The following is a 70,468-nucleotide window of genomic DNA, read 5'->3' on the forward strand; positions in this document are numbered from 1 at the left end:
AGATAAATCCTACAAGGGTTACGCGGATCTGAGAATGAGATATTCGGGAGTTGGAAACTGATGATATTTTAATGATAATCTCAGAAGAAAGTTGAGTAAAGTAAATCTGTCTCCATTTGACGGATCTGGATCCGTATCTATGCAAGCGTGGGTAATGAAGGCCAATACTTACTTCTAGTTGAATCCTATGCCAGAAGAAGAAGCAATCAAATTTGCGGTGTTGCACTTGGAGGGAGTTGCACATGAATGGTAGCATCATGGCATCATCACACTGGGGCAATATCAAATAAATACTTACGTGAAATTCATTGAGAGATTAATAGATCGATTTGATGGTAAAGATCCGGAACTCAATTTCAAAGATTTGGTACAATTGAAGCAAACTGGATTTGTCGACCAGTACATTGTGGAATTTTAGAAACTCTTTGTTTTGGTCACGGACATTTTTGAAAGAAGATGGATAGTGCTCTTCATGGATGGACTGACAGAACCACTGAAAGGTTGGGTAAAAGGGTTGAATCCTGCCACCGTGTCAGAGGCTATTAAGAAGGCATGGAGCATGGCATCATTATCGACGTCATCTTCTCGAAGTTACTCACACCCCAAACCACCGACGTTTTCGAGGGACAAAGATAATAAACGTCCGCTAGGAAGCCGTCATTGGACAAAGCTACTAGATAGGAACTTCGAAGGAAGAAATTATGTTTCAACTACAAGGAACTTTGAAGGCTGGCCATAGATGCCTCGAAAAAGAAAAAGTACCCTACATTGAGGTTGTGTCTGAATAGCAAGAAACGCTTGCTGAAGACAACCAACTTCACGATGACACCAACATGGTTAGTTTGAACCGTACAGAAAGAATTGTAGCTTTGGTACGGTGCAGAGGAACTATTGCCCTAACCGGTAGCTCGAGATGCACAGTTTTTTGTGTTCGGGGCACCCTTCAAGGACAAAGGGTTACGGTGATGCTAGATAGTGGAGCTACTCTAAATTTCATAAACTCATCTCTAGTGAAGCGAAGAGGTCTACCTACAGAGACACACGCAGGATTTCAGGTCAAGGTTGCCGAAGGGAGTCTTTTGCCCTGCACACACCTTGTTCCTTAGCTAAGTATCACAATGGCGAATCACATGGTGACCGAGGATTTCTTCATAGCAGATCTTGATGACATGGAGGTTATTCTAGGCATACAGTGGATGCAGATACTTGATGAATACACTCAAGAGTTTCAAACGGATGGATTTCACTTTTGTTGTCAACGAAAAAAAGGTCGTTCTTTGCGGAATGGCAAAGGAGGGTCTGAAGGAAGTTTCTGCATATTGGATGTAGACTTTTTTTTGCATGATGACGTTGCTTGGGGCGCATATTGTTTTTTTCGACATAACCTATGAAGGGGCAACAGACACCTCTCTAGGATGACGATCTCCAGAAGATTTTGAGCAACCATGATAAAGTTTTTATAGACATTCCTGCTGGCATACCATCGCATCGAGGGTTTGAACATACAATCGAGTTGGAAGTAGGAGCCAAACTAGTTATAACTACATCGTACTGCCATCCCAAGAAGTTCAAAGATTACATTGAAAAGACGATTCAGGAACTACTAGAGAAAGATGGATCCGTCCCAGTTCTTTCCCTTTCGCGTCATCTGTGGTATTGGTCAAAAAGAAGGATGGGATGATGCGCATGTGTGTGGACTACCATGCGTTGAACAATAAACAATAAAGAATAGATATCCCATTCCAAGGATAGATGAGTTGCTGGATGAATTGCATGGCGCAGTCTATTTTTCGAAAATAGATCTCCATTCCGAATACCATCAGATGCGCATGAGGGAGGAAGAGAGAAAAGACGGCCTTGCGTTGCCACTATGGACATTATGAGTTTTTGGTCTTGCCGTTCGGATTGACAAATGCACCTGCTACATTCCAATCATGCACGAATCACATTTTCAACATACAATTGCATAAGTACTTATTGGTATTTTTTGATGATATTCTTGTTTATAGCAAGACATGGGAGCAGCACCTGAAGCATCTGGATGAAGTCCTAAGGATCATGGAGGAGTAGTCTTTGTTCACCAAGCAATCCAAGTGTGAATTCGGTATGAGAGCAATATTGTACTTGGGGCATGTTGTCAGTAAATATGGAGTTCAAGTTCATTGGAAGAAGATTTAGGCTATCCTTGATTGGCCTCCCCCAAAATCACTCACGGATATGCGAGGATTTTTTGGATTATGCAAATATTACTAAAGGTTCGTTAAAGGATTCTCTCAGGTCAGCGCACCCTTAACGGATCTGACAAGGGATCTTTCTAGTGGAATGAAAAGGCATAACTCACTTTTGATAAGCTGAAAGAGGCAATGAGTACTTGTCTTGTACTTGCATTACCGTATTTCTCCCGACCATTCATTTTGGAGTGCGATACATCTGGAAAAGGCATTGGCGTGGTACTAATGCAAGATAGAGACCCCATAGCTTATGAGAGCAGGAAACTTACACAGACAAAATGCCTATATTCTATTTACGACAAAGAGATGTTGGCCATCACACATGCATTGATCAAGTTCTGACAGTATCTGGTAGGTGCCAAGTTTGTCGTCTGTACGGATCACAACAATTTGAGATATTTTCTGGAATAATGAGACTTGAATGAGAGGCAACAAAAATGGGTAAGCAAGGTTCAGGTTTTTGATTTTGACATTGAATATGTGAAAGGGAGGAACAATGTGGTTGCACATGCCTTGTCCAGGAAACCCGCCATCTGCTCACTAAGCCAGATTTCACCTGATTGGAAAGCAAATCTGTTGGTAGAATACTCTAAAAACACATTTGCATATGAGCGAATGGATGACAATACCTAGGATGGTAAGTAGAGTGGTGGATGACATCATGTACTATAAGAATCGAATATTTTTAGTGCCAAAATCCAAATTGAAGCAGAAAATCTTGAAGGACTTATACGACTCACCCTTGGCAGGACACCCGGGTTTCCTCAAAACTTATAAAAGTCTTCGGGAGAGGTTTTCATGGAAAACACTTAAAGGAGAAGTGTTGCAGTATGTAAGAGAGTGTCTGGTCTGCCAGCAGAACAAATCCGAACATACACTACCTGCCGAGTTACTGCAACCTTTACCAATTGTAGAACATAAGTGGGAAAGTATATCGATGGATTTCATAATAGGCCTTCCCAAGGTGAACGGAAAGGATTGTATTTTCGTGGTGGTTGATAGATTGACAAAGTGTGTACATTTCTTCGCCATCCCCTCAGATCTTCAGGCCGCACAAGTTGTCGATCTGTTTTTTAGAGAAGTCTTTTGTCTGCATGGGTTACCCCGAAACATTGTCAGTGATCGGGATGGGCAATTCGTTAGTATCTTCTGGACATAACTGTTTCAGATGGTAGGAACAAAATTGTCACCAAGTACTAGTCACCACCTGTAGACAGATGGACAAACGAAGATTGTGAACAAGTGGTTCGAAGGTTACCTTTGGAACTACATTTCAAAATAACAACGGGCATGGTTCAAATGGATACATCTAGGGGAATATTGCTACAATACCACGTACCACATGTCCATCGGATTGACACCATTCAAAGCTCTGTATAGGTACGAATCCTTTTCCTTGATTAACACAGTTCTGGGTGATAGCCACGCACCAAGGGCGAAGGACTGGCTTCAAGAGGGATAGGACATACTCAGATGCTTGAAGGAAAACCTACTTTGGGCACAAAATCAACAGAAGATGTACGTCGATAGATACAGAATGGAGAGGAGTTTTGAAGTAGGGGATTTGATCTATCTCCGGCTCCAACCATATCGACAATCCTCATTGAAGGAAAAGGGAAAAGAAAAATTGAAGCCACGATTTTATGGCCCCTATCATGTAGTTCCTTGTGTTGGTGAAGTTGTGTACGAGTTGGAACTTCCGGAGGGAAGCCGTATTCATAATGTCTTCCATGTTTCATGCCTGAAGAAGGCCGTGGGGCAGAACGTCATGGTAGCCATAGACCTTCCACCACTCAATGAAGAAGGAAAGCTCATATTGGAACCAGCTGAGATCATCGAAGTACATGAGAAGATTGTGGAACCGCACGGTGAAGGAATATTTGGTGTGTTGGAAACACTTGCCATTGGATGACGCGATGTGGGAGGGCGAGCACATTCTCCAGCACCCGGGATTGCATTTGCTTAAGGTCAAGCAAAATTTGGGAAGGGAGGACTATAATGTTCCTGTTATAAAATAAATCATTTTTATCAAACTATTGTAACAGGCCAATTGATTTAATGTTTCTTGGACCCATTTTAATTTTGTTTCTGTGGTTTGTGTCGCCGTCGGTTATCTTTGTACACCCTTGGAAAGTTTTCCCCGACGTGTATTTAAGGACAGCTTATAGGTAGTTATTAGGTATGCAATTTGGATTATTTTCTCTGTATTGCAAAATCCTATTGGAGTTCTTCGTTGTTCGCCATTTCTGAAGTGAAATTTCTTCCCTACTTGGCTATTTCAGTTTCGGTGGGATTCGACGCTCACCCTATTCCATCGCTTGTAATATTTCGCTTGGATCTGGCAAATTAGAGCACCATCATATTGCGAGTATTCATTGTGTTGGTTTGATCTACTCTTTTGTCTTGTGTATTACCATTTGTTGTTTATCTGCATTAAAACTTGCTATTTGTTCACACTATCTATTAGTCTGCAAAATCTCTCTGTGCCTCACCTACGAATTTTGACCACCTATCTCTAGTCCTCTCCCACCCTCTAATCCGTCACTCCTACACTGTACAGTCTTCCTAGAATCCTCCGTACAACCCCTCAACCACCCTAGTTCCATCGACATCCGTACGACCTCTCCTGTAACACCGTATAACCAAGCCCTAACACCGTATGACCAGCTTTAAGCATACCATATGGCCACCATCAACACTGTACAACAATATCCCATCCAGCATACGACTCATATTGCCTTGTGTACGGCCATCAACTGCTCTCGCTCAACTGTACGATCGCTTCATATAACATCGTACAACAACAAAGGACACCGTATAGTCTCCAGGTACTCAACCGTACAACCCAACACAGTTTGGATATCATTTTGACCTAGCTGTACATCACCTTGCTTTTCCATCGTGTTACAACGCCTGTCTATTCGAAGTTAAATGTATTTGGGAACATTACAAAGGCGAACAATAATACCATTCTGTATCTCAAAATTTTTTTTAGCATACAAGGCCATCTTAGGTCGCAAACTCCCCGGGGATTACTCCAGGCAATGGTAATGTACTGTCTATATATATCCTGTCTAACATGCTGATTCAACTCCTAATGTGAGGGGAGAAGATGAGTAGGAGCATCCAACAAAAACTGGTAAGGAGGAAGACGATCGATCTCAATCCCGATCGAACTCAACAGAGAGGTGGCCTGGGCTTACCAACAATGAGACTTAGTACAAGTGTTGGATCTGATAATCTGAACAGAAGAATAGTATGCCAAATGAGAGTATCTATGCCGGTTGACACCTGTGTCCATAAAACCACGACGCCAATGAAGAAATCGAATCAAGTTGAAAATGGTTGCGAGTTTGAAAGGATGAGCTCCAAACTTAGCTAAGACAATGCTGGGGGGGTGAGTCTGTGACATTTGATGATACGTTGTAACAACAACGTCTGAACATGCTCAATAGAGGCCCAATTAGAAGCAATAAGAGAAGGTCCCCAAACAACCAAACCATAGAGAACGGTCGGTCGAACGAAGGAGTCCAAAAGGGATAGCTTGGACGAAATATCTTGGAAGTGATGCTTGAAGCATTGCCTTTCCAGCATAGCCAGAGAACCCATGCCCTTACTAAATTTGGACTGAATAGCCAGTCTCAAGCTGAAGTGCGGCTCCGAGGACTTCACGCTGAGATACATGTAGGAGGAAGTAATCTCAACCTTTTGACCTTGAAAGAAGAAATGAAGATGAGAGGTCTTTTAAGATCATAACTTGAGTCAGACAAATTGACAACGAGCTGCTGCTGATCACAAAAAGAAGCCAGACCATCAAGGAGTCTCTATAAACTGTTGAAGAAAGAGGCTAACAGAACCGCTTTATCAGTGAAAAGGAGAATGGAGATCAAAACCTGATGTAAATAGCACCCGTCCCCAGGTTGTGTGGAGTTCACAAGGAAATCCTCAAGCTCATCAATATACAAACCGAACACTATAGGAGAAAGAGGACAACCCTGCTTCAACCCAATTGTGCTCTGAATCGGAATAGAAAAGCCCTCTGGAGTCCTGACCCTAGTGGTCACCTTCTCATAAAGCCTCATAATAGTAGTCTGCAACATATCTGAGATCCCAATCTCACGAAGTCTCTTAAATAAGGCCAACCTAGGAACATAATTGAAAGCCTTATGAAAGTCCACAAAACAACAATAAACCTTCTGAGAGCAGTGCCTAGCCTCCTCAATAATGGCCCGCAGTGTGAAGACGTGATCCATAGTTTGATAGTTTGCCGAAAAACCAGCCCGTCCTTTAGCTCTACAACCTCTTTTGTGAAGCTCACTGGATAGCATGGTGTTCAAAGCAGTGGCATAAAATTTGGCAAAAGTATGCCTGATCATGATAGTCCTGTAGTTACCCAGGTCAGAAACAGGCCCAGACTTATGAATAGGGTAAACCACATGTCTTGACTATGACTCAGGAAAACCAGTACAAACCACTCTATTAAAGAGTGTACGAAGGTAAGATTTGAGAACTGAAGCTCCAAGCTTGAAAAGTTATGCCTAGAAACAATCCTCATCCGCCGCTCTGCTGCATCTCAAAGATCTAATGGCCTCAATAATATTGGAGTAGGTGAACAAACAACAGTAAGGAGGTAGAGTGGAACGAAGAGGTGGCTGCCCAGGAATGTCATAAAGCGTAATGATATGGAAGGTCAGAGAGTGGAAGTTAAGGATGGAGGATGAGGGGGAACATCGAGGGAAAAGGATATGCCAAAAGATCTGGGGATTCTGAATAAGCGTGGAGCAAAGGGTTCTGTATTGAGAAGAGGCAAACGAACATTTCTTGTGGCAAAGAAAGCAGAGGTACGAAAGGCGCAGGTGGGTGAAGGTAGGAGACTGAGTTTCAAAGGTGATGCAAACAGAGTGATGGAAAGCTTTACATTCAGTATCAAACCAGTTATTCATAGGACAAGTATTCCGATGCTTAGCTCTGAGCAAGGGATGGGAACGACGAGGGATAGAAGGAAGAACAAATACCTAGATGACAAAGGGATGTAAATCAAACATATTGGAGGCTGCATACGACTCACTAAAACTAGCAGGTGTCAAAAGACTTCTAAGATGGTAAGTAAAGAGCTCACCATCGCTCTCGGGGTAGTGAAAACGAGTAGGAATACAAATCATATCAGTCGGGAAGCAGAAAGAGTGGAGAGAAGGTGATGGGTGGGGTGAAGCGCAGGTAGCAATGCTAAGAAGAGCATGATCAACAAAGGGAAGATGAGAAATGGTGAAACTATGAACGGAGGAAATGAAGGAAGGAGAGGTAATGACATAGTCTACTACGCTCGCACCCCCACAGTTTGGCCAACTGGTAAAGAGGTCTGATCCAGGAAGGAAGGATAAACTGTTCAGAATCAACAACCGAGAAGACTCATAGAGCTGGAGGAGGTGGCAACCATAACATGAGAGCAGTCCAAGAACATCATCCGAGGTGCATTGAAGTCCCATACTAGTCGGGTCTAACTCAGAAGTGTAGTTCAAATCAGAATCACGATCATGCAAAGGAGTCTGAAGATCCCTGGTCCAAGCATTGAAGTCTCCAAGAGTAATGATATCACCCAAAGCTGCAAACTGTGAAATGCTCTCCTAAAGGTCACAAAAAGGATCTCCATTCTCATGGTGATGAATGGCATAAGGGGAGGAGGTCGGTGGAAGATAACAAACAAGAAAAATGTCTCTTTGTTGGTGCTTCTGCTGACCAATCCAGACGCACATAAATTTGGCAAAGGCATCAGAGTGAACAATTGAAGTGAACCTGAAAATATCATCACGAATCAAGCAAGCCACATGCCTGGACCCATGGACCCCATCAGAAGTACGAACCTCTTGTTTGCAAACTGACAACCACTTGTAACCAAAATATCTTGGAAGAGGGCGCATGGGACTCTCGTGAGTCTCAGTAATGGCCAAAATATCCGTGGACAATACCGCATCATGAAAGAGACTGGGTAATGACCATAAAGAGCCATTACCATTCCAACAGTTGACAAGAAGAGAAGGGGACTTCCTCTTGTCAGACTACTATCAAAACCGTCATGCTGGTTTGGAGGTTGTCCTCACTACCCATCCAGTAGGAGGAGAATCACAAACCACAACTCTAATATTCCTAATGACAACCCATTTTCCAACCCGCCTAGCATCTGCCACAATTCCTCGAGCATGTTTAAGCTCTATAACCTTTGCCTTAGTAGGATCCTCATCAAAATAAATTTTAGGGGGGAGAGAAAACAACTTTCTCTTCGCTCTAAGGGCATGAAGCCTATCTAAAAAAGAGAAGAATTTGATGAAAAGGATATCTGCCGTACCAAACCAACACTTGTCCAAGGTAATATCGAAGATATCGAGGTGGTCTAAGAGAAAAGAATGCCCCACAACAATAGAATCGTGAGTGGGTGATAGACCTCGAACATGCCGGTTCAGCTCACATGCACATTGCACACGCTCATCATCAATCTTACCCTGGGTGATCTTGTCTATACTCAGCCTGGGTGCAGTAATATTCGTGTGAGTGCAAAGCAAAGCCCATGATTTCACTTTTTGTTCAGTTTCCGCAATTAGAGAAGAGTGTATTGTAGCCATTTCGGTTTGTTGTTCCTTGATATTATCTAGCCTGTCTAGTTGTTCAATAACAACCTTGAGATTGGATTTTAGTCCTATTGTTTCGAAAGTGAAGGTGTTCAAAAAATGTTTGATATTCAATGTGTTTGATTCAGTTGACTATTTGAGGTCTAAAAGTTCCGTTGTCAAAGCAACAACTTGTTCTCTCAACATGGTTTTGTCAGTCTCCAACTTAGGCACTCTATCGCATAATCTCTGATATGTTAGAGTTTGAATTTGGGGAGGGCAGTTATCCTCGGTGGTCATTGCAACAACCAGCAAAGAAGAACCCTTAAGCCTTTGGATGTAACAGAGAGATCACCATAAAAACCCGAGCATCAAACAGATAGGTCTCCTTTATCTCTGACCGCAATAGTAAGCACATACAGGTCTTTTAGAGAAGTAAAGTAAAGAAGCCGCAGGCATATATAACCCCGTAAAACTATAGCGTCCAGACCAAGCAGGATCGCACACGGAAAAGAAAAGGAAATACAACGGGATCACACATACACACAAGAAAGACAACAACCACTGCAACCGGACAAAGCCTAGAAAACTGTAACCATAACACAGAGGGCATGTTTAATTGATATTATTACATATTGATATATATATATATTTATATATATGAAGTTCGAATTAAAATAATTCTCATATTAACTAAATAGTCAAACTGATAAATTAAATTAATGAATGGACATGTCCGGGAAATATCCCTTCTTGTCTTTATCATATATAAATATTTGAGATCTATGCACTTGGAAAATACATACAACAACAGTCCCATTACATTTGTATTTGATCTCTCAAACTCAACATGGTATCAGAGCATTAAGTTTAGAAATCTAAATCATGGAACATTGATTTGGTTTGGATAAAAGGAGAAGAATGTGATAGTAAATTCATAGAGGAAGGAGATACATCTATATCAGCCGTAGAAAAAGATACATCTATATTAGTGACAGAAGGAGACTGAGAACAAAATTCCTCTCCTCTATTCAAACATCGATGATTGTAGTAGATTATTAGCAAATGGAAGTTTTTTGAACCGTGACTTGTCCACATCCAGTAAGGATTGAAAATACTAGTCTGAAACTCATGAATCGGCAAAGATTCCTCCACTCTTCAATACCAATAAACATCGAAGAGATTACACTTAACAATTCGATAGAGAGCAAGATAAGACTTGGTAGAAGATGGATGTTGCAGAGATTATTGTAATGTTGTATCTGCAGATGGGTTGATCTCGGGATGGGTTGCTGATCTAAATGTTTTCTCACTAGAGGCTTGATCAATTTCCTACCGTGAGAATATTACTTTGCAGACCTGTACCGGGACACTAGCAATGGCTATGACTACCTAATGGATATGCCGAATTGGTAACCAAGTTTATTCTCTCACATTCGCATCCGACTCATGAAAACTCCATGAAAGGTGCTAATGCATACACGAGAATTGATTGCAAACAATTTCTCTTGTAGAGTAAGTTATAGATGGATGTTTTCAAAGTGTCGGAGGATTCTATTCTATCCCATGTCATTTCTCATGGTAAAGAGATTCGAATGGAACATGGTCATAGCCCGTTTCCCCTAATAGACCCTTCACCTACGTGTGAGATGGACTCCACTAAAGAGCCTCAGCCGTGGTCTTTCAGCACTAAACAAAACATCGTGAGGAATATGATTGGCACGCTGGATTATATTCGCTGTCTTGGTAACTCAAAGACACCACAGGCTTTGTCCCATTTGTTCGAAAGGAACTAGGCTACGGATGGTAGTATAGATGGAGTCACACATTCCCAGACCCGTGCTTTCTCCCATGGCAGAAATATAATCAGCCGCTCCTCTGATAATCAGCCTAGGGTTTTGATCTAGGCATATGAGGGAAAAGTGATGGAAATCAGAGTGACAAGCAGTTCACAGTAGGCAGGTTTTCCTGGAGGTGGTCAACCTCAAATTTCTGGGTTCATATACATCTGTTGAAGGCTATCACTTTGAACAATTCTCACTGAGGCGACTAGTTCCAAATTCAATGCTAGGCAATCAAATAAGTCCACTAGTTGCATGGGATGTTGAGCAAGGAAACAATCCAGCTATAGTAGTTTCTCTCGATGTTGATTGGGAACAAATAGATGAGACAGCTCAACTAGACCTTATTGTCATTCAGAAATAAGTGATACAAATCTGAAATGGTCAGGCTAGGAATGAGCAGTCACCGTCAATTATAAGATGAACTCATCAACGATGACGAGGATAGTCAGAAGGATGTGAAAGAGATATCTTTGATTATCAATAAGTAATTGTGAAAGATAAATATGAAATGACTAAGGTACCTAGGTAACTTGGGCTGGTGGAACACTAGTTGCTAATTGTAGATTACAAGTTGAAAGAAGCAAAACAGAGGTATAAAGATTCAAGTGGATCTATATTTTCTTTGCTTAATGGAATCGATCATAGAATAGGATGAGTCTTAAATGTTCTTAGAATGGCTTATAGAGAATTAGCAAATAATTTTCCTTCCGTTAACAAATGCATAGGGAGAATAGATAATCATTAGAATATAATCTGTTAGTGGATGATAGAGTCGAAGCAACAAATACTCAATGAAGGATGAAAATTGTTCATGCAATATATTTCCTATATGGGCTCACGTTATGAAAAGGAAATATTTGAAACACAAGGGCAAAAGCATATGGAACTCAAATTCAGAGGGAATCTGGCATATTCAAAGAGGTCAAAATGTCGATGAACTCTAGCTTTAGAGGGAGTAGATGCGATCAATCAACTTGTGACAATCTCGATCATAGTGATTGAGAGGGAGTTTCATTGTTGAATTTAAAATTCTTATGACGTAAACTTTATTTTATTCATTATTATACTAATGAAATCATTTAATGCCTTATGGGCCATGTGGTAATCATGAGGAAGTGACAATTTCCATATGATTATCACTTGTATTTGTTGATGTTATTGGAAGATGACAATCTTACAATAACCTAATCTTCTATCATGATAGACATCATGTGATGGCTGCAACAGATCATGATAGATGATTTCTAGCATGGTGGATTTAGTTCCCTAAACAAACCATGACCTTCTAGATTGTGATAGACATCGTGTGATGGTTGAAGCATATCACAATAGATTATGGATGTTCCTATGGTAAGTGCACATTACCTTTGAACATTTTTGAGCTATGGTGGATATCATGAGACTTGATATTCTTGGGTAGACCATATCTTTGATATCATATTGAGGTGATATCTAAAACTGGGTATCGCATGTTAGGTGATTCCTCATATCACGTGTTAGGTGATATGTAAAACTGGGTATCATGTGTTAGTTGATTCCTCATATCACTTTTTAGGTGATATGTAAAACTGGCTATCATGTATTAGGTGATTCCACATATCACTTGTTAGGTGATATGTAAAATTGGGTATCATGTGTTAGGTGATTCCTCATATCACGTGTTAGGTGATATATAAAATTGGGTATCACATGTTAGGTGATTCCTCATAACACGTGATATGTAAAACTAGGTATCACATGTTAGGTGATATGTAAAACGGGGTATCACGTGTTAGGTGATATATAAAACTGTGTATCACATGTTAGGTGATTCGTCATATCACGTGTTAGGTGACATGTAAAACTGCATATCACGTGTTAGATGATTCCAAGATATGTAATATGATTATATCATTTATCTTCCCTAGCTAATAGGGAGTGTTGATGTTTGTAGCATCGATTACATAAATAATATTGACTATATAATTATTATGAGAAATGATTTATTATATATGAATATATATCTATATAATAATTGATATTATTACATATTGATATATATTTATATATATGAAGTTAGAATTAAAATAATTGTCATATTAACTAAATAGTTAAATTAATAAATTATATTAATGAAAGGACATGTCCCATGAAGGGACATGTCCCTTCTTGTCTTTATCATGCATAAATATTTGAGATCTATGCACTTGGAAAACACATACAACAGCAGTGCCATTACATTTGCATTTAATCTCTCAAACTTAACACATCAATCTTGAAAGGTGCAACTCATTTTAAGACACTTAACATACCACAAATCCATGCAATGCATTTTAACTTGAATTTTCTCAATCCCAACCTTGCAGTAAATTCATTTATCTATTTATTTCTTCACTTTAAAGTTAGACATTTGTCTGTGTTTCTTGTCTTGCTTAGTTGCAAATTTTCTGGCATCCATATAACACTATAAAAGAACAAAAGTCTACACCTGGTCACCATGAGTAGAATTAGTTGACAAGAAGTAGACAAAATAGATAGAGCTTAGTCCCTCTAATTATGGTAAGCTTGAAAAAAAATTGGAAGAAGACCAATCAAGAAATTACCACAATAAATAGTAAAATCGAAGAGGAAATGGATGCGAACCAAGTAGTAAATGAGGAAAAATCTGTTGCAGTCTACAACAAAAAACGATCACCTGTCACCCAACCACTAGTGTTAAAAGTATAACAATACAAAACTTAAACACAGATGTATTGGGCCCAATATTGAATTTTTTAATTTTTTTCCAATGTTGACTAGTCCACGTTTTTTCCTCCTATAATCACGTGATTGGCATTATTTTCGACAGATATCGCAGCATGTTTTTGGAAAATTTTGGCCTCGATTTTTTCAGCGTTTATAACGGCATCTGCATTGTCGTGCGAAATATCATAATATTTTCGATTAATCGCAGTTTTTTAAAACTATAGGTGAAACAACTAGGGAGCATTATATCATATAGATGAGAGCACTTTATCCACACTTAATTTAAACATTAGACCTCATTATGAATTTTATTGAAGTTGATAGATGTTACCTTTATCAACACTACAACTGATTGAATTTTGGTAGTTTTAATGATATTTTGATAAACTTTAGGAAAGATGGAATCATGTTAGAAGAAAAATTGACTTTACAAGGATGATATAACTATTTACACATCTCACGGGTCAAACAATATTATTGTGTCTTTGGTACGGATATGTGTGTGATGTTATGTTTCTCTATAACTCTCTTGTGCATTGGGACGATGCATTCTTAAGGGGGGAAGGATGTTACAACCCCTCCATAGCCCTTCATTTGCAATTTCGTATATACCTATAGATAACTTGATAAGTATGTCATTGTAGTTAGAATAAAGTAACTATTGTGCTTAGTACTTGTTAAAGCTTAATAGAGCTAGGTAGTTAGGAGGTGAGGGAATGCGTCGGTTGGTTCTCCCAACCAACCGATGCTTCTATGAGTGCTTGGAATATTGTCAATGTACTTACGATTTGGTATGAATAAATAGACCATTTCCTCACCCATTGGTATTATGGTATTAAGGTGCCTTCTATGTTTTCTTCATGTATATATCAATTACATTACTCTATATCATTTGCATTACTTTGTGAGCTTAAGTTGTATTTTCATTCTACATTTTTTGCGCCGTTGCCTAAGTTCGAACTTGGAGGTTGACAAGATGGAGTAATGAGAAGGCCCTTTCTACCACTTATACAAGTAACAAATAGTGACGGAGAAGAGGAGGAAATAACCAAGGAAGATCATTGACACTCGATTTGGTGACAACCTCGAAAGTTGCGGTCAAACAGTATGTACAAAAGAAAGCTTGTGAGAGAACGGTTCCTGAAGGTACGGTATGCGACGAACTTTTGGTGCCACTAGCAGTGTACAATCTACTGGAACAGATTCCTCGCTTGTTGGCACACAACTGGTTATGTGTGGAGAAAGAAAGACATGAGACAAAAAAAGACACTAAACCAATTCATGCACCTAATTCCAAACATATATGTAAGGCGGGTACCAGGAGAAGAAACTGAGGAAGTTTCCTTGAGGACACTACGTCTCCAGTAGGAGGAGAGATGTCGTAAATTGAAGGGAGGACAAGGGGTTTCCACCAGAATCCAAGAGGGGCTGATTGAGCATACAATCAAAGGTATAGCCAATTTGGTCATCTTGGAGACACCACGAAGGAAGTTAGGGCACCAAAATCCAGAGACACTTGCATGAAGAGACCTCCAGAAGGAGAAAAGTCCCTGAGAAGAGGATACTTCTAGTAATCAAGAATCATAATCAAACTCCTTGTCGAGAGGAAACTTCCAGTTAGGACGAGGTATTCCATCGCGAGGGAGTGTTCCATCGGGAGGGAGAGTTCCCTCGGGAGGAAGTGTTCCGTCGGGAGATTCCATCGGGAGGGAGTGTTCCATTGGGGAAGAGGTATTTCATCGAGAGGAAGTGTTCCATCGGGAGGAAGTGTTCCATTGGGAGGAAGTATTCCGCTAGGAGGGAAAAAGGCCAGCATAATGGCAATAGACAAACAAAAATTGCTGAGGTTCACGGGAGACGACTTGGAGGACCCTATGCACCACTGTAAAACATGCATAACCATATGGAAAACCAATGGAGAAAATGACATAGCTGAGTGGCTAAAAGCTTTCCTTGCCCCACTAAGGGGTATAACCATTGACTGGCATACCGATCTAGAGGCAAGAAAGAAAAACACATGGAATAATATCCGCACAACCTTTGAGGAAGAATTTAGACTCTTGATAGATGATGATGAAATAGTAATGGAGATTTATAACACAAGGCAAGGGAAAAGTGAATTCGTTAAAACCTACAATAGAAGACTAAAAGAGCTGATAGGAAAACTTGACAACAAGCTTGCGGATGGAATAAAGAATAGATGGTTCATTAAAGGATTTACACCATCCCTTAGAAAAAAGATGAAAAGAGTCCCACCATCAACCTTTGGGGATGTGTGTACTAGTGTGATGGACATAGAAAGCGAGAGCAAAACTTCTAGGGCAAGAAGGCATGGAAGTGCGAGTGAAAGTTAAGAAGAAAGCGATGATGAATCCAAAACCATCCAAGCCCTAAGAAAAGTCTTGAGGCAATTAATGAAGTGATAGGGAGTAAGGAAGGAAAAAAAGAGGGGAGGGAGCTCTGGTGCGCTGACTATGAAAAGGAAGGCCATACAAAAGGAGCATGTCCAAAGACAACATTTTGTGAGATTTGTCAGGTACTGGGGCACACAATTAAAGATTTTCCCTACAATTTGAAAACATGGAGTGCTCAAGTATTCTTTACCCAAGGAGAGCAATCTACACCCTCCACCCCTCCAAAGAATACAAATACAAAAGCCTCACTAGGAGGATATAGAAATAACAGAAGACAAACTAATAATAATAGCAACAACAACAATAACAACACACCACGACAAGAGACCTTTGATCCAATGTAGAAGGTGCAATGAATGAGGATATTTTGCATGAGATTGCCAAGATGGAGGACGATAAGATGGAGCAATGTTGTGTAAATGGTATGGGCCGGGAAATTATGAGGATGCGAATTGCCCAAAGCGAATAGACATTGAAGATCGAGAAGGCGAAATTCTTGCGGTCACAAGGATGCAAGCTAAAAAATTAGCCTATCCAAATGCTACTACGGAGATGGAAAGATTTCAGGAAGCAAAGAAGGACATTCAAGTACCAAGGGACAGGAAGGGAAGAGAAGGCTAGAAAAACCTACTTTGGGTAGGGGTGTACTAAATATTGTGAGGCAAGTACTAGAAACCACTATTCCTATGAAAATCACTGATTTATTGGAAACGTTACCCCAATTGCAGGTAACATTAACACAGGGGGCAAGCCTAAGAGGGACAACTTCTAAGAAAGAGAAGGAGAAGCATGGACAAAAAGAATATCCTATTCACTATAGGAACGGGGAGAACATCAGCCGTAGTAGAAATGGAGATATTAGGGTGCATGCTTTCAAATACTATTGTTGATGGAGGTTCCAGCATAAATGTTTTATCCGAAGAAATGTGGAAGGAAATAGGAAAACCCACTCTCTGGCCACCAACATTTCAATTATTGAGCCGACCTACATGGAATAAAGGGTATAGGAACCTTGATAGGACAAAAAGTCATAGTCGACATTCTACAGTTTTTTCTAGATTTTGTGGTCGTTACCTTAGAGAAGAAAGGGTATGATGCTTTATTAGGAAGAGTATGGTTAGTTACAAAAAAAGCCATGTAATGTATTGACTAACGAGTTACAGGAACCTAGGAATAATCATACGGAACGAACCCAAATGCACAGGATAGGAAAATGTACGGACTGAAATTGAATAGGAGAACAAAGCTATATGGTGGTTAAGACTGGTGTACAGAGAGGAGTAAGGGATGTCAGCACAGGAGACCCATATGGTGAGAATAACTGAGCCGTATAGAAAGATGATTGGATGGTGTACGGTGAGCAGAGGTAGTACGGAGGAGATTTGACAGTCCGTATGGTGGAAGGAAGCTGGGTTGCTGTATGGATATTTGAGGTCTGTACGGTGAGGCAGATAATCGTACGGGAAAGTTCGTACCTGAGATGTGTAGTAGGTATCCGTACAGAAAGCTAAGTAGAAGCCGTATGGTGGTTGGAAGAAGGCTGTACAGTGTCTTGATAGGCTGTACGGTGATGAGAAGAAGGCTGTATGTAGAGGGAAAACAACAGAAACAGAAACACAGACTTGCATATACAAAACACAGAGAATTTGTAGATGGAAATTCGCACAAATAGAGAGATTTGAATGCAAATAGAGGATAATGTTCCGATATGCCAGATCCGATCAAAATAACACATACACCAACAGAATAGGGTGAGGGTTGAGTCCCACAGAAACCGCACTAGCCAAATAGGGAAGGTCTTTCACTTCTGAAATAGCAAACAATGCCGAAGTCCAACGAGAATCCGCAGTACACAGAGATATAATCCAAAAGCATGCCTCTAGACTACCTACAAGCCGTGCTTAAATACCCATTGGGAAAATCTTTCCAAGGGTGTACAAAGATAGCCGATGGCGACACAAACTACAAAAACAAAAATAAAAATGGGTCCGAGATAAAATAAATCAATCGGCCCATTACAAAGATTAAATTATTATTGTTTTATAATGGGAACATTACAAGCCACCCATAACTGGAAAAGGAACACTCTATCTATTGAGTCTGAAGGAAGAAAGTACATCATAGATCTCAAGAATTGGTCAGTAAATTAGGGCCTAGCATCAAACTCTGAAGGGGAAGACTACGAAGGGATGGAACCAGACGAGGAAGGAGTGCTCAGACTAGGGGAATGCTTAGATGATGACACAAGTTCCCTGAATAGATTATTCCACTAGCAGATGGGAGACCATGAAGTTTTCCATGCAGAATGTAATATGTTGCAAATACAAGATTTCGAGTCAGAAGAATGATACTCGAAGGGGTACACAGAGTATAAGGAAGGTGGGGCAACTCTCAGCAAGACACCTGCACACATTTTTGAAGAATAGGTGGAATAGAAGGAGGCCAAACTCCAGACTTTAAACCTGGGAGAAGTGGATAAACCCAAAGAGATTTTGATAGGGAGAGGAGTTGTACAAGAGGGAGCAATATTCATACAAGGGAGAGGAGCTGTAGAAGGAAGAAAAGGAGTTGTACAAGGAGCAAGAGCCATACGGGGGAAGAAGCCGTACAAGAGGGAGCAATAGTTGTATGAGGGAGAGGAGCCATACAAGGGAGAAAAGGAGCCGTACGAGGAGTAATAAATGTACAAGGAGCAAGAGCTATACGGGGGAGAGAACTAGCCATACGGTTGGCACATGAGGTGGAAGGAGCGGCTATACAAGAACAATGGAAGGAAGGATGGTGTATGTAGGTAGCCGTACAAGGGGCAACAAAGTTTGAGACTTCCGTACAAAAGGAAGACATCAGGAAAACATTCTGTACGGTCATACAAAGGAGGACACTAGGCAAGCAGTTGGTACGGAACCCACACTATATAATAGGTTTGTACGAGGAAGCCGTACTCGTACTTATCATCTCTAGAGCAAGTTCGTATGAAGGAAGGTATGGTGGTTGTTACTCTTTGGTTGCACGAACATATACTACGGCCCTACAAAATCGGGAAGAGGTTTGTACGGAAGGGTGTAGAAAGGCGCGTCATATGAATGGTTGGCACACTTGGCACATACAAACAACTAGGGAAATTTGGGAAGTGAGGCATCACCACGCAATGGTGAAATTAAGTATAGGAAACTTGAGCAAAGGGAACATTACTGATTCCAAAAGGAAGAAGCCTGCGACACTGAAAGCGAAGGAGGAGGTAAGGAAGATGACGAAGGGCAAGGTTAAAATGGCACAAAAGATTACTACTGAGAATATCATTTTCGAAAGTATGATGGGAAGTGAATGCAGGACTTGGTGGGAGGAAGCGGAAGAGGATCATCTTTTGAAAAAGGCGATGTGTACAATGGAGTTAGATAAAATAATTTTCATGCTAATCTTTCAACACCTGCCGCCTCTCATGGAGACCCCTGTAGCTATGAAAGTTGCCTTTCGGAGGACTTTCTTGGAACTCAAATAGGGAAAAAGCTTGGCTAAGGAATGGGAGCTAGAAAGGAAAGCTCTTCAAGATCAATGGAAAGTAGAGAAAGTTGCCATTGAGGAGGGCGGGAGGATAGAGAAAACTGACTTGGAAAGCAAGATAGCCACAACAGAAGCAAAGAAGATGGATGCCCTAAGGGTACTACAAGGTGTTCAGACAAAATAAAAGACAACTGAACGTGACTTGCAATGGCTACGGGGAGCTCTGAGTACAAAGATGTCTTCCCATCCCTCTTCTTAAAATCAAAGTCCTTTTTGTTTTTGTGTTTAGTAGTCATCTTATAGATGTAGTCAGAATAAAGTAACTATTGTGCTTAGTACTTGTTAAGGCTTGATCGGGTTGGGTAGTTAGGAGGTGAGGGAATGCGTCGGTTGGTTCTCCCAACCAACCGAGCCTTCTATAAGTACTTGGAATATTGTCAATGTATTCACGATTTTTGGTATGAATAAATAAACCATTTCCTCACCCATTGTAATTATGGTATTAAGATGCCTTCTATGTTTTCTTCATGTATATATCAATTACGTTACTCTATATCATTTGCATTACTCTATGATCTTGAGTTGTATTTCCATTCTACAGTCATGTTACCTATTTTTATGATCTAATCTTATTGAACTTTTAAATTTTAGAGGTTGTTTATTTAAAAATTTGGTGATTATTTAATATGGTCTCTTCAAGAGGTTGTTTATTTAAATATTTCTTGATTATTCAATTTGTTTTTGAATTCTTAGAGATTGTTTATTTAAATGTTTTGGGACTATTTAATGGGTCTCTTATATGATATTTAAAAAAAATTATTAAGCGGATATTTAAATTAGTTGATTCTTTCTTAGATGTTTTTTTAAATTTAATTATATACCAATTGATTCTTTCCTCCTATAGTAGTAATGGGATTTGAGATTTAAAACACTTTAGAATATCTATAAAAAAAAAAAAAAAAAAGTAAATCATTTCAAATTATTAAATATAAAGTCACAAATTTCGTTCAAATAACTGAGTAATCAAAGGAACTTAAAGGTAATTACTCTATATCATTTGCATTACTCTATGATCTTGAGTTGTATTTCCATTCTACAGTCATGTTACCTATTTTTATGATCTAATCTTATTGAACTTTTAAATTTTAGCGGTTGTTTATTTAAAAATTTGGTGATTATTTAATATGGTCTCTTCAAGAGGTTGTTTATTTAAATATTTCTTGATTATTCAATTTGTTTTTGAATTCTTAGAGATTGTTTATTTAAATGTTTTGGGACTATTTAATGGGTCTCTTATATGATATTTAAAAAAAATTATTAAGCGGATATTTAAATTAGTTGATTCTTTCTTAGATGTTTTTTTAAATTTAATTATATACCAATTGATTCTTTCCTCCTATAGTAGTAATGGGATTTGAGATTTAAAACACTTTAGAATATCTATAAAAAAAAAAAAAAAAAAGTAAATCATTTCAAATTATTAAATATAAAGTCACAAATTTCGTTCAAATAACTGAGTAATCAAAGGAACTTAAAGGTAATTTATAAACATTATATATTTATATATATATATATATATATATATATATATATATGTAGTATAACTAAATAAAATTTTTAACACTAGAGGGGTGACCAAATGATAACATTATTAGTACCAAATAAATATTAAAGCTAAATTTATAAACATTATAAAGAATATATTTCATCAACATAGCCGACTCTATTAGGAATTCACCTAATACAAAATAAAGGAGAGATATTAATATATGAATACATATAGCACACAATAAAGGTGCATTTTTTTGCAAATATAAATTCAAGAAGTGCAGCATACGCATCCAACCTGGGGAAGAGGAAAGCCGTCAAACAGGGAGGTGGCTGCAGGTCAAAGGCACATTGGCATGCACAACCTGATGTTTAAAAATCTGATTTAGCTTCATATATATTTCTAGAAGCCAAAAACAATCTTTCAAAACTGACTGGAGTTTTGTAAGAAAGTTCAGGGAAAGAGCAGATGCATCCATACTTGACTGGTGAGATTGCATCAATGGTGCACGTGCCTAGCAGAGAGCTGATAGTTGACATCTACAGCCAATGAGGGTGGTTCTTAGTTGGTAAGAGTCAGATTTAAGTTTGTCTGCAAACATTCTGGGAAAAAAAAAGCTGCCACTTTCAACACTGAGTGGAGAAAACCTAAATAGAGCTCGAACCCGGGCATCCAGGAGGGAGGGGAAACAGTGTTTTCAGGTGTTTGACAGGTAGAAAATGTGTATTTGTCGGGTTCTAGTCAGCAGAAACCTCCAGGTATGTCTCTCAAAATTTTCTTTCATAAAAATAAAACAAGAAACCCTTGTTCAATTTCCCTTATAGTTTTTCAGAATGACTTTTAATTGTAAAAGGGAAAATGACATGCATTTACAAATAAGGAATTCTGAAAGAAAGCCTTATTACAACACGTACAAATTTTGTGACTAACATATTTTGTTAATTCAGTATTTATGAATTCTAAAAGTTATGTTGCTATCTTATTTCTATTATTTTTGAAATTCTTCTATACTGGTTAGATATCTCTGATGTTCCAATATTAAATATGTATATTTTGAAGTCATAGTGAACGGGGAATCAGTCAATAGTGATGGACATCAATATTGTCTTGTTATTTCAAGATTTCTGCTGTTAAGTTTTTATTTATTTATCCCTGCAGCCCTTATAACAGTGGGATATACAACCAACAATAAGAATAAATCATAGAGCTAGATTTACAGCTGATAAACTTAACTTGCCTTAGTGACATATTTAATAGAAGCCCAAATTGTATATACAAAGGAATTATCAGATAAACTGTAAGTCTACTTGGTCGGTCAAAAACATGGATATCATATGTTTTCAATGCTAGATTTAGTTGCCCAATTATACCCTTTACTACATGCAGTATAGGGCAGGACATTGTTATATGTAAAGAAAACCTATGTTGGCTGAAAGGGTATAAAGTTTACTCCCAGATTATGGGACACCTTGCAGATTTTAGAGGATAATAAATCATTGTATGAAAAACTTGATACTTAGTTATATTTGTTATTGTGTGACAAGGAGTAGTGGAGTATTATTACTTACTAGTATCACTTAATAGGGCCACTCCGCATACTTCGTAGTTGTGCAAACCTTGGGGCCCAGTCCACTATATCTGTAGTTAGTCACACTCCTTTGTATATGTTATAGTGATCATACAAGTATCAGTTTAGTATAGGGAAATTAGAAAGCTGGTTAGTTACTGAATCTATGAATATACTCATGACATTGTTGTGTTAATATGAAACTTGCATAATGTTATGTTGATTGAATTTCGATTACCACAAAATAACAAGTCTTATTTCCAGAATATTGCTTGTAGCTGTTCATGTTAGCAAATAAAATATCCATTTCTGATAAGACAAAACAGTAGACAGAATGGCTAGCTGCAATTTTAAGGCCAACACATAGAGGTCTCAGGTAATAAATTTTGCCGAGTGGAAATAGATTTTGGTTATATGTTGATGCTGGTTATTTCCGTAACTCCAGTAGCTTTGGAAATATTTGAATATTTGTTAGATTACCATTGATTGCAAATCCTGAACACAAGATTAATATTATTCCAGAAATTACAGTCCACTTATCCAACACCAGAGAACAGGTCCACTCTGCATATTTTAAACTTAATGGCAGACACTAGATTTTAAAACCAAAAAAATAGTTAGTTAAGAAAAGCATCCTTATACTGCTATCATTAAATTCTGAACTGTAGGACAGCTAAAAGTATGTGTAATCCAGAAAATAAGGTAGTTATCAACTTGTGGTTATTAAATTAAAATGTGTTTTATTCATCACTTAAGTTGTGCATAGCCTGTCTATAAACCCATTTACATAAAAATGTGCAACTGCCTCTAGAGACCATGATTTTGAGCTAAAAGGCATTTTTGAACACCTAAAACATGTCATTACATGTGTTTTAAAATGTGCAAAGACTCCCCAACAGTGAGACTTGCATATTGAAAGTGTTTTAAAATATACAATGCCTCCTAGAGAGTGTGATTTTGCACTAAAGGCCATTTTATAACATGTTTTTAAAATGTGTAATGCACTCCCTAGAGTGCGATTTGCATGAGAAGATTCCATTATATGTTTTTAAAACATGCAATCTCTACTCAAGAGTGCGATGTGCCTTTAATACATGCATATGCCCTCATAGAACCTGATTTTGAAGATTGAAGGGAAAACTTCATGCTTTTGCTCCTCAAGAACAAGTTTTTGGTTGAAACCTACAAATCCATTCATTCCAAATCAAGGACATCTTCTACCTAGGGTCAATTTTGCATTTGAATGCATTCCCATGCATTTGGCATCCAAATCCATGAAGAAATTGTTGCATTTTATGAAGATTTGAAGCCGCATTTAAACCTAAAAAGGTCCATTTGAGGTAATTTTTGATCACGTTTGGACCCAAGAAGAATTGTTTGGGCCTTTTGAGCCACGTTGTTGCATGTTAAGATCACATTTTTGCCCTCAAATGACAAAAATGACTCATCTCCATCGATTCCAAGAACAAGTTTTATCTTAAAAATGTCCAAGAATACTTTTTGGGGCAAAAACAAATTTTTTTTTGATTCATTTCAAATTCATCATTGCAAGGTTGAAGAAGTCAAAGTTTGTTTTGAGAATCTTTTAAAGTTGGAGCTTATTTCTCCTCCATTTTTAGCTCATTAGTCTTCAAGTAAGTGGACATTTTCTATCGTGTTTGTTAATTTGTGCTTATCTTGCTATTCTAGTGCATGTTTTACCTTGAGGTTGCACACTTGTCTATAGAGATGCCATGAATGGTGTATTTTTCCTTTAAATATGATGAAAATTTTCATTTTCATACTTTTGGATTTTTCCAAAATTCCAAATTCGAATTTGCATTTTAAAGTAGCTTGCCTATTGGCATGTCTGAGTCTATGACCAAAGGTACATGCTTCTTTTCGTTGTTGGTTGCTTTCTTTCATACTTTTCTTCTTTTGGAAGAATTTGCAAGTTCTTTCCCAAGAACTTGAGCACGTTTCACTTCGCTCCATTTTCCACCATCTCATGCAAGTGCCTCATTTCATTCCATATTGACCTTTACATGTCGAGGAACATTGCATCCATTCCTTTCATGTGCTATTATATTTTAAGAGCAATTGCATGAAATTACACTTTCCATGTCTTGACATACTGCATCTCATTCTCCACATGCGATTACATGTAATATCACCCTCCATCTGTATTTACACGTAATTCCATCCTTCATCCCAATTGCATGTCACATTTACGTGTAATTCATTTTTTCGTGCAATGACATCTTGAGAACCCGTTTTTGACAAAAGGTCACTCTTTTAAAGTCAAAAATCATCATTTATACACATTCCCATGTGTCCAGCATTCACTCCTAAAATGTTTACACAAGGACTCATCCTTTATGAAGTACCAATTGGACAAAGAGTTAGCTCATGTGACTGCATCTTAAGTTTCGTCACCTCTTTATAATGTTTCTGACACAGAGATCGGGCATGTTGACATGGTAGATTTCTTACAAAGGGTTGAATCTCCTTCAATACATGAAATGAGGCGCACCAAGAAAAGTAATATTCATTTGGTATCTACTTTTCCTATGGCTGCCTTGGAACCAGAATTTGTTTTGGGTTGTGCACAAAATTTTGGCCCAAAAACCAAGACAATAAAGAATTGAGATGGAAAGGTCATCATTAGCCTTGATATAAAGTTTATTGAACAAATCTTTAGAGTTCCTCAAACTGCTGAGTGTGTGGATTTGTCTAAAGAGGGCGGATTATCAAAAGTATGTAAGTGCATATTGGTTAAAGGTTAGAAGAAGCATTTTTTCAAGATGGCCTAAAACCATTAATCGGTCGAATTGCAACTCAGAATGCAAGGACTTGCAGGATATGCAACCTCAAAGATTCTAGTGACTTTGACCCTTGGATGTATAAATTCATTTTCCAAATCTTTCATAATGAAGAACCTATCTTCTCAGGAGAACTTATTAGCATTGCTGTTTGTGAGAAGTTGCTTAATGTAGTAACCTCAACACCATTCTATATGAATTCCTACCTAGTCTACATAGTTGCATCTATGAGATCTTGCTCAAAACCGGTTACAAGTTGCTATCTGTGACTATGATGAAATCACCTTATCACACAAAAAAATCATTTCAGGAGAGTCCAAGATGCCTTTTTTGGATATTTCCGGTTTTTGTTTGATAAAGAGCTGGTAATCAAGCGAGTGTTGGATGAAGCTTGGAATAGAGTTAATCAGTTTGGTGCTATCTTTCTACAGCTTCCAACTTTCACTTATTTGAGGGTTGGTTATTTCAAAGGAGAACCTTATACTCTGCCAAGATATGCTACAGATAAGATCATATTAATGGAATTGACTTGACAGCATACAGAAGTACAATCTTATCAGGATTCTTAGCATAGTTCAGGTTTTGGTATCACTAGAGCCAAACTCGTGGTAATTGGTCAATATATGACCAATTTAGTTTATAAGAAAAAGAATATGGAGGCAAAGCTTCAACTTACCACATTAAAAAGGTTCAAGGCTAGGTTTGATTTTGGTTATAGAGGGATGCATTCAATGATTAAGAGGGCATTCACTCATGTTCATCTCATGGAGGACGTGTGGATTAACTTGCACACAGAACTAGGTATGAGAATGGATTACTACAGGCTCACTCTACAACAAATCATTGATTTTAACATGCTTGAGAGTCCATCTAATCTTCAAATAGAGGATGATGGTGATATTCTTGATCTAGAATACCATCGTGCTAGATTTGAAGCAATGCCCGTTGCCTATATAGTGGCAATAGAAAGAAGGTATATCCATTTTCAATGGGTTTCAATCTATCCTGGTGAATACCAACAAATGTTTGAAGATCAAAGTTTTTAAGAGAGTGAATCCCACACTTATGTTGGATTGTGGAAGTTTTGGACCACTAGGAGGAAATCTTAGCTGGAAATCTAAAAAATGGATGGTGCATCTTCTTCCGTTGCAGCACAATCTTCAAGTTTAAGTTAAAAGGTAGAAAGGGTTCTAAGTCATCTCAAGAACCCTAACAAGCAACTGTGTAGGCTCAAGAATCTGATGAGGAGGAAGCTGAAGAAGAAGCTGCATCTAAGGAAGATCTGGTGAAGAGGAGGGAGAGGTTATGATCATATCAAGGTCCATCCATTCAGAAAAGACCTTTTCGTGATGTTGTTGACTACGATGTGGATTCATTCTCCACTATTTTCACATCTACCATCCCTGCTTCAGAGGTGAATTCGTATCTCCTCAACAACACCTTTTCTCATAGCTGAACAATGTGAGAACTTGGGGAATATGTTTGAGGATTTTTTGGCATTCACAGAAGGTCAAGGTTCCCAATTTGATACTTCAATAACTAATTTTGAAGCATTAATGACAGAGTCTTCTTGACAAACACCTCTTGGTACATGAATACAAGCTGAACCCTTTATAGTTACTACACAATTACAATCAGGATCAATGTTGATGGTTATTATTGCTCCTGAATTAGCGAATAAGGGTTTTACTTTGCCTTATTGGTTAGGTAAGATTACTAGGAAGAGAAGGAAGGTTATGCTGCCCCCAAAGAATCTTCCTATTAAGAAAACCAAGTCTAAATCTTTGAAAGATAAGATTGTTTCAAGGATAAAACTAAGTTTGTGGAGGTTGTCGAACCATTGGTGGACAAACCATTTGAACAACTTATGATGCAAGCGACTCCCCTTAATACTATAAACTCATAACAGAAACAAAGAAACAACAACAAATGCGAGAACAAAATATGGACTTCTTATTATCACTACAAATGTGGAATTATAGAATTCTTAATTACAATATGCTAACCCAAATGGGTACCTTCTATACAGTAATTTGCAAGACAGTGGTGCGAACTATCACCCAAAGCTGTCCTAGACAATGTTCGGGCCTTACTTAAATAGGCAGTTTTATGCCGCTCGGTAAGGTTCTAGATGCTCAAACTTATACTTAGGGCTGACAGACCCTAACAAAACATAGAGTCGGCCAAATACATCTTTGACAAATTATTTTAGAAATTTTAGTAGCTCAACTTCCGAAGGCCATAACTCACGAACCGTTGCTTCGATTGGCTATTATAACCGCTTTTTGGAAACGCCAGGTCTTGATACAAGCCCCAAATTGTGCTAGCGCCCTTCCGTTGAGTTTTCAAACCTCATCCGGGCACTCTAAGGCCTCCAATGGTAAGCCTGAAGATTTTTCTGCAAATTTTTCCACTGAAAATCCGTAATAACTTCTCCGATACTAATGCTTGAGAAATGAGATTTTTATGGTAGGCTTACAACTTTAAAATGAACCTTCCTGTAGAAAATGAGAACATTCCAAGCTCGGATGACAAACTTACTAAAAATAATAAGTTCCCATAAATAGTAACCACCCTGTCTACTAGTCCTTATTAAAATGGAAAACACTGAAAATAAAATATTTTTGGGTGATGCAAGATTGCCCTTGCATGCAGGATGCTCCTACATCAGACATTCGGGGTAATTTGAGAATTGACCCTGTCATGTCTCAAGTGTTAAGAGGAATACCAAGACGGTTAACCTCCTCCTTTGCTAGCCATGATGAATCCTCAACTGATCTCCCTTTCCATTTGACCAGATATTCCTCATAAGTTCTGTTTTTGGTACTTTTGCCAACACAATTGTCTAGAATCTCCTCAATCTCCTTTGTAGCCGAACTAGCTGTTGGAATGCTCCATTGCGCTTCTGCAACTTCATCTCCATCACCTCCTTCATAATACTCTGTCAAATCTAAAATATTAAATACTGGTGAAATATTCAATTCAGCAGGCAATTCCACTTAATACAGATTTCTTGAATCATGCCTCTTCACTATCTTGCACGATCCAAACTTCATCTTCAACTTATTATATATACCGATTGGAAAACACTCCTTTCTCAAATGAACCATGACTTCATCTCGAATCTGAAATTCCTTTCTACTTTTCACATTTGCCTTAGCCTTATATTGTGTATTCATCTTTATGATATGCTTCCTCACCTCCTTATTGATGCTCTTCAAATGTTTAGCAAAATCTTCTACTTCAGCACTACTTATCTCTCCTTTATCCAACTGCCTTAGTTTAGAAGCATTTTTGGGGCTACTCCGTATACAATCTGGAATGGTGATTTACGAGTACTGCTATTGATAAAATTATTATATGTGAATTCCGTCTGTGGTAAAATCATATCCCATCCTTTTGGTTTATCTCCAACCAAGCATCTCAACAAGTTTTCGAAACTGCGATTCACAGCTTCTGTCTATCCATCAGTCTGTAGATGATGCGATGAACTGAACTTCAAATTTGTCTTCAACTTCTTTGATAATGTACGCTAGAAATGCCTAACAAATTTGGTATCTTGATTTGAAACTATACTCTTTGGCAGACCATGTAATCTCACCACTTCTCTAAAAAAAAACTCTGCTACATGAACAACATCACTAGTCTTCTTGCACTGAATAAAATGTGCCGTCTTTGAAAACCTATCAACCACCACAATAATAGAATCATGCCCATGTTGTGTCCTCAGTAATCCAAGAACAAAATCCATGCTGATATCCTCCCACGGCTTCTCTGGTACAGTAATGGCTGATACAACCCTATATTCTGCTTCACTCCTTTCGCCATTTGACATAGTCTGCAACTTTGTACAAATTTCATCACATCTTGCTGCAACTGTGGCCAGTAATAATTTTCAGCAACCAAAGCTATGGTTTTATCTCTGCCAAAATGTCCAACCAATCCTCCACTATGCTTCTCCTTGATGAGATTCTCTCTCATTGAACTTCTAGGAATGCACAACTAGCTTCGTTTGGACAACATATTATCTTAGATCATGAAATCCAACCACTTTGTCCTGTCAAGTGTAACAGGTTCTGTACAAGCCTTTTGTGCTTCACCAAAATCAGGATCATCAGGATACAATGTACAAAGTTCCTTGAACCCAACCACCTCTATCTGCATTTCTGTTAGCAAAAGTTGTCTTCTACTAAGAGCATCTGCAACTTTGTTAGACTTTCCACTCCTGTGTTTCAAAACAAATGTATAACTGTGCAAAAACGCAACCCACTTTAAATGCCTTTGGTTCAATTTTCCTATGTTGCAAAGCTTGATGATCAGTATACAAAACAAACTCCTTGCGAAGAAGATAGTGTCTCCACTTTTTCAATGCTTGAACTATAGCATAAAATTCCTGATCATAAATAGAATATTTTCTTTTTCCATTATTCAACTTCTCACTGAAATAAGCAACAGGTCTACCTTCTTGACTCAAAACAACCCTTATTGTAGTACCACTAGCATCACAGTCTACTTGAAACACCTTGTTAAAATCAAGAAGTGCTAAAATAGGTTGCTTAGTAACTTTTTGATTGAACAGATTAAAATTTTTATCTGCTTCTATAATCCACTTAAACTCTTTCATATCCCCTCTCATTGTTTTAGTCAAGGGTCCACAAATACTGCTAAAACTTCTTATGAACTTTTGTAAAATGTAGTCAGTCAATGAAAAGATCTCACCTCTGGGTCCATTTTTAGACCATCTCTTGAGACTACAAATTCCAGATACACCAACTCTTTCTTTACAAAACTGCACTTCTTTAGGTTTATCAACAACTTATCTTCCCTCAACTTATAAAACACCTTGCGATTATGAATCAAATGCTCCTCTAATGTCTTACTAAAGATCAATATATGATCTAGATAAACAATGACAAACTTACCCAGAAACTCCTTCAGTACCTCATTCATTAGCCTCATGAAAGTGCTTGGTGCATTGGTTAGCCCAAAAGGCATGACTAATCACTCATATAGTCCTTCCCTTGTCTTGAAAGCAGTCTTCCACTCATCACCTTCTCTGATACGAATCTGATGGTACCCACTCTTCAGATCTATCTTTGTGAAATACTGAGCTCTGCTCAAACAATCCATAATATCATCCATCCTCGGCAAAGAAAATCTATACTTGATGGTAATCTTGTTTATAGCACGAGAATTTGTGCACATCCTCCATTCTCCATTCTTCTTTGGTGCTAACACTACTGGTAGAACACATGGACTCAGACTCTCTTGAATCAACCCCTTCTGCAACAACTCATGAACTTGCCTGTTCAACTCCTCACTTTTCGCTGGTGTCATTCTCTGCGTTGCCTTGTTTGGAAAACTAGCTCTTGGAACCGAATCCATCTGGTGACTAATCTTCCTCATTGGGGGCAACCCTTCAGGTACATTCTTTGATACTATATCAGAAAACTCTCTCAACATATCTGCAACTTCTGCAGGTACCTTTTCTACTTCTTTTTTACTATCTTTAGGAATTATAGCAAAACACATATGCTCATGCTTTATACCTTTAAGAAACTCTTTTCCATCAACAAAACATATTCTGGCAGCATTGCATACCTTTTCTTCTTTATCCTTCAACGACTTCAACTTATGTTCCTCTCTATCCTTAGTTAGAGTGTAGGTATTTGCTCGCCCCATCATGTACAACATGCCTATCAAATTGCCACGGCCTACCCAACAACATATGACATATGTCATAGGTATGATATCACATAGTACCTCATCCTGGTAGCTTCCAATGTTGAACTTCATTGAGCACTGCTCATTGACCATAACCTTGTGGTCATTTTGCACCCAAGCAATATGATATGGATAGGGGTGTTTTTGCTTCCGCAGCTTCAACTTGGTGACCATCGTTTTTGACACTAGATTGTCAGTACTTCCACCATTAATGATCACATCACAACACTTATCTTCACATCTGCACATTGTGCGAAACAAGCTCCTTCTTTGCTTAGGTTCATTCTCACCACTCAACAGGATTCTTCGGTTAACTAGGACTTCTCCTCTTTCAGCATCTTTAGAATGTGAGGATCTGGCATCTTCATCAACATGTGCAACCCTCGCTTGACCTTTTGTTCTTCGATCTCTCCTTCCTTGGCTCTAGGTACATTCAAATGCTCTATGCCTTTCTTCTCCGCAGTGAAAACATTTTCCACGGAAGCCTCCTCTTCTAGAAGCCTCCTCTTCTAGATCCTTGTCCTTTGTCTCTGCTCCTCTGATATCTTTTATTCTGTTCATGGAAACGATTGAAATTGTTTCCTTTGTAGTTCTGACTGCTACTTCTAGCCTCATCCTTGTTCTTTTGATCATCATTACGACCACCAAAAGATCGTCCACCAGATCTCCACTGCGACCTCTTCCACTATTCTTATTGTCAAAGTTCTTGCTCAATTTCTCCTCAACTCTTAGGGAAAACTTGTATGCCTTGTTAATATTGCTCATTCGAACCAGATTCAACTCATCCTGAATGCTGGGCCTTAACCCATTAAGATAATGGGTGACTTTCTTCTTATCAGCTTCTGGATGGCCAGTTCTAATGAGAACTCGGTAGAACTCTTTGGTATACTCTTGAATAGATTTTCCTACTTGCTTCAACCCTTGCATTTTCTTCAATAGATCAAGCTCATAATCCACGGGAATGAATTGTCACTTTAGTTTATCTTTCATCCGATCCCATCTAGTGATTTTGTCCTTTCCCTTTCTATTTTGCTCCAACTGAACCTCTTGCCACTAGATCTTCGCATGTCCCTTCAGTTTTGCCTTTGCAAACTTGATCCTATGAAGATCATCAATATTTTTATACTCAAAGTACTCCTCTAGTTCATTGATCCAATCGATCAGTTCCTCTGGGTTAAGATTTTTTGAAAATGGGGGAACCTCAAACTTAGGTCTTTTTCCAATCTTGGAGATGGCCCTAAAAGCCTCTCTTCCTTTGGATTTAGAATTGCCTTTGTTTCGGCATTTTCTTGTACTTCGTCCTCATCCTCGCTTTCATCTCTTATGGGAAGATTCATTCTTCTATGCATTTTTTCTTCCAATGCTTGGATTTGTTTTTGGAGGGTTCGAAAACCCTTAGGTGTAACACCTACAACTCGTCTGCCATGCTCCCTTCATGGAGGCATTTTCACGCTTCTGCTGAAACCCTAGTGCAAACTGCCTCACAATAGGCAATCTGTCTACACGCTCAACCCAAACCATAGTTTTGGTGTGAACTGCCTCTTAGTTGGCGATCTGTACACACACTCAAGAACTCTAGCTTTGATACCACTTGATGCAGGGGACTTACCTTAATACCATAAACTCATAACAGAAACAAAGAAACAACAGCAAATGCGAGAACAAAATATGGACTATCTGTACACACACTCAAGAACTCTAGCTCTGATACCACTTGATGCAGAAGACTTCCTTTAATACCGTAAACTCATAACAAAAACAAAGAAACAACAGCAAATGCGAGAACAAAATATTGACTTCTTATTATGTCTGCAAATACAAAATTACAGAATTCTTAATTACAATATGCTAACCCGAATGGGCGCCTTCATTACAGTAATCTGCAAGACAGTGTTGTGAACTATTCCCCAGAGCTGTCCTAGACAATGTTCGGGCCTTTCATAAATAGGCAGTTTTATGCCACCCAAGAAGGTTCTAGATGCTCAAACTTAATACCTAGGGCCAACAGACCCTAACAAAACATAGAGTCGGCTAAATACATCTTTGACAAATTATTTTAGAAATTTCGGTAGCCCAACTTCCTAAGGCCATAACTCACAAATCGTTGCTCCGATTGGCTATTATAACCACTTTTCAGAAATGCTAGCTATTGATCTATAGGCTTGGAACCACACTAGCGCCCTTCCGTCGAGTTTTCAAACCTCATTCGGGCACTCTAAGGCCTCTAACGTGAGCCTGAAGATTTTTTTGCAAATTTTTCTACCGAAAATCTATAATAACATCTCCAATACTAATGCTTGAGAAATGAGATTTTTATGGTAGGCTTACAACTTTAAAATGAACCTTCCTGCAGAAAATGAGAACATTCCGAGCTCTTATGACAAATTTACTAAAAATAGTAAGTTCCCATAAATAGTAACCACCCTGTCTACTAGTCTTTATTAAAATGGAAAAGACTGAAAATAAAATATTTTTGGGTGATGCAAGATTGCCCTTGAACCCAGGATCCTCCTGCATCAACTTAACTATTCGGATTACAAGTTCACCAATATTGAACTTGGTAAGCAATCTCGGTTGAATTGTCTGCAAGATGCTAATGATGCACTTGCTAATGTATCAAAGAGCAATTACGAGTTGTAGGAGAAAAACAATCAACTTAAGTAGGAAGTAGCTCGCTTGAATGAGGTTATTCAACAACTGTCTTCATAACATACAACTACTACATATTGGACACCTCTAGAGGAACAGATCATGGATGTACCAAAATTTGGTTTTGGAGAAGTTGTGTTTGAAGGAGTTCAGGCAATCCTAGTCACGGTCATAATACTTGAACGTATCATTAAGATTGAACAAATGTTGCATGACTTGATTGCATCTTCAAGTTAGGAAGTTGATACTCTAAAAGAAATTTTGAATGTTTGGGATGAAATTACCAAATCTGATTTGGACGCCATGGTGACATGTGATGTTCCATATTGTGAAATGTTCTACAAGACGTCAAGGACTCATGGGCTATAAAGAAGAAACATTATGAAAACTTGTAACAAAGTTGCAAGCAATCTTATCAGATTGTCAGGCAATAGAGACTGGGATAATGTGCGACTTGGAACAAATAGGATGTCAAGTTCTTGATGAAAATGACAATTTGGTTGCAATTGAAGAGATGACTTTGGAATATAAAATCAGGGTCTCGGGGTCAATATTGATTAGATTTTGAAGATTTTGGTTCTCATACAATGGACAAGTTTTCTTTGTACAAATCCCTAGCAAAGCACTTGGACAAGATTTTGATTTCTCTTGCGGTAAATTTGAAGGTTTTAAAATCAACATATGCCGATACAGTGATCATAGAAGATATATCAAAGACAATGGAGATTTCAGATCTTCCTTCAGTGCGTGATGCCATCATAAAATTCAAGGCACTAAAGAACAATCTTTATGATTGTTATTTGTTTACTTTTTCATGTTTGTATATTGAAGAAGATGTATTACATGAAAATGTGTAATGACATGCAATCCACTAATTTCTCTTGTTAGCTAGACAAGGTCAAAGTTGGTTGAGTCGCTCCCACTTTTTTCTCCTTTTGCTCAATTCCTTTGCCTATATAAGAGAGTGCTCGATTGTAACAAACCATCTTTTATTGTATGCGAGAGAGCTTTGGAGAAATTTTGCAAGCATAACTTTGATTGTGTAGTGCTATTTTGAAAGAAAAGTGAATACAAAGAATTAATTGAAGTTGAACTTTGATTGACTACAATTGTTACTTTGTAAGTTGGAAGCTTTGACTGTGATTTACATTTGTTATCTTTGATTCATGTGTTTTTTTTTTTGCATTCTTGATAATTGAGTATAAAGAGTTAGGAAGCAATCGATGCAGAAGCTTTGACTCAGAGGTTTGTGGAGATATATAGAGCATTGACTGTAGCTTGTATCTCTTTCTTAATTCACAAAATAGTTAGAATTCTTTACTTTTGGAAGTCTTTGTAATACCTTTTCAAATCTCTTATCTTTTTGCTTACCTTGAGTTGATCCAAAGAACGGTGAGAAGGGAAGTCTTCCCTTCAAGGTAGGAGAGACTCTGTCTCACATGTTGTGGCTGGTCTACCTATTTTGCGACTAGATTTTACCGAAAATTGTTGGTTTAAGGTTTATCTACCATAGGTTAAACTCTTTAGTTGGTTTATCTACCAAAGGTTCCTCAAATTTTGGCAAACTTAGTCTTTTTAGAATCCACAACAATCTTGTCTTTCAATGATTTAGACTTAGTTTTCTTAATAGGAAGATTATTTGGAGGTACTGCTACCATTCTTCTCTTCATAGTGATTTTCCGCAACCATACGGTCAAACTAAACCCTCATCTGTTGAAATAGGGACAATGGCTACAATAGACATTGATCTTGATTGTATTTCCATTGTGACCATGTTCAGTTTGCACAGCTGACTTCAAGGGTGTCTCATGAGAAGATTTTGTCATGAATATTATAAAGTTTATTACGAAATATCAATATGAGGTTGACTGGTGCACAACTTTGATTGCAGGTTTGAACACTGATGTCAATGAATTTGAATTGCTCTAGAATCTATACAAGTTAGTACAGAAATAACAGAGATAACAAAGATGTTGTTGAACTTGAGATGCTCATGATCCTTTGATATGCTTGCATTAATTGATTTCGATGCCTTGTTATGTTGGGTAGTGTAAAGTTTCTACAAATTTTGTACTAAATAATTCATACTTGTATTGCATCCTTTGCTGAATATGATCTTCTTAATATTCTAAAGTATGGAGGAGTTGTCAACTTTAATTGTGATTTGAATGTTATTTATCTTTGCAATAAATTCGAATTGGTATTATTGCTTGAGGGAGCAGACTTGTAATTATTGTGTGTCCTCAAACTTCAATAATTCCTACTTTTAGTGCCATGACCAAATGGCATGTCCCTCAAAAGGGACATGACCCTCTCTAGGTCGGCTTATACTCTTCCAGAAATCGGCGACTTAATGAGGATGTCTAATCATAAACAAAACAAAGATAATATGTTAAGTTAGTTTAACATTAACATTTCCTAAAAATCGCCGCCCATCTTAAGAGGTGTATGACATATATATAATGTCTTGTATGATATTAAAAGGAAGAAGACTAAGTGCGGTCTGCACTCTCAGACCATTATATTATCACTATTATAAACTTAACACTCCCTCTTAACTTGATAATCATGCTAAGAGATAACATATCTAGCATAATCAATTACGAATCATAAGCATAGATTGATACTCTATATCTATCTGAATCTTCTTGAGTAAATGACATCATGGAATACATGATACTGAGTCATATAACTATCGTGTGATATGACTTATCACTTGTACTAGTGATGTCAGTATTGCATGTAATGCAATACACATAGGATATGCAATACACATAGGATAAAATCTGAAGAGTGATTAAATTCTTCATTTATCCAGGTTGTGACTCATAGGTATTGGTAATCCTGTATCACAACTTGATCTTGAGTTAAGATATACCAGAGAATAGGATAAAATCTGAAGAATAAATTCTTTCTTTATCCAAGTTGCGATTAATAGGCATAGAAATGCTTATTAGTCACAAATGATCTTGAACTCACCTAGATCTAATAGTAGTTCTATACTATTCAATACATTATCTGAGGGCTCGTCATCTCTGATAATGTCTTGTATACAAGTATTCATTGTCTTAGAGATCGTCACCTCTTAAATAATGAATACAGATGGTGGAGCCCATAACAGTCAATAGCCTGACAAATAAAATTATTTTATTAATAATTTAAAGAATACAAATGGATTGCAATTCAACCATACCAAGTCTTCTCCTGAAGTGGTCTTTCTTCAGTCTAGATAAAGGTTTGGTGAGTATGTCTGCTGTCTGATCTGCAGTGCAAATGTATTCTAATTTTACAGTATTCCCGTCTACCATATCTCATACATAATGGTAAGAAATTTCGATATGCTTGGACTTGTCATGAAAAACTAGATTCACTGAAAGCTTGATGAAACTGTGATTATCATAATGAATAATCATAGGATTCATGGCTTGCCCAAATAATCCCACAAGTAACTTCCTTAGCCAAATTGCTTCTCGAGAGGTCATCGCTGCTGCAATGTATTTGGCTTCTGTGGAGCTTTGAGCTACAAAAGACTGCTTTCTACATATCCAAGATATCATTGCTGATTTGAAACTTAAACAACATCCTGAAATACTTTTCCTATCTTTAACACTTCCACCCCAATCTAAGTCAGTGAATCCATGTAAATCTAAGTCAACTTTCTCAAATTTGAGCCTAAAATTAAGAGTGCCTTTTAAGCATCTCATAATGTGTTTGATTGCAACTAGGTGTATCTCCTTTGCCTCACACATAAACTGACTTAAGGCATTAACAGCATAGCATATATTAGGTCTTGTATTTACCAAGTACATAAGGGACCCAATCATCTGTCTGTAAAGAGTAGAATCTATGGAAGGTGATTTTGCTGTTGCTTCTTTAAGTTTATGTAGATTAGTCTCCATTGGAGAAGACATAGACTTGCAATTCCACATTTCAAATCTCTTCGAAATATCTGATGTGTACTTCCCTTGATTAAGTATAATGCTGTCTGAATTTTTTTGTACTTCCAATCCTACGAAGTAATGAAGGAGCCCCAAGTCTTTCATCTCAAATTCTCTAATTAGATTTTTCTTGCATTGATCTATGAGATGATCATCACTTGTTATTAGTAAATCATCAACATACAGTATTAGAATTACCATATCATCTTTATCTCTTTTATAATATAAATTTGGATCGGCCTCATTTTTGGAGAATCTTAAGCCGGTGAGATACTTATCAATTCTTTCATACCAAGCCCTTGGAGCTTGCTTAAGCCCATAAAAAGCTTTCTTGAGCCTGCAAACAAAAACGTTAGGATCACAAGTTTCAAATTCTTCAAGTTGCTCCAAATATACTTCTTCTGTAATCTTTCCATTTAGGAATGTTGTTTTTACATGCATCTAATGTACTTTCCATCTCTTTGGTGCTGCAATGGCTAGGACTGCTCTTACAGAGGTATATTTGGCAATAGGATAAGATAAGATAAGACAAGTTAATATTATTAATGTCCACGAAAAAACCAACACGATTTATGGGACTGAGCATACAAACAGAAGAGCCGGCCAAAGTAGAAGCACCAAACGGTGATAGAGAAGAAACAAAAGCAAGAGACAAACATGAAAGAAGACAAGGTAAGGACTAAGGGTCCTTTGTTGTCACAAAGAAATCACTAATAGAGTGGTGCACCCGTGAACAATCCATAGCCTTAGAATGTTGTGAAGAAACACTATAGGACTGTTACTGCCTGGAGAGATTGGTACAATGTCTGACTGATCTAGAGTGAGAAGTAGTGGAAGGCCTTTTCAAACCCCGCAGAGGCAAGGGAGAGAAAAAGGCCGTAATGAGCTAATCAGAAGTACGCCCCTCAGGAATAAAAGACTGTAGGGTAGTTTGTCGAAGATGGGTGGCTTCCTAAAGATAAAGTGCAAGACACTGTTGATCAATATAGTTGAAGAACATCGAAAGAGAAAAACAATCTCTGAAAAATCTCCCTCTGATCTCATAGTAAAGAGGACAATGAAATGTGAAGTGGATCTCAGTCTCAATCTCTAACAAAGTACATAACTAACATAACTGATCAACCTTATCCATATGGTGGTCAGTCCGAGCCTTGAGGCGATGAGAACCAACTCTGAATGAGCCTAAAGAAAACTGTAAGGCATGATTCTAGCGTCGATAGCGATAAGCAGGGAAAATAACAATACCATCCTAGATTTGAAGAAAGTGCTCGGCATAGAAGGCTATCCTAGGTCATAGCCCCTCGGGGGATTACTCCAGGTAGTGGTAATGTACTGTTTGTAAATATCCTGTTTGACATGCTCATTCAACTCCAGACAAGAGGGGAGAAGATGAGTAGGAGCATCCAGCGAAAACTGATAAGGAGGAAGACAATCAATTTGAATCTAGATCGAACCGAACAAAGAGGTGGCCTGAGCGTACCAACATCGAGATCTAGCAGAAGTGTCGGATCTCATAATCTCCACCGAGGAACAGTATGCCAAATGAGAGTATCTATGCCGACCAACACATGTCTCCATAAAACCATGAAGCCTATGAAGAAACCAAAGAAGGTCAAAAATGATGGCAAGTTTTAGAGGATGAGCACCAAACTCAGCCAAGACAATGCTGTGAGGGGTGAGTCTGTGACATCTAATGATATGTCGTAACTATTGGGTGGATATTTTGCAACCAACAGTTTTAGGTAAAAATTCAGTCACAAAATAGGATGACTAGCTATAGCGTGTGAGACAGTCTCTTCTACCTTAAAGGGAAGGCTCCCCCTTCTCACTATTCCTTGGATCAACTCAAGGTAAGCAAGAAATTGAGAGATTTATAAAGAGGGTGTTACTATTATCCTTTCTTCTTAACTGTCAAGAAAGGATCCACTTATTCATAAAGCGAATAATGGGCAAGGTGAATCTCTAATTACGCTTCTATCACGAGATGGAAACAGTGATACCAATAAATTTTAACTAACTTAAAGGCTAGCCAAAACGTACCAGTTTGGCTCTAAGTCCTGTTGTACTTGTATATAGTAAAATATTTACAATTAGGGCACAAAGACTCCTAAAAGTAAGAACAATCTAACTATTTTGCGAATCAAGACGAAAATACAAGCTACAGACAAAGCTTCTAGTTATGCATTTTCACAATTGGTCCTGGTCAAAGCTTGGGCTTCAATTGTTTCTCAACTCTTTTCTATCAATCACAAGATACAATATCAATAACAAAAGATAGTACGAATCAAAGATAACTTGAATGAATTATAGACAAAGCTTACAATTCATACAAGCAACAATTTCACTTAATCAAAGTTAAGTCTCAAATGCTCCTTTGTATTCACTTTCTTTAAAAATAATGCTAACACAAACAAAGTTCTGCTAGCACAATTTCTCCAGAGCTCTCTTGCATAAAGATAATAATGATTTTACAATGAGGGGGGCACTCCTTTATATAGGCAAAGAAGTTGAAAAAAAGGGAGAGGAAAAAGTGGAAGCAATTCTACCAACTTTGATGAAGTCTAACTACAGAAACTAAAGGGTTACATGCAATTGCACATGCAACTCGCATTACATCTTTTGCATATATGCAATTACACTTTTTCATGTAATGCATTTTAAACAACTATGAAATAGAAATTACACAACAATCTTAAAGATTGTTTCTTAATGCCTTGAATTTCACAATGACGTCACGCACTGTGGGAAGATCAACAATCTCCATAGTCTTTGATATGGCTTTGATTGTCATTGCATTTTCATATGCTGATTGCACAACTTTGGAATTTGCTGTTGTATTAGCTAACAAGTGTTTTGTCAAGGATTTGTACAAAACGAATTTGTCCATTGTGTGCAAACCAAAATCTTCAGAATCTACATCAGCATTGATCCTATTGTATATTCTGAATTCACTCTCTTTGTTGCCAAAAGTTTACCAAGATTATCAGTAACACGGCATCGCAATTGCTCCAAATCACAAGTAAGGCTTGTTTCAACTACTTGACAATCTTCGAGAGCCACTTGAAATTTTGTGATCAACTTTCTTAAGGGCTCTTCTTTGTAACCAATGAGTCCTTGAAATCTGAAAAACATTTCACATGACGGAAGAATGTCACATGAGACCATAGCATTCAGATCAAACTTAATCATTTCATCTCAATCCTCAAGGATTTCCTTCAGGTTCCCTGCCTCTTGAGTCAGAGAAGAAATTAAGCTTAATTCCATTCTGTTCATCTCTATAACACGCCTTAGAACTGCAAGTGTTTCTGTGATAGCTTGAACTCCTTCAACAATGATTTCCTGTATCCAAGACTTAGCAATTTCAATCAACCTTCGCTCTTTAGATGTTTGTGATGTAAGAACAACATTTTGAGAAGATTGCTTTTGGATGACGTCATTCAAACGAGCTATTTCCTGTTTCAACTGTTTCTTCTTTTCTCAAAGCTCATGATTGCTTTTTGATACATTTGCCAATGCATCATGAGCATCTTGTAAAGAACTCAAAAGAAATTGCTTTCCAATTTCAATCTTAGTAAATTTATAATCAGAGCTAGTAAGTTCTTCAATAGGTTTATCTACTAAGGGCTCAACAACCTCAAGGTACTTGTTTTTGTTAGAATTGACCAAAATTCTAGAAACAATCTTGTCTTTCAGAGATTTGGATTTAGTCTTCTTTATAGAAAGATTGTCAGGAGGAACAACCACCTTCCCTTTGTTGTTATTCTACTCAACCATGTAGGTAGGTGGAAACTTTCATCTGTAGAAGTAGGTATAGTGGAGACCATTGGCATTGATCCAGATTGTATATCTGTAGTGACTGAACAGGATTCAGTTTGCATTGCTGTAGGCATAGGAACGTGTTGTGAAGATTCTGTCATGAAAAGTTCAAATCTTGTAAAAGATGTATCAAGTTGGGAAACTTGACCACTGGTAAGAGTCGGAAAATCGTCAAACACATTTGCTAAGTGTTGAAATTGATTATTTGCAGGAACACAAGGAGCAGCAGATGAAATTGGAAGAGCCATGGTGTTAACCTTCGAGACTGGAATGGAGTGAGTGAAAACAATAGAAAATGAATCTACATCATTATCAACTTCATGCAAAGAGGGCTCTTCATGTGGAGAAGACGTGCAAGCTCGTGTAGGCTTGGGAGGAGATATGATTCTAATTTCTCCTTCTTTATCTGAATCTTCTTTCTCGGATTCTGTTTCCAATTCTTCTTCTGATTTTGTCATTGATTCTTGAATTGGTTCAGGAACTTGAGATGATTTAGTTCCTTTTCCGCCCTTTAATTTGAATTTGAGAGTATTCTTGACATTTGAGGATGAAGCACAATTTTTCCCTATAATTTTCAGTTGTGACTTTTTGCTAGGAGGACCAAAGCTTCCACAATCCAGACCCATTTTAGGATTTACTCTTTTTAGACCTTTACTTTTCAACCACTTGTTACTGGTTGCTAAGATGGATTGAAACCTGTCCATAATATATGTACCTTCTTTTTGTTGCCATTGAATAGGAAAATGGCACATTTTATCAAAACTGGCTTGATGGAATTTTGGATCAAGGATGTCGCCATCATCTTCAATTTGAAAATCTGGAAGAATTTTCAACATATTAAGATTGATTATTTGTTGCAAGGTAAACCTATAATAATCCATCTTTATAATATGAAGCTCTGTTCTCATGTCAATCCAAATATCTTCAATGCGATGAACATGAGTATAGGGCCTCTTTATCCGAGAGTTCATCTTTCGATAATCAAAATCAAATCTAGCTTTGAATTTCTTCAATGTAATCAATTGTAGTTCTGCTTCCATATTCTTCGCTGAGGTGATGACAAATCTGGGCCTATGTGACGTATGCTGATCATTCTGCACATCCATGAGTTGTTTGGCTAACTCCATTAGAATGATTTGATTTGTAGCATACCTAGGTAAGGTATACAGCTTTGCTTTGAAATATCCAACTCTCAAGTATTTGAAAGTGAGAAATTGAAGAAAAATGCAGCTGTACTGGTTTACCTTTTCTCATGTTGCATCAGATACTCTTTTGATACACAATTGTTTGTCAAACAGACACCTGTAATGTGCAAAGAAGGCATCTTGGACTCTTCTATAATGGTATTTACTGTGAGTCAAAGTGATTTGGTCATAGTATTCCCAAATAGGTACTTGAAGACGATTACCTTTGGTGGAAAAACCTGAAAATGACCCCATGGCAGCAGCAATGTAAACTAGATATGAATTCATGTAAAAAGGTACTGATGTTCCTACACTGCATATCTGCTGACAGATTGCAATACTGATAAGCTCTCCCCAAGAGATGTGTTCTTTGTTTTCTATAATTTGAAACATAAATTTGTACATCCATGGCTCAAAATCGGACGAATCCTTAAGACCACAGATCCTGCTGAGAAGGATGATGAGATCCTTATATTCCTGTTTAAAATTGGACCGATGAAGAGTCGTTGGCCATTTGGAAAAATTGCTCCTTTTGTTGTCTAACCAGTAAAGGTTGACATACTTCTGATAGTTGCTTTTTTCTTCATTCCAGCAAGCTAATGATGATTCTTTGATCAAATCAGCACATTCTGATTTTCAAGGAACTTTGAAGATCTGTTCAATCACTTCAGGATCAAGGCTAATGATAACCTTTCCGTCAGCATCTTTAATATTCCTTGTCTTTGGAGTGAAGTACCGAGCACATCCATAGACAAAATTAGGTTCTATGGCTGCCATGGGAAATGTAGAAACCAAATGGATGTTGCTTCTTTTAATATGTTTCATCTCATGTGTAGCTGGAGCTTGAATCCTTTGTAGAAAATCAGCTACATCTACGTGACCAATCTTGGTGTCTAGCACGTTATCAAGAACATACGTAATTGAAGAAGGAACTGCATGTGTCAATTCTTTGTCATATTGGTATTTTATATTGCCCTTGGATTTGGAAGGTGAGGACATTTCTTGTGCTTGTACTGCAACACAAAAATCCCAAAACACAAATACATCATCAGAAGGAATCTCTGTGCAAGTGAAATCCGGAGCAGCAGCGAAGATTCGAAAAGGAATGACTTTCGAAGAGAAAGCATATGCATATGCAATGGAATGAAAAGTGAAATGGAATGAATGGAATGTGGAATGAAATGAAATGAAAGTGTGGCGATGGAAAATGAAATGGAATGGAATGAAAATGTGCAAAGGTGAAACGCATGGGAATGCGTGCAAAGTGAAAGTTGTTGATTTCAAAAGTGACTTAAAGTTTTCAAGGCTTTATTAGATGAAACATTCATATATGTAAATGCATCATGTAACGGAAGGTGGAAAGTGAAATGAGATGAAAGTGCGAATGAAAGGTACACTTTACGTGTATATGCAGATGTGAATGAAGGGTAACATGTAAAATATGTTATGAGGTGGAAACATGTACTTATTCATGTAAATGAGAATGTGTATATGAAGATGGAAATGAAAAAATGGAGGTGAAATAATGATTTATATAGTCACTTTTGGAGGAAGAAAGAAGTCAAAGTATACGGAAAGTGAAAATGACATCTTTTTGTCTTTTCAAAATATGAGTTTTGATCAAAATCGGACCTTTTGAATGCAATTACACGTAAGGCATTTTGTGTAATTGTGTTCTGCGAATGGGAGTGAAAAATGAGATGGATGAAAATGGAAATGAAAAATGGGATTGCATGCGTGTGTGGATGGCGAATGAAGTGAAAAACATGTAATCACATTTGTCGGATGGAATGTGAGATATAATGACATGGAAATAGAATGTGAAAAATGATAATGCTTTCGCATGTAATGAAGGAAAAGGAAGTTTTTGGGAAAAAACTTGCAACTTTTCCAAAAGGAGAAAAACCGGCAAACAAGCACACAAAACCAAAACAAAAGAAAAACCATACCTTTGAAAACAACTCAAAACATGCCAAGATGCGATGCATTCCAAAGATGAAATTCGAATTTGGAACTTGGGGAAGAACCAAAGACATCAAAATGAAGAAGAAGTTCATATTTAAAGGAAAAATGCACATTCTAAGGCAAAGATTTTTACAAATGGCATACATTCAACAATTTCATGCATAAAATCAGCAAGGATAAGCATGAATTAAAATGCAAGAAAGAAAAGGTCTAGTTACATGAAGAATATGTACCAAAAATGAAGGAAAAGATGCTCTTTGTTTGAAATCTTCTAAAATGGTGAGAACTTTTCAAATCTTCAAAATTTGAATTATGAAGGGCAGAAAACAAGGAGATTAGTTAGCAAAATGCCAAAACATGCCCTAGATTGGCTTCAACTTCCAACGTTTGAAGATTGCATGTTCTTCAGACGTTTTTGCCAAAACAAGCAAAAAACGTGATCTTCCAAGGAAGTCGATTTGAAATTTTAACACCAAAATAATGATCTTCAAGCAATGTAATCAGCTAATGAGGTAAAAACGACTTGATTCCATACAAAAATGTGATCAAACTTTGTAGATTTACGGAGTAAGACTAAAATCTCACTTTTTGGAGTCACTTACATATTTTATAAACATATCTAACCTTTTTGATGCACAAGCATAAAAACTCAACTTTTCATATCATTGCATCAAAAAGGTCCACTTTTACAAGCTTTTGATGTAATGGCATGAAAAATGTCCTCAAAATGAGTTTTTATTTACAATAGCATGAAAAGTTTCACTTTTTATAGTTTTTTACATGCATATGCACATAAAAAGTCCACTTTAAGGCTATTTTGTTATGTATTTCACTTATTTTTATAAAAATTTCAACAATTTGGGTCAAAAATAATATTTATGCATCATATTACTCAATATAACTCATAAACATTAAGTTAAAGTGACATTTATATAAGTATTTAATTTAAAAATAAAAAAATTAAAAAGTAACTATATAGTTCTATAGTCACTTTAAGTGAAAAATTTAAAAGTAACTCAACTTAAAATTATAACATAAAGTGCACTATTGTCACTTTAAGTTATAAATTTAAATGAAAAGCAACTTCAAAACATAACAAAAAGTGAGAAAATGTTATATTTTTGAAAAAGTGAATGTCAAAATGAAAATATAACATCATTTTTTTAATTTGTGCTGTTGCACCTAAAATGTTCACTTTTGAGGCACTAAAATGATCATATCTCTTGACTGACAACTCCAATTGACCCCTAGGCTAGACCGAATCGAAGGGCATGACATGAGCAAATCCAAAGGACCAAAAATAAGCAAACAAAAACTCAAAATCAAAGAACGGATTGTGAAGGCTTTAAAAATCAAGAAAAGGCTCGACAAAAAGCAAAACAAAAACGACTTGACGAAGGCCTTCAGTAAAACAATTTGATATTCAAATTGAAATGGATTGAATTGATCACCATTAAGCAATTGAATATCAAATTCAAACTTAGAGAAACTCGAAACGAAAAGTTTCGTGCGGATACCAACATTTTGTGATGACAAAATGCAGGACAACAGCTGGCTCTGTCTGGAAAATGTTACTCGTTTGTTGTTGGAAACAAAGAGTGACATAGAATCCAGTTCTCTAAGTACTTTTATCCACTCCATTGGGTAATAGAGTCAGGCGACAAAAGAAAACAAAAACTAAGCTAAAAACCCAAAAACCAAAACTATGTACAAGGGGTACTTATTTGATAATTACTAGAAGTAATGTTTCAAATGCTACCCACTGTAAGGCAGTGGCATTGGTGTTCCATCACGATTTGCGACCCAGAAACTGTTTTCACCCACAATATGATGAATTGTGAAAGGACCTCGCCCAAAGAGAATCAAATTTTCCATGCATTCATTTTCGTTCTCGCCTTGTGTCCTAGAGTAAGACAAGATCGCCAATTTGAAATTCTCGATATTTGGCCTTCTTATCAAAGAGAACTTTCACTTGTTTTTGATGAGCATGAAGCGTATCAAACACTTCTTTTCTTTGTTCCTCCAACTACTGAAGAAACATAATTCTCTTATCCAATGCATCTGAATAAGTTTCATCTTCAATAACACGTACCAACTTGAGAGCGGAAAGCTCCAAAGTTATGGGAATCTCAGCATTGACCCCATATAACAATGGAAAAGGGGACATTCCAATTGCTCGCTTCGAAGTAATCCAATTTGCCCACAAAGCATCAAACAAAGCCTTGTGCCAAGTTTGCTGATTTGAATCAATCAACTTCTTCATGATATTCACTAGGTTTTTGTTGCTTGATTCTGCTTGACCATTACTTTGAGGGTAATAATCAGATGCATGTGCCAAGGTAACTCCATGATTGAAAAAAAATTCAGTAACCTTCTTAGAAGAGAAAGCAGCTGCATTATCTGCAATAATCTTATTTGGAACACCAAAACGTTAGATGATGTTTTGCTTTAGAAAGTCACAAATAATTTCTGATGTAGAGCCTTTCACCGGGATTGCTTCAACCCATTTGGTGAATTAATCCGTTGCTGCTAGTATGTAAGTATGACCTTTGCTGGAATGTGGATTAATTGTACCAATGAAATCAATTCCCCATTGTTGAAATGGCTCATCAATTACTACTGGTTTTAATGGAAGAGCAGCAAGTTTCTGCCTACCAACAAATTGCTGACATAACTCACACTTCTTTACCCACTGATATGCATCTTGAAAAAGTGTGGGCCAATAATATTGTGCTCTCAAAATCTTGTGAGCAGTGACGTGCCTAGAAATGTCCACCATAGGCTTGATAGTGAAAAGAATCCAAAAGTCGAATTTGCTGACTTTTATCAACACACCTTAAAAATGTTCCATCCAATGCTCGCTTGAAAAGACCATTCTCCCAAAGAATAAAACTAGAAGCTTTCAACTTGAGAGTCCTTTCTTTGTGTGTTAAGTGAGGAGGACATTCACCATAACTTACATAATAAGCCATGTCAGAAAACCAATCATTTATTGTACTAACAAACAATACGGTTGGAAGTGAAAAGGAGTTCTCATCTTCTACTTGTAATGGTTCATTTTCAGCCATAAGCTGACAAAGTCCCTTACCACGAATTAACTTGGTAGGGCGTATCTCCATATCATACTCTTGAATCCTGGCAATCCAGTTCCCTCTTTTTGTACCAAAATCCTGCTGAGTCAAGATAGTTTTGACTGTAGTATCCAGAACCAGAGCAATGATATGAGAATTTAAAATATAGAATCTAAAATGCTTCACTGCCTTGACAATAGCATAAGCATGTTTCTCCATATGGCTGTATTTCAATTGAAGAGCTTTCAGAGGTCAATTCATGAGCTTTCAGAGGACAACTCATAAATGAAATAGGTGATTCAACACCTTCATTATTTTCCTACATCAGAATAGCAGAAAGGGTATGCTCCGAAGCATAACTATACATAATAAAGCTCTTAGTGTAATTAGGACATACCAACACAGGAGCATGTGCTATAGCATCCTTGATTTCCCCAATGCTTTCCTTCCCTTCTGATTCCAATGGAAAGCAGTCTTGCCTTTCATCATCTCAACAATATGACGAGTTAGTTCAGCAAAATCTGGCACAAATCTTCTGAGAAAATTCACCTTTCCAAAGAAAGAATGAACTACTGTCTTACTTGATGGTAGAGATAGATTTTGAATTGCTATCACCCTCTCAGGATCAATTTTAATACCGTCTTTTGACAAAATATGTCCTAAGAGCTTTCCTTCCATCAAACCAAAAACTGACTTCTTGGTATTTAAAGATACGCCATGTCGCCTGCACCTTTCCAAAACTTGTTGTAGATGAAAAAAATGATCTAGACATTTCTTGGAATAAATAGTCAAGTCATCTAAGTACACAACAATACTATCATTGATTAAAGCATCAAAAGCAAAATCCATTGCTCTTTGAAAAGTCGCTCCAGCGTTAATCAGACCAAAAGGCATCCGCTTATATGCAAAAGTACCCCATGGGGTAGTAAATGCTGTCTTGTATTGATCATCCTCACGGACCTCAATTTGATTATACCTAGAAAAGCCGTCAAGCATAGACAACATCTCAAAACCAGTGACAGCTTGCAATACTTGATCCATTACTAGCAATGGATAATTGTCCTTAAGTGATGCTTGATTAAGCATGCACACATATGTGAATTTCACCATTCTTTTTTCTGACAGGAACAATATTAACTACCCAAGATGAATGATGAATAGGAAAAATGATACCTACTTCAAGCATCTTCTGAATTTCAGCCAAGATAGTACTTGAGATCTTAGGATTGTATTGCCTCTACTTTTGACAGAAAGGAGTTGCACCAAATTTCAGAGGACTATCATGCTGTACTTCTTTAGGACGAAAAGATTTTAGATCTTCATAAGAATAAGCTAGGACATCTCTATATTCACGAAGAAGAGCAATGAACTTTCCTTTTTCTTCTTTTGTGCACCAATTTTCGATGTTCACCAGCTGTGGGTCTTCATCCATTCCAATGTTGTGTTTCTTATAATGTTCCATAGACTGGGTTCTTTCCTTTTGTTGTTCTTTGATATATCTATTATGTTTGTTAAACAATTTTTCCAAAGAAACCAAACCTTTAGGAATCTTGTTTCCTTTAAGTTGAATAACTTCATGACCGGTTTTTGGATCTACTTTACTTCATTGGGACCACATTCACCTCCTTCAAAATTATTTTCATCAAATCCTTCTTTTGTTTCAAGAAAGTTGATAATCTGATTATCATCATTGAACACTTGCCAATGTTCACAATTATTAGGAATACTTGGTTGGTAGACCAACTATATCTCATAGATGTTGTCTTCGAAATCCTGTTGTGGAAGTAGAAGAGTGGCTGAAATAGCAAGCGTATCAGCTCTATCATTTAATTCTCTAGGGATGACTGAAATGTTGAAGGCATCAAAAAGCTTGATGTAATCCCAAGCTAAATCATGATAGTGTCTAAGTCGGTCATTTCTGGCTTGATATTGACCCTTAATTTGATACACTGCCAATTCAGCATCACCTTTAACATGCAAATTCTGAATTCCTCTAGCCTGTGCAATGTTCAATCCCAATATCAAGGCTTCATATTCAGCCATTTTATTGCTGTTAGGAAACTGCAACTTGTACGAAAAAGGGAAGAATTCACCATCAGGAGAAATAAAAACAACTCCAACACCGGATTCCATGGAAGCACAACTTCCATCAAATTCCATAACTCAAACAATAGTAGAACTACTTGTGCTAGCACAAGAATCATTTAGAATAATTCTTCCTTAAAGAGAATCAGTAGAATCACTTTCAGAATGCATCTCTTCACCCTTTAAACAATCCATAGGATCATCTTTAAGAATATTTTTGTCATTAGGAATAACATCTTCCTCTATGGCATCGGCAAATTTCTCAGTATCTGATAATAGTGAAGAGCTTTCAAAATCCATCCAGTCTTTGGCAAATTCAGATATTTCATTAGCATGTAGATATAATTTCTCATCCTTGCTGATTCAAAGAGAATTTGAGCATGTGGATCATTGGATTTGACTACCACATACTTTGTTTCTCTTTCAAGATATAATTTTTGTATAACACTTTTAACAGGTATTCTAGCTTCAGTCATATCCATGTTAAGTTCTCCTCCTACATCCTTACAAAAATTGCGACTAACATACCATAGGAGGTTGGTACATTAGCAACTAAGATTGTCATTTTGATCTTTTTGTGTGGGAAGGACGCAAAAGCAAACTGAGCATCTTTGATTTGCCGTTTTAGAGGCACTTGTTTGTTCTCCATAGAATAACAACTACCAAAAGATTTGGTTAGGGTCAAACCTAAGGCATTTGCAACCTTGGTAGGCATGACATTATTAGAGGCACCTGAATCTATGACGCAGTTACTTAACTTGAAACCATTGATCAAAAGGGAAAGATAGAAAGGCTCAATCTTCCCTAGAATTGAGGATGGAATGGTTACTAAGTTATTTGGCATATTCTTGACTTTAGGAGTAACCAAGTGGGCTTGTGTAGGGTGGAATTCTTTGACAAATTTAGTAAGTCTTTCCATTTGACCTGGATAAGCTTGTAGGTATTCTACCTCATACATTTGAATCTTGGTTTTCTTAGCATGATCTATGATATCAAAAGCCTGAAAGCAATTTTCTAAGGAATAATTAAAATTTTCAGCTTGACATTTAGGCATATTGGGCTTCAAAATAGTAGATGTAGGAATAGTTTGATCAGCACGTACTTGATTTTTAGTTGGATCATTAGGCAGACTGGGCAATGGTGTCCCCCTCTTTGCAATAGTAATAGGCATTTGAGGAGCATCCAACTTCTTTTCAGCCTCTTCTTGTTGTTGAGCCAACTTAGTTTGTGAACGTGTCATCGCTGCATAAGCTTGTGCAAAATCAATTTCGTGATCTTCTTCAACACTGTATTGTATATAACCAATAGTAGAGTCGCCAACTACTTGAGGATCGTCATGATATAGAGCAGCATTATCCTTAGAAGGATATTCATCTTGATTTTCATTCAACGGATCAGCTTCAAAGTAACCAGTAGCTGTGTTGCTTGGTGGTGCTTCGAGCGCAAGCCTCTCTGGAGGAGGAGGAAGCTTATTCTGATTCTTAGCTTGATAATTATTTGCAGCATTAGGATAAGGTTGCCTTGGAATATCCTTATATGGTGCTGCATATGAACCTTGAGATATTTGTTTCTTGAGAGCAAGAAGTTCATTTGCCACCTTTTGAATTGGTGGATCGGATGTACCCGATGAAGAGGATTCCGAGGAGGAATTATCCTTGAATCGGCTAGCATCTTTACGAATCTTTCTTGCAACGATCAGATCATCTTCAATCTCAGTTGCCAAAGATTGTGCAAGAGCCAATGTTGCAAGGGCAGCCCTTCGAAGTAAAAAACTAACTTCAAGAAGTTCAGTGTTGATGAAGAAACACTTCAAATTGGTAGCAGTGGGCTGAGAAGCAGTAGGAATTCTATTCGCTAATTTGTTGAACTTAGCAATAAACTCCCTCATTCCATCATTTTCCTCCTTCATTTGCATGAGCTGTGCTAGGAGAGCATGCTCATCTTTTGCAAGTTTGAATCTTTCAAGGAACTTAGCATGCATAGATGCCTAATCAGTGATGGAATTAGGTTCTAGATTATAGAACCAATCAGCTGCTATACCTTGTAAAGTCTCAATAAAGAGTCTTACAGATATATCTTCATGTTCAACACCAAAGACTCCTACAGCAATGTAGAAGGCTTTAATGTGCTCATCAGGATCTTGCTTACCATCTCCATAGAATTTGAGAAAATTCTCACAAGAACCTTGAGGTAATGCATGCAATTTTGCTGCAAGATTTAACGGACCAAACATTGCTCCCCACAGACCAATAGCCATATTGATAACTGGAACGTTAGTAGTAGCTAGCTGTAATTGTGCAGCAGATAACAAGGGTTTGAGGAAAACTTGGGAATTTTCATTGGGCACAGATGACTTTTTCTTAGGAGGATAACTTGTAGTACGGGAGAGAGAGGGAATAGTAGTAAGTAAATCAAAATGAGCTTGTTAAGCCCAAAATGATCCGGTAGAGCTTGAAGAAGTTCCTCCCTTCTTGCTCCGGGAATACACGTACTCAAAAACTTGCCAGTGTGATAACCAATAATGCCAATTAGAATAAGGAACTAAACTTCAAACGAAAGCTTGAGGCTTCCAAATGCATTCGATCCCCAACAGAGTCGCCAAAAAATTGTTGGGTGGATATTTTGCAACCAACAGTTTTGGGTAAAAATTTAGTCGCAAAATAGGATGACCAACCACAACGTGTGAGACAGTCTCTCCTACCTTAAAGGGAAGGCTCCTCCTTCTCACTATTCCTTGGATGAATTATAGATTTATGGATTTTCAGGCTTCTAGTTATGGATTTTCACTATTGGTCTTGGTCAAAGCTTAGGCTTCAATTGTTTTTTAACTCTTTTCTATCAATCACAAGATACAATATCAGTAACAAAAGATAGTATGAATCAAAGATAACTTGAATGAATTATAGACAAAGCTTACAATTCATACAAGCAACAATTTCACTTAATCAAAGTTAAGTCTCAAATGCTCCTTTGTATTCAATTTCTTTAAAAATAATGCTAACACAAACAAAGTTCTACTGGCACAATTTCTCTAGAGCTCTCTTGCATAAAAATAATGATGATTTTACAATGAGGGGGGCACTCCTTTATATAGGCAAAGAAGTTGGGAAAAAGGGGGAGGAAAAAGTGGGAGCAACTCAACCAACTTTGACCAAGTCTAACTACAGAAACTAAATGGTTACATGCAACTGCACATGCAACTCGCATTACATCTTTTGCATACATGCAATTACACTTTTTCATGTAATGCATTCTAAACAACTATGAAATAAAAATTACACAACAATCTTAAAGATTACTTCTTAATGCCTTGAATTTCACAATGACGTCACGCACTGTGGGAAGATCAACAATCTTCATAGTTTTTGATATAGCTTCGATTCTCATTGCATTTTCATATGCTGATTGCACAACTTTGGAATTTGCTGTTGTATTATCTAACAACCGAACCATAGAGAATTGTCAGACGAACCAAGGAGTCGAATAGGGACAACTTGGATGAAATATCCTGAAAATGATGCCTGAAGCATTGTCTCTTCAGAAAAGCCAAGGAACCCCTGCCCTTACTGACTCTGGACTATATAGTTGGTCTCAAGTTGAAGTGCGGTCCCAAGAACTTTACACCAAGATACATATATGAGGGAGTAATCTCAATCAGCTACCCTTGAAAGAAGAAATGGAGATGAGAGGTCTTTAAACAGTTAACGACCATAACAAATTGACCACAAGTTGCCACTGAACACAAAATGAAGCCAAACCATCAAGGAGTCTCTGTAGACTGTCGGGAGAAGAGGCCAAGAGAACCACATCATCAGGAAAGATGAGAATGGAGATCAAGACCTGATGCAAATAACACCCATCTCCTAGTTGAGATGATTTCAGAAGGAAATCCTTCAACTCATCAATATATAAATCAAACAGTGTAGGAGAAAGAGGACAGCCTTGCTTCACCCCAATGATGCTCTGAATTGGATTAGAAAAACCCTCCAGAGTCTCGAGCCTACCGACAACCCTCTCATAAAGCCTCATAATAGCAGTCTGTAGCATATCTGAGATCACAATCTCGTGAAGTCGCTGAAATAAAGCCAACCTAAGAACAGAATCAAAAGCCTTACAGAAGTCCATAAAACAACAATAGACCTTCTGAGAGCGGTGTCTAGCCTTCTCAATGATAGCCCACAGTGTAAAAACATGATCCATAGTTTGATAGTCCGCCCAAAAACCAGCCTGTCTTTTAGCCCTACAACATATTCTATCAAGCTCACTAGAGAACATGGTGTTTAGAGCAGTGGCATAAAGTTTGGCAAAAGTATGTCCTATCATAATAGTTTTGTAGTTACCCGGATCAGAAGCAGGCCCAAACTTGTGAATAGGGTAGAACACATGTCTAGACCAAGAATCAAGAAACCTAGTGTAAACCACTCTATTAAAGAGTGTAGGAAGGTAAGATCCAAGAACTGAAGCCCTAAGTTTGAAAAGTCCAGCTTGGAAACCCTCTTCATTTGCTGCTCTGCTGCATCTCAAAAATCTGATGGCCTCCATAATACTAGAGTAGGTGAACAAGCGGTAGCAAGGAGGTGAAGTGGAGTGGAGAGGTGGCTGCCCAGGAATGTCGTACAATGTAGTGATATGGGAGGTCAGAGAGTGGTAGTCGAGAGTGGAGGACGGGTGGGAGTATCGAGGGAAAAGGGTATCCCAGAAGATCTGGGGATTTTGAATAAGCATGGTGTAAAGGGTTCTGCACTGAATGGAGGCAAAGGAGCATTTCTTACGACAAAGAAAACGAAGGTATAAAAGATGCAGATGGGTGAAGGTAGGAGACTGAGCCTCAATGGTGACACAAATAGAGCAATGGAAAGCTTTGCAATCAGCATCAAACCATTTATTCATAGGACAAGTATTCCGACGCTTAGCTCTGAGAGAGAGCGGAATGGTGGGGAATAGAAAGGAGAGCAAAATCCCAGATGGCAGAGGCAAGCGAATCAAACATGTCATTAAAGCTATCGGGTGTCAGAAGTCTCCTAATGTGATATGTAAAAGGCTCAGCATCACTCTCAGGGTAATGAAAGCGGGTAGGAAGGGAGATAATACCAGCCGGGTAGAGCAAAGGCAAAGACAGATGGGGTGAAATGCAAACATAAATGCTAAGAAGAGCATGATCACTCATTAATGCTTTCCTTGAAAATATTCTCTACATTGATCTATGTTCTTGGCACAAACTTGACACTCTTAAAGATGATTATTAACAAATCTACTCAACCATCACTTGTCGCATACCCTGTGGTTCCATTCAATGTGGTTACATCTTTTTTTATTTGTAATGTTGTTATTTGTTTCAATCTGTAACTCACAGGTAGATAGCTCAAACATTGGAAGTAGAAGTCAAGTTTATTTTACTCTCTTCCTGTAGCATTTCAAAAACTACATAAAACTCGTATCTCTTTATGTGCTGATTGAAATGACAATTTTTTATATGTGCTATCACTTTAAATGCTTGCTAGAATTTGAATATTAACAAGCACTTTGAAATTGCTACTTATGTGAATTTATAATGACTCTATCAAATCTTACTAGTTCTTCATTCTGTTGAATTACATGCTTTTGAGTAAAGTTTTATTATTCAACAAGCTTGGTATGGTATCTCTTTTTAACTTGGCATCCATAAAAAGAAACTTCTTGTTCAAACTGTATTTGCTTGTTAATGGTTAACTTTTATTTCTGAAAGCTCAATACTCTTGGTATAGACTCCTGCTGCATTTCTCCTTCCACCTATTTGGCACTGTATTTGCTTGAATTACATGATGCTTTGTCTCTTTTGATCAGCTTTTTCAATCATATCTCTCATGGGCACGCCGGGCATAATAACCCTCATGGGAGCCTACAGTTATATCTACATACCTATGAGAGATAAGATTCTACACATGAAGCAAACATGTTAACAATAAAACCTTGATGTAATGACGATTATCTCTAATATGCTGGTATATGTTTCTGTTTTATGCACGTACATGACATGGCAGTAACATAGAATGCTAATGCATGAGGTAAGGTGTTTCCTTCATTGCTTAGATTCATTGGATCTAACACATACTTTCTTTGTATGCAGGACTCTAAGACTTGGAGGAGATGTAGTTTCGGGCACCAAACAAGTGGGATTGGAGCAATGCAATATGTCTAGTCATTACAGGCAATGACTGGTTCCTTGACCCTCTGTTAGGCTATGTTCTTTTCATTTCATGTTATCTACTTTCATAAAATAGAGACAGATATCAGCATTTAGGGGCTTCTCTCATAGCCAATTGTCTAAGAGACATTTACTTTCAACATTTCATTTCACTTAATCAATTGTATTTGTTAATTGATGAATACAAAGGACATTTTTGGTTTTACTATTTTGCTCATAATGAGACATGATTTGCAATATAGGCTAAATGCAAATATATAAGAAATTTGTACCTTGTATGAACACTTAGGATAATTAAGAGTAAATTTTTTAACATGTGAAAAAAATTAAAGATTTAGTAAGAAAACCAACGAAGACAAAAGAAAAAGAAACAGAAGAAAAGGAAATCCAAGAAGGACCACAAAGAATCTAAGAATGAGACAAAGTTGTTCAAGAAGGACTACGATGTATGCTTGATTCCTTAATAACTTTGGCTAAACACCTCCGTTTGTTGACTACGATAGCTTGAAAGGAGTGGAATTGAAAATACTACAATCCTAGGGCAAAAAAAAATCAAGAAAAATAAAGAAAAGACTTGAAGGTTACCAAAAATCAAGCGGCTGTAGTCAGAGAAGAAAAACTCATTCTAAAAAGAAAAAAGGTGGTTAACCCGACAACAAACTTCCAAAATGGATGCATGAGAAGTGTAAAATACAACACAATTCAAGAATGATGAATTGCCTCTATGACGCACTTTTGATAGCACCAAAAACTCAAAGGAAATACCTACAAATCCATGAGAAAATTGTGTAGGCTTGCCTCATTTTTGTGATATCAAAATTGGGGAAAACACAATCATAGGCTACACCCTCCAAGTGCATGGTAGAAAATTGAACGACCCTTTCCTCACTCATTGGATTGAGTTTAAGTGTCTAGCTTATGTATCCATGCATGTGCACTCATCTTACTGTTGTCGTCAAAGTTTGGTAAGGGAACCTTGTTCAATGCATCCTTAGATTCTTTGTGATCCTTATTGGATTTATTTTTCTTCCTCAAAAAATCCACATTCTCATCATCTCCTCTTGCTTCAACACTTGCAAGTTCATTTGAACCAAGCAAGGTTCCAATTGTGCTAGATGCGCGTGCTATGATGTTATCATCATCATCATCCATCATCACAGTAAGATTCTGAAGTGTTGCATCCAAGTTTGCACATTTAGGGACTACATCCCAAGGCTTGGTTGACCCTTGTATCCATCCTCCTTATGTGACAAAAGACACTAGTTGGTATTTATATAAACCAAGTCCTCAACAATCTTTGAGACAATCTTTGAGTATGTATTCCAATTCCGTTCAGCAACAGAAGAACTTGCAACCATAATAGTGTTCAAGAAATTAAACATACAAATGAAAATCAAATTAGAGAATGTTTAAACACTAAAGTGTAGAATACAATTGCTGAATAAATTAATGAATGAAAACTTGTGAGAGTATCTTAATTGCAAGAGCTTGTAGATGCTTGAATGTTTGACCATTCATGTACCACCATGTGAAAACTTCCATGTCATTTTGGTCCTTTATTGCATATGGAGTAAGTTTTGATCCTGAAGCAAATAAGTCAAATTCTAGCATCACCTTTTTGTGCATTTCCTCATCTAGGAAGAGTCTTGCAAATGCAATGTAACACCCAGTAGCAATTTCTTCATCCACACATGGTGCAATTCTATCCAACATAGCAAGTATATCTTGGCTATTGTACCGTGGAGATAAGGCATATGCGAGGAGGTGCAATGGGGTAGTCATCTTCTCCCAACGATGATGAATTATACACTCCACCTTTCTGCACAAGGCTTCACATTTTGTGGGGTTAGTCTCATGTGCTTGTATGAAAAGCTTTACCTTTTCTACCATAGTGTCCATGCCATCGTACACATCCCCCAAGCAAGGTGTATCTATATCGGCAAAGCATAGCATAGTCATGATTGGCTCGATGAAATCCAATACAAACTGCACACGATCCCACTAATGCTCATCCAAGATCATACCCCTAACCTTCAAGGCTCTCTCTGAATTTGAAGCCTTCCATATAGCCCATTGGTTACAAATAGCCATTTGGCCCAATGTTGATCGCACCTCTAGGAGACGTTTAAGAAGAACAATATGAGATGCAAATCTAGTCTCAACAACCTATAAGCAAGTTTACAATATGACATCAAATATAAAATAAAGTTATAAACAAGAAATAATTTGATAATTGAACATGAATATAAAACTTATTCAAAATAAATAAATAAATGAAACTAAATAATTGCAATTTTAAATCTACCTTCAACAACTCCAACTTGGAGAATGATTTGAATATAGATTGTGACATGTGGTGGTTTGTCACAAACATTTGTATCTCCTCTCCCTCTTGGTATATTTCCTTCACCCAATCTATTTGGGTGCCAATTTGTTATATGACCAAGTTGAGAGAGTGTACGGTGCATGGTGTCCAAAAAATATGGTCATATTGAGACTCAACCAAAGCACCTGCACCCTACAATTCGTGGCATTATCTGTGACCACCTGACCCACATTCTCACTACCCACCATCTTTATTACCTCAATGAGAACTCTAGAAATGAATTGTGAATCCTTAACTTGTCCTTCACAATCAATAGCTCTAAAAAACATTGCCCCTTTGAGGGACATTGCAATCACATTTATCAATGGTCGGTTTCTTGTGTCTTTCCATCTGTTAGACACAATCGTTATGCTGGAAGATTTCCAAGATGTCCTAATTGGTTGAAGCTTTGTCTATAGAAATCTTTTCTTTTTGCAAAAGAGTAGTACGCACCTTTTCAAACCCAAGGCTAATGTAATCAGCTGGCACTCTGAGGATGGTTGCAACCATTTCTCCAATATGACGATCTTACCAAATTGAATGGAAGACCATTGGCATAAAGGCAATATGCTATTGCTTCATCAGCAATCTCAGTTGCCTCCATTTTGAATGCTTGATCCAACAGATCTCTTTTGTGGGTAATAACTTCTACATCATCATCTTCCTCTCCCACTTCCAAGAATGGATGTTTGGAGGATGCAAGATGATCAGTGGGCACATTCACTTTGCTCTTTGTTGAAAGTTTGTACAGACTTGTTTTTTATTTGCTCACTAAACAATCAACAACCTCTTGTTCTTTTATAAATCTGGCTCACTGTGCATCACTCAACTTTTTTCCATCTTTGCTTCCTTTGCACAATGCTATTCCTTTACAAGTAGGGCCCATTAATTGAGCCTTTACTTGAGAATGTGAGTTGTTCAATGATTTACTATGACATTCATTACATTTCCAAATGTATGACCCACCTCCTAAAACCTGTGATAATCTTGTGGTGTGTTTCCATAATGGAGATGCCACATCGATATTGAAGTTATCACTTCGTTCAACTTGCCCTGCTGCTGAACTTTGACTACCAGTAGTGGCCATCCTTGCACAATAGATACTATGAATCTAATAAGAAAATAGAAAAATTTAACTTAGAAATGTTTTGAAGAAACTATGAACATGAAACATACAAGTGCAAATAAAAAATAAAAAAATACTAAAAACTGATGGCTAAACTTGTTCATTTCTTTAAATGAAAGAATTGAAAAATCTTGAAAAAAATCTTCCAAAAAGATTTCATGAAAAACTAAAAAAAGCTCATGAAATGGATCAAATGCTTACCTTGGATGCTTAATCATCCTTTGTGGAAGCTCAATAGACACCCTATGAATGATCCTCTTCAAAACTAATGACCTTGCTTTCAAAATGCCACAATGGAGACCAAATGAGAAGAGAGCCCATCTACAAACAAAATGGGAAGAATGGGCAATGAATGGCCTCTTTTAAGGCTGTTTCAGGGTTGTGAAGCAAATAGGAGAAAAATAAATAAATTAAAAAACCTATTAAACACATGTTTTAATAAGTCACTTAAGTGACTGGGCGCTCAAATCATCCAGATGTTCATAGGATGCACCCGGATGCTCTCAAGATACTCTCCCAAGCACCCTGTGTGCATCTATAGGAGAAGGGAGTGATTCCTGGCAGCATCCCCCGCACATCCTACCGCCTCCACGCACCAGAATGCATCTGCACCCGCATCCCCCTATTCCCACACACATTGGTAACTTAGTATTATACAGACAACTAGATTAAGGAGTTAATGGAGTCATAGATCTCACATGATTGAAGTTTCTGTAATTAGGAAACGAATATGAAGATAAAAACAGAGAGATGTACTTTCAACAATGAATGTTTGGCTATGCTTGGTGATAGGTAAATTCAAGTTGTATATTTGAAAAGAGCTTGAGCAGCAGCGGTAACATGCTAGTATGGATACAAATACAACAAAAACTCATCGCAATACTTATAAACATGCTAAGATGGTCAGCGTTAAATATACAGAGATACCTCCACAGTAGAATGACTATATTATCGAGCAGTTTTAGCATAGTATATTTCCAAGGATGTAAATATCTGTTCTTAACGAGAGACACTTGGTACAATGTAAGCAACAATGTTATATTAATTTATATGGTTGTCAAACTTCTTGTCTATGAAAGGAATGCATGTGTCGACAAGATACGAATGAAGCCATATGAATATGAATAAAGATGTCAATGTGAAGAAATAGCAATAAAGACCAGATTTTAGAGCAGCATATAAAAGGTCAACAACCATTTATATTAGGCAATAATGTGTTTCCAATGAAAAGATAGAATGAACAGATATGATAATACCCCATCACTTGCACATTAGATATTGTAAGAAGGAAAAACAAAGGATCAAAATCAATAAATGATATCAGCAGCTCTACACAGAGGTGCCATCGAGAGTCTCCAAGTCAGAAACAAAATTTATGGGTATATGAGACAAGACCATAGATAGCATGAAGAAGAGCCCTCACATGAGAAGAAACAATATTCATTGTGGGTCAGCAACAGGTCAAAGATGAAAGTCTATATACAGTGACAAGTATTGAAGTCAGTTATGACAATCATGAAGAAGCTCTTGGGCCATTTGTAATATGAACTTTGAATAGAACAAAAAGATTGATCATGCCGCCAAAAATAAAGACCTCAGACAAAGTACCACCTCTTTCAGTGATCTACGTGCAGACAGCGATAATGAAGGCAACATCATGCGTATTTGGAAATATAATTGACCCTTTCTGGCATTTGAAGCATATCTGTTTGGAGGGAAATGATCATGAAGACAATGTTTAAACATTGAAATAATGAACAGGACCAAAGTGCCGGGTGAAATATGTTTGGTCAAGATGGTAAAAATAAGCATTGGCAGTATTTGCTAAGTCATCCTTCAACTCATTAGAACTTCAGCTCCTTGATATCTCTTTGTAAGCTTTAAAATCAGTGGTACTAAATTAGCCATCCACAATTACAACTACAAATTAATGCGATAGAAAATTGATCAATAATGTTTCTGTAAAGGCTCTGGCTGAGAGTTTTTTAATCAATGTTTAAGATGAGACTTCATGAATCATGATGAAAACGAGTTACAAGAAAAATTATCAAAACCTAGATTAAAAAACTCATGCACAATCTAATCTAAAAATAATAATGATCGATATCGTCAATTATGAAAATCTCAAGGTTGCACGGGTACGTGGGTAGGGGAACTGGTACGGGTACGCATATTTTTCAAAATAGGGGACGGGGGTACGTGTGTATGCCTATTTTTTTCTATATAATTAATATTTTATAGAAAATATAAAAATCAAAATATATGTCATCAGTCATGACATTGAGCATTCAAAACAAGAAATTTGAAATGTATATATGCTATTGCTGAATGTTTAATGTTTAAAGTATTTTTCATAATAGGGGTACTTGGGTATGTCAAACTTATTTAAAAATTATACCTTTATATTTATAAAACATCTGAAATTATGAGTCATGACAATGGTTTTTCAAAACAAGAACAGTGATAAAGTTTGCAAATGTAATGTATTGTTTTCAGTTTCAGATTTGCTATATGTTTGAAATAATAATACATGATAAATGCTTAGATGCATAACAAAGAAGGCAGACTTTAAACATGAACAAGAGGATCCTAAATCATATGACAATGACATATTGCAAATGATAAACTTATGACTTGAACAGTGATAAAGTTTATTGTTAATGAGTATCAAAGTTTCAAACTGATTTGGTATTGAATTACGTTTGATAAACAACAAGCTAATACAAAAATAAAAAACCAAAAAAAAAATGAGAATCTTAATCAAGGTCCTTAGCTATGATGCTCTGCACCGAGTACCCGGTACATGGGATACGTGTACCCGGTACTTGGGTACGTGGGTACGAGTACCAGGGGTGTGGGTACGAGTACCCATGCAACCTTGGAAAATCTTATATCTTTAAATATATTAGAAAATAATTTGTTAAAACTCTTTTAAATTTTATTTACACAATTTTTTTGGACCAGGCTAAAGGATCCATCAGATCGAAAACAAATCAAAGTGTACAAAACCAATTCATTTGCATTCAAAAGCATCAGACACACTAACTACCAATTTCAACCGTACTTCATAGCCAACCCAACTGTAGAACTGAAAAAACTACAAAACAGAAGCTGAGTGTAGTTCTTAGAACATATATTGTATATCAATGACGTGTATCACAGTAATATCTCCAGTTAGAATGTCATTGAATTCTATCCAGAGTTGTCAGACAGTTTGTTGATCAAATGCATAGGTCATCATTGAACGAATATAAAGGGCAGCATTCAGAAGTATGGAGAGAAGCATCTGCAGTTGACTTTTGAATTAGCGTGATCTGACTACATAGTTAGCAGCGTGGAAGAAATAATTGTGTTTCAAAGAGGCTGCAATTACTTTTAAATAAATTATTAAAGTTACTTTGGTCAATAAAATTAATTAAGAAAAGGTGAGACTATAATTGAATATATCTCTTCATTAAGAGACGTGTTCTTTTGAGAGAGTATAAATAAATATTAAGTGCATTTGCTAAAAAGTGTGAGATGTGAAAAATAGATAAAATGAAGTGCAGAGTAAAGTAAAGAAATGTATAATCAGATTTCAATTTGATTTATATATTTATCAAAGAGGGTATGATGGTGTGGGAAGTAATAAGAGCATATTGTATAAGTAAAAATAAGTCAGTGATTGAAGACTAAAAATGAACAATTGCAGAATATTAAATAAGTTAAAGAAATGATTGAAAATATATATATTCAAATTGTAAAACTGGTGTGTGTATATATATATATATATATATAAGTTTTACTAATACGAAGCATCTGATAGAAAGAAGAAATTTAAGATATTTATAAGGAAGTATGAAGAGTCAAGGAAGTTCATTGATGGACTTCAAAGCAAGAGAATTTAAATAGTATCCATCATCAGTTGAGTAAGCAACATCACGAAGGTGGCAAAGAAGTTTATATGTAGTGAGTTTGTGCTCACAAAGACAAAAGTGGGAGTTGGTGCTTCTAGTAGGTTAGAGCCTACGAAGTGTGGGAGTTGGAGCTTCTAGTAAGTGTCAGCCGACTGGATGGTCCCGGCGGTGTTTCTCTAGCCGACGGAATGATTGTCGTTAGTGTTTTGTATTTTGTAGCCGATGGGTAAATAGTTTGTAGCGGACATAATGTTTGTGGCAGACATACTCCTCCGGGAAGATTCGGCGGATAGTATTTATATCCCGTCTGGGATCATTGTAAATCATCAATCATCTACTGTTACGGATATTATGAAGCATAATGTATGTCTGGCATATGCGAATATAATTCTGCTATTCTGTTCCATTGTTTGGATGTGTTGATTTCTTTACCAGTACGGTAAACAATTTGGCGCTATTCCCTTATGAATCTGGAAGGTGGGAGGAATGAAGATTAATGCCAAATCAGCTTAACAAAGATCGGAATAAGGTCAAGGAAAAAGATGGAACCCGTACTGCGCAAGAGAATTTATTTCCGGCACAGCAAGCCAAACGCCAATGGAGATTTTAGAAGATTGCCGACGGAAACCGGAGCGCCGAAGAATTGTTGGAGGAGACTCGACAGCGAATTGGTGGAAGAAGCACGGGAGGAGTTCTTGAATTTGTGTTCGCCGAGGGAGGAAAATTCAGACGGAAGAGCATCAACTCGCACGGCTCGTAGTGCTGAGGGAGCACGAGCGTGGAGTGACCTCTTCGTCCGGGATAGACTTCCGCGGGAAACAACTTCAGAAGATCCTTCTTCTTCACCAAGGTTCGCAGCTGTCGAACACCTCTGGTGTGGGAGTGCAGACCGTCGGTGTGGGAGTTCAGACTGGCCAGTGTGGGAGTGCAGACCGCTGGTGTGGGAGTTCAGATTGTCGGTGTGGGAGTGCCGACCACCGGCGTGGGAGTGCAGACCTCCGGTGTGGGAGTGCAGACCTCTAGTGTTCTGATGGCGGGATCCAAAGAAAAGCTGCCAAAGTTTGAGGGCGATGGTACAGCCAACCCCATCCGACATTGTAAGAAATGTGAGACGATTTGGTGGGCAAATGGAATCACAGATGCCAACGAATGGGTCAGGCAATTTCCGGCAACCCTACGGGGTGTGGCGATTGATTGGGTTTCGGATACGGATCCACAAAAGCTAAATAGCTGGGATAACATTAAAAAGGAGTTCTTGGCGGAATTTAAACTCTTGCGGGATGATAATGAAATCGTAGCAGAGATTTTTAATACGAAACAGGGGAAACACGAAACTGTCCAGGTTTACGCCAGGAGATTAAAAGACTTAATAAACAAAATGGAAAGCAAGCCGGTGGACGGATTGCAGAAAAGATGGTTCGTGGACGGCCTACGATCGAAATTGCGGAGGAAAATGAAAATTGTGCCACTGTCATCATATGTGGACGTGTAAAACAGAGCACTGGACCTTGAAAGTGAACAGAAAACAAAGAAGAAGAAAACTAGCTCCTCTGATTCTAACGACGACGAGCCTATAAGAGGTGCTCCGCGAGCACCTGTTTGGAGGTTCTCTGTGGCAGCCTGTCCAGAGGTCCTCTTCCTGCTGGGTATTCACGCGTCTTGCGAAGACCTCTTTCCAGTCTGCAGATGGGTGAATGTTCACAGTTTTAGTTGTTGCAAGCTTCCGTGGGAGAAAAAGAAAGATTAAGCCAGAGGTATTGTCGGTGTTCCGCACAGAACATGGCCGAGGAAAACAAAAGCGATGGAAGGAGGAACTTGTAGAGAGTCGGAACAGAAGCAGAAGGGGTTGCTTAAATTTAAAAAAAAAAAAAAAAAAAAAAAACGACAACAGAATCAAATTGTTTAAAATTAGTTACTGATGATGTCAAAGGGAAGGGGAAGCATCAGTGGTTGCCAGAAAGAGTGTAGAATTGGCAGAAAATGGAAGAAATGGTGTGCTTCATTCAGTTTTGTGTGGGTTTCGAAGTGCTAATTTGGTCTTAGCGGTGAGGGGCGCTGCCCCTCGACCCTGTCCGGAGGTCCGCGGGCACTTGTCCGGAGGTTCTCTGTGGCAGCCTGTCCGGAGGTCCTCTTCAAATTGTTAAGAATTAGTTACTGATGATGCTAAAGGGAAGGGGAAGCATCAGTGGCTGCCAGAAAGAGTGTAGAATCGACAGAAAATGGCAGAAATGGTGTGTTCCATGTAGTTTTGTGTGGGTTTCGAAATGCTAATTTGGTCTTGGCGATGAGGGGCGCTGCCCCTCGACTCTGTTCAGTGTTCCGCGAGCACATGTCCGGAGGTGCTCCACGGGCACCTGTCCGGAGGTCCTCTTCCCGCTGGGTATTCACGCGCCTTGCGAAAACCTCTTTCCAGTCTGCGGATGGGTTCACAGTCTCAGTTGTTGTAAGCTTTTGTGGGAGAAAAAGAAAGATTAAGCCAGAGGTATTGTCGGTGTTCTGCATAGAACGTGGCCGAGGAAAACAAAAGCGATGGAAGGAGTAACTTGTAGAGAGTTGGAACAACAACAGACAAACAAAAGCAGAAGGGGTTGCTTAAATTTAAAAGAAAAAAAAAAAAAACGACAGAATCAAATTGTTCAGAATTAGTTACTGATGATGCCAAAGGGAAGGGGAAGCATCAGTGGCTGCCAGAAAGAGTGTAGAATCGGTAGAAAATGGCAGAAATGGTGTGTTCCGTGCAGTTTTGTGTGGGTTTCGAAGTGCTAATTTGGTCTTGGCGGTGAGGGGCGCTGCCTCTCAACCTCGCTTGGACCCCTAGTCGTTGCGGATATCAGTCGTGGGAGTCTGACCAGTTGAGAAGAGTTGAAGTTGCTGCAGGCATGGACTTTCTGTGTACCAGAAGCACTAGGAGTAGGTGTTGGCTGGGAGGCTGTCTTGGTGGATGCGTAGAGAGCTCGGGAGGAGCTAATCATCCAGTTGGAGGCAGTGCAGTGACACTTGGATCAAGGTACCGAGGAATTGAAAATAGAGAAAGAAGCATAGGTGGCTATCAAGGTCAGCTTCATTAAGGAGGCAGTGTTGTGTTAGCAGAGGCTACAGGCATGAGATGAATGTGGAAGTGATGGGACAGAAGTAGATTTTTCTTGTTGTAGTCACTTTGATAATGTATTTTGTTTGTTAATTTGTCTCAGATATTTTGTAATTGTCGTCCGGAGATGACTTTTCTTTTTGAGGGGGATGGTGTCAGCCGATTGGATGGTCCCGACGGTGTTTTTGTAGCCGACGGAATGATTGTCGTCAGTGTTTTGTATTTTGTAGCCGACAGGTAAATAGTTTGTAGCGGACATAATGTTTGTGGCTGACAGACTCCTCCAAGAAGGTTCGGCGGATAGTATTTATATCCCGTCTGGGATCATTGTAAATCATCAATCATCTACTATTACGGATATTATGAAGCATAATGTATGTCTGGCATATGCGAATATAATTCTGCTATTTTGTTCCATTGTCTGGATGTGTTGATTTCTTTACCAGTACGGTAAACAGTAAGTCGGTGCTCATAAACATAGAGGTTGTAGCCTCTAGTAGGTCAGAGCCTACAATACATTGTAAAAGAACAAGGGTTATATAAAAGCATTTATTGGTGTGGTTTTCTTCCACATTGGGTTTCAACGTAAATCTTGTGTTATGTGCATTATTATTCATTTCAACATTTGACGTTGATTGTTTGGATAAAAGTTTTAAACTGGCAAAATTGTTATTATGCTTATTCAACGACACCGCCCCCCCCCCCCCCCCCCCCCCCCCCCCCCCCACAAGTATAATCGTGTGCTTTTCAAACAATTGCTTGCAAGCTTGCTATTTAAGTACAAGCCATTCCATTGAAAGTCAGAGAAGAAAAAGACAAAGTATCAACATGATAAATATCACATCTGTTCATGTAGTAGCTTCACTCAGATTAGTTTGATCAGAGAAAAATTATGTTAATATGTTTATCAATTGAACATCTCTCTCTCTGTCTCTCTCTCTCTCTCTCTCTCTCTCTCTCCCTCTCCTTCTATATAGATAGATAGATAGATAGATAGATAGTATGATATCATTATTATTATATCAAATAATTATTAATCAATGCCAAAATATGATCAATACTATGCCAACTGAATAATATCATTCAATCAATCACATGTCAAATACTAGTATCTATTTATTGAAACTGATACATATAACATAAGAGATTATAATCATTTCTTCTATCGTGACTTAATGTTAGTAAATGGATTTGTCTTTTCACAAAACTATCCTCAAAATGACTCATGAATGCCTAAACAAGAAGACAAAGTTTTGTAACAAGTAGTTGAGATGTTTGCAAGAGTTATTTGCAAACACTCTCTGAATTTTGACAAGAAGGTACAGCTCCCTTTGACTAATTTGCAATGAATGTTGTATCATTGATATGCTCTTCACTAGAAAGCATCAAAGGTACCAACATCTACACGCAGCCATGATGTAGATGTGAGGAAATTGAAATATGTAACTTGGACGAATATAGAAAAATAATACAAAGCCTACTTCCCTCATGTTAACATTCATAAACTAAATCGATTGAAAGGCATACATTCTTTCCCAAAGCAATTAATCCTCAAATCAAAGTTTTTGAATCTGATGTATGCACAGCAGAGTCAATAAGCATGATGATGAAAATGATTCATGCAAGACAAAGCTAGATAGAATCTGAAGAAAATTTAAATGAATTCAAAGATATCAAAGCACCATCTTCATTATGTCAACATCCACAATAAACTATACAATACAAATGCCTGAAAATAAATCTATGCCCTTCTCTCCTATATATCAAAAACTCAGAAAAATGCCCTCTCTTCTATAGCACACAGAATCCTGAGGGGAAGCGGAACCCCTTTCTCTTGAAAGTCCCTTACAATTAATAGTTATGACGAGATATCATTCAGTTCTATAACTGAATCTTAAAATGAAACTTTAATAAGATTGCCATCTTTGGGATACCTATTTATGAAATTATAAACATAGTTTATAACATCATGAGCATATTTACTTTATACTATATCCCTCTTTATACAACCAAGTGGCATTGAAACAAGATGAACATATACTTTATACTGGGCGAATTAAAATATTTTTGGATATGTTGGTGAAATCCTAATTCTCCACGTTTTGACTGGAGTGATTTCCAAAACAATGTTAGAGACCAAAGTTATTCACCATTGTTTGCAGGTCTATAAAACTGTCACAAAATCTGAATTGTCCGCACTCCCTCTTCATTAGATCACTGTCGTATATCTTCACTCACAACATTGTGCCATTTGTGGGTTAAGATGATTGATGAAACCATAATTTGTGTTATCTATGCATCTTGGAAAATTTTCATGAGGCATTAGGTTATGTCCATAAACCATGGTTTATTCTCCATATGTGATTTCTCAACACGCCTCTTATATAATATTTGTTCATGCGAACTTTGTTGGGTAGTTAGGCAAAAATTATACACTTGAATTTATTTTTATCTTACCAAACATTCCCAACATTTCAAATTGATGCATATAGGTTTGTAAACTTGTGAGTCATACGAATTGGAACCACTAAAATCATTCCTTTTTGAACTATCATTTTAAACTGTCAAAACAATGAACCTGTTTAAACCTATTGAACCAGTTTGAATTGGTTCATGCCTGTATGAACAAGACTGTACTAGTTGAACCAATTATACCCACAATGAGCCACCTTAAGCCCTATTAAACCATCATGAACTAATATGAACTAGGATGAACCCAATTGTACCTCCATGAACCTGCATGTACCAATTGTACCAGTTTGAACCACTAAACTTGGCCTTCGAACTTGATCTTTGAATCATTGAACCTGTGTACCTTGAACCTCTGAGTCTGAGCATTGAACCATGAAATTGTGCTTTTGCATTGATGAACCAATGAACTTTAAACTTGAACCGTGTATTTAGAACCTTCAAACCCTTTAAACTTGAACCGTGTATTTAGAACCTTCAAACCTTGAACCTTTAGGCACTTCAAACTCAATGAACCTCTTGAACCTATTTGTACTAGTTGAACCTTTGAACTAGTTCAAAATGGTTCAAGGCTTGTTCCTGAACCAAACTGGGTATGATGTGAACTAACTAGACCATATCAACACAGTTTGATGAGGTTCAGGAATCAAGTGAAATCCAAATTTTGAAAATTTTAATGTGGTCCATAGGGTTACTAACATTGGCTCTATAGAGGGATTGTTTTTTATTCGAAAACAGAGAACTCTAGCATCCTTGGTTGAAAAGATGAGTGCCTAAAAACATTGAGAAATAGAGTAACAGAGAAATGGAATACAAGGAGTTGCTTGCAAAGCAAGTGGAGGGGAGCAGGGCAACTACAAACCAAAACTAAAAGCGAAGAAAATAAAACCAGCAAACCACCGAAACTAGTGGGAAGCCCAAAGCTTTGGCATTATTCAAACTAACACTATACACAACATAAAGGCATTTATAATATGCACATAGGTAGGAAGAACCCCTACCATAATAATCAGAATCAGGTGCCATTGACTGGTTTGGAGAAATAGGTGCCTTTTCGGAGCAGCAGATTGTGCCTCAATGGAGTACCCTAGCAACAATGCTCTTTGGCAATCTCTTCAATGTTGAATATCAAGCTAATGGCACACAAAAATATGATGACCAAACACTCCTTCCCAAATAACCACATCTCATCATAGCACTCTTTATTTTCCAAAGATTTATCCATAAAATCCCTCAAGCCAGATGTCATCTCTAACTGAACAAAAATAATATTCAGGAACCTCTCCATGAGTTGTAGGGCAGGCCTCATGATTGTTGTTATAGAGCACTTTTCTTCACATAATCATTTCCATCATGACCAATTTCAGAGAAAGAAAACAATTCATCCAGTATGGGGTCAAATCTTACATTTAAATTTACTTCATCTCTATCAAGGATCAAGTCACTCTCTAACATGTAAAACATTTTATTCTTCTCTTTTACCATTGTATTATATGATTCAACCTTGTTTTTCACAATTTACACCACCAACAAAATCACATGTGGAAGAATGAAAAGAGGACTTATTCAAAAGCATCTCATTTTCAGCTTGATCTGAATTAATACTTGAACTGATCTGAGAGAAGTCCTCCAGTTGAAGAGATGACAGGAATCTGCCAAAGATTTCTTCTTCGTC

At 37.6% G+C, this 70,468-nt stretch overlaps 1 long non-coding RNA gene across 1 annotated transcript; it reads left to right on the forward strand.

Annotated features, from left to right (window-relative positions):
* The first annotated feature begins 21,122 nt into the window (after nucleotides 1–21,122).
* On the forward strand, nucleotides 21,123–56,052 carry LOC149536360 (uncharacterized). The gene is made up of 2 exons (XR_016357011.1): nucleotides 21,123–21,623; nucleotides 55,772–56,052. It is a non-coding gene; the product is annotated as an uncharacterized LOC149536360 (long non-coding RNA).
* The last annotated feature ends 14,416 nt before the right edge of the window (nucleotides 56,053–70,468 follow it).

This window comes from Cupressus sempervirens, chromosome 10, assembly GCF_028749045.1.
Source record: "Cupressus sempervirens isolate cs-2001-9-10 chromosome 10, ASM2874904v1, whole genome shotgun sequence".
NCBI lineage: Eukaryota > Viridiplantae > Streptophyta > Pinopsida > Cupressales > Cupressaceae > Cupressus > Cupressus sempervirens.